The 72,089-nt window shown below is 35.3% G+C and overlaps 5 protein-coding genes across 5 annotated transcripts; 3 read left to right on the top strand and 2 right to left on the bottom strand.

Annotated features, from left to right (window-relative positions):
- Positions 1-11,162: 11,162 nt before the first annotated feature.
- Positions 11,163-12,686, bottom strand: LOC146899032 (BOI-related E3 ubiquitin-protein ligase 1-like). Its single transcript, XM_085733858.1, has 3 exons — positions 12,460-12,686; positions 12,003-12,351; positions 11,163-11,908 (listed from the first exon to the last, which is right to left on the bottom strand). The coding sequence occupies exons 1-3, from the start codon at positions 12,513-12,515 to the stop codon at positions 11,318-11,320; spliced, it is 996 nt and encodes a 331-aa protein (XP_085589984.1). The 5' UTR covers positions 12,516-12,686; the 3' UTR covers positions 11,163-11,317.
- Positions 12,687-24,712: 12,026 nt separating this feature from the next.
- On the bottom strand, positions 24,713-26,032 carry LOC146899031 (F-box/kelch-repeat protein At3g23880-like). Its single transcript, XM_085735116.1, has one exon. It carries the CDS (start codon positions 25,891-25,893, stop codon positions 24,736-24,738), a length of 1,158 nt encoding a protein of 385 aa, XP_085591242.1. The 5' UTR covers positions 25,894-26,032; the 3' UTR covers positions 24,713-24,735.
- A 5,787-nt stretch (positions 26,033-31,819) lies between these two features.
- Positions 31,820-53,101, top strand: LOC146899030 (uncharacterized). The gene is made up of 3 exons (XM_085736680.1): positions 31,820-31,968; positions 52,154-52,536; positions 52,638-53,101. Exons 1-3 carry the CDS (start codon positions 31,820-31,822, stop codon positions 53,099-53,101), a joined length of 996 nt encoding a protein of 331 aa, XP_085592806.1.
- Positions 53,102-55,797: 2,696 nt separating this feature from the next.
- LOC146899029 (PWWP domain-containing protein 5-like) lies at positions 55,798-56,187 on the top strand. Its single transcript, XM_085736679.1, has one exon. It carries the CDS (start codon positions 55,798-55,800, stop codon positions 56,185-56,187), a length of 390 nt encoding a protein of 129 aa, XP_085592805.1.
- Positions 56,188-65,480: 9,293 nt separating this feature from the next.
- Positions 65,481-66,311, top strand: LOC146899028 (uncharacterized). Its single transcript, XM_085736678.1, has 2 exons — positions 65,481-65,756; positions 65,844-66,311. Exons 1-2 carry the CDS (start codon positions 65,481-65,483, stop codon positions 66,309-66,311), a joined length of 744 nt encoding a protein of 247 aa, XP_085592804.1.
- The last annotated feature ends 5,778 nt before the right edge of the window (positions 66,312-72,089 follow it).

Genomic DNA, 72,089 nt, shown 5'->3' with positions numbered 1-72,089 from the left:
AAAGCTAATTTGGAATATGTATATATCACCGATGTAGAAAACATGTGTGATACACGTCTCTAATTTTTGTGCACCAAGTTTATTTAACACATTTACTTATCCTTTAGCTATAAAAACATGAATAAAGGACCACCAAACAAGAATGGGTCTAGATACTTAGAAACTTAAAGGATCTATCTGAAACAAACATAAAACTTAAAGGACCTGGAGAGGTATTTGGCCTATAATATATATAACACATGGTTTGAAGAACTAGTGTAAAGTAAGCATACATGGACGGTTAAATTAACACCGACTGAGCATTATTCTTTACCATACGCATATCCACATTGATGAATGGGACCATCATTATTTTATCAACTTGGTTTAAAAATCAAACAAGATTGACATTATTGTGCTAGTAAAAGAAAAAGGGTGTAAACTTGTTTTTTTTCCCTTCCTATTTTCAAAAAAGTGGGTCTTTGAAGATAATTGGAATTGTCACAAAGCATGATTTCAAGTACTTGAGTAGGTCAAATGACACTCCTCGTGATGAAGGTGTTTATTTGTTGAGTAGTGCATTGCAATGTTGGAATCGTCCAATTTTTTTAAGCTTTGAAAAGACCTCACACAAATAATCGAGTCACAACTCACACGCAACAAAACCCACATACTTATCAATCAATCTTGAATATGAATAATAGTTATGAATATGAATATATCATTGCCAAAAGGAAAGACAAATCAACACTAACCTACACTGCTTCATGTCTCCCTTTTAAGAAAGAGACGTGTGAATGAATAAGCTAACCCACTTCATTGCTTTGGTCTCTTTTGTGTATAGAATCACACATCCATTTCATGTGGGGTATGCCATATCCCTCTATGACTATCTTCACCTCCCAATGATATTTATTTGGATTTTGGATGGTTAAATTATTCTTTAAACATCACTATCTGTTCACACATAAGCATATTTAATTATGCTTTGTAAATATCAAGAAGAAGACTTCAAATCCAACGTCACGTATGCACTACGGACCTTGTCACCTTAGGACAACGACACTCAACCTAATGATAGTATTTATTTTTAATTTATGTTCTCAATTAGCTAAAGAAGAAGAAAATGATGAATTAATTGGCCTATATTATCCTATTATGGTAATTCATGTATATTATAGCTAGGTATAGGTTTTTTCACCTTTTTATTTATGTTTTGCCCATGATGATTTAAATAAGGGTAGTGTTAACTTGTGCCCTTAGGGCACAAGTTAAGGTTCTAAAAAGGGAATTAAATAATAAATTATATCTTGAAAAGAGGAGATTTTAAATTTCTAGAACATTAAATGCACAATTTCCAACAAAAAGTTTCTATCTTTGATTTCTTAACTTGTGCCTTGAGGGCACAAGTTAACCTTTCCCTTTAAATAATTGTACTATAGCCAAATTTTAGTCTTTGGATATGAAGTAGTTGGCAAAAACTACAGAAAAGGACAATATTGTGTAATTAATAAGTAACCAAAGCAACACAGTTCCATAATAAGTGAATATATCAAAAGTAAAAAGTTCCATAATAAGATCAATGTCCATGATGGCTAAAAGCCTTTTGGACAAAAATATGAAGGTCCAAGAGTTTGCTAGCTTAGACCAACAAAAAACATGAAGGTCCAAGTTAGCAAAAGGACACATTTTCATTTGGACAAAAATATCCTTCATTTTTATTATTTAAAACTAATGGCTTGAGAGTTATTTTAGTAATTTCACTAAAACATATTTGTTATAACTTGCACCAATTTGCTAACTTAGATCCACTTTTATTTTATTACAAATAATTACAAATAGCTTGAAGGTTACTTTAGTAATTTTTCATTAAAACATATTTGTTTACTTTGCCAACTTAGACCCACTTTTATTTTATAACAAATAGTTTGAGGGATATTTACTAAACTATCCCTTACTTTAAATTGGTTTACACTAGTGGATATTGGTTTTTTTGTCGTGAATCACCAAGCATTTGTAAAATGACTACCACGCGAAGAGATTAGATTCACATGAGTTCAATTCGATTAGAGAATAAGGGAGTTTAGTAGCACAACTGATTTGATTTAAATAATAAGTTAGAGATGATGAAAAAACTGATTTAATACTCTTTTCGATCCTTTTATTATAAACAAATGATTGAACAAGAGTTGATGTATTTGATCTATATTATGAATCAAACACATCGATTTTTGTTAATCATTTGAGCCCGTTTGTTATAGCTTTTTTAAGAAACAAATCACTTTTTTTAAACAAATAATCACTCTTTAGAGTTTTGCATCCGTTTATTACAGATTTTAAAAAAAAATCAGAATCTAAAAAAAATCTAAAAACAGCTTCAAATGAGAAGCTGTTAGCTTCTCAAAAAAAAGATTTTTTTTAGAGGAGAGAGAAAATAAGATTTAAAAGATTGAACTAATTTTGTAACAAAAAATCCCTTTTATATAGTTGTATCTAAACAAACTAGATTATTTGTTTAAAAAAAGTGATTTTTGTTACGGTAAACAAACACAAAATAGATTCTGATTTTTCACAAAATCTCTAAAATATAATCTCTAAATTATTTTATGTCAAAATCACTTTTATTTTAATCTGTAACAAACAGACCCTTTATTTCTTATAAAAAGGATTAAAAAGAGTAATCAACTACTAACATTTTTCATGTAAAAAAAAAAATACTAACTTTTCCATTAAAAGGGTCGATAAAAAATAGTGATCATGACACCACTATTGCTTTTAAATATACTTCATTACTTCAAGTAAAATTAATCTAAGTTATCATCAAACTAATGGAGCTAGTAAAGTTTTTAATTGTTGGTTGCTTAATTAATTGGTTGTTTAGACCATCTTTAATGGAAGAGTCTTAAATATTTAAGACCTGATGTCTATTAGGTACTCCCTCCGTTCCTTTTTAAGTGTCTCTTTTGAAGAAATTTTTTGTTCCTATTTAACTGTCACTTTCAAAGTTCAATGCAATATTAAATTTTGTTTTACCAATATTATCCTTAGTTATTTATTGCGGAGAGAGAAATATATGAAATGAGATATTAAATGAATAAGGTCATTATAGTAAAAGTACAACTTATTGCATCAAAAGTAGTAACAATCATTGACTATCTTGGTTTATGTAAAATGTCAAAATGTGACAATTAAAAAGGAACGGAGGTAGTACATTGGGGATAAACTTTTTCGGAGTCTTACTTAAAGACCCTCACTTTTAAGTGGAATTCACACTCTTTGAATATTAAAAAAATTGAAATGTAATGATATAAAGTTATTGGTAGTTGATTAGTGGGCCTAATTAAGAAATTTGTATGAGATCTAGATTGGAGAGATTGGGTGCTTATTAGGTACTACTATTAAAAAATAATAAATAAGTTATATATATATATATATATATATATATATATATAGGGTTTGCTAGAACACACCCACTAGTTTTTATGTGGGAGTGTTTTAGCAAAGCTACACCTTAGGGTGTAATTAACCACTTTTTAGTTATTTACTTGCTAAAACACTCCCACATAAAAACTAGTGGGTGTGTTCTAGCAAATGCCTATAGGATTTGCTAGAACACACCCACTTGTTTTTGTTAGAAGGTGTGTTATAGCAACATACACCTTAGGGTGTATTTAACCACTTTTTAGTTATTTACTTGCTAAAACACTCCCACATAAAAACTAGTGGGTGTGTTCTAGCAAACCCATATATATATATATATATATATATATATATATATATATATATATATATATATATATATATATATACACTTGGAGACCTATTTAAGTACCAAAAAATAAATGTCTCCATTGTGAATGCCCTTATAAAACGTCTTAGGAAAATGATAAAGAATGCCCTCGAGACACGATTTAAGAATCATAAGTGGTAAATATTTATGAAAAGATGTGTATTTAATGTATTGTAAATCAAAATATTTAACTTTTTGAAATTTTTTAGCTTGTGCTCATGGAACAGTAGTTAAAGAAATTAATATAAAAAATTTACATTAGAAAGTAGTAAAAACTGACTATGTTTGACTTTTAAAAGTCAAATAATTGTTGTTTTCAATGGGAAATTTTTATTTTGCATTTTCTTAACTAGTAGTAACTCTGAGACGCCAGTTAACATGACCCTAACTTTTTTAACAAATTGCTTATTTTAAATGCTTAAATATTGCTAGGGAAACTAGTTATCTTTGAGGTAAAATATAAAAACCATTAAATTGACCGCTTAATCTACGTCAAAAATAAAAATCATTAAATTGACCTCTTAGTCTGCTGATGATTTGGGCAGGAAAATGCTAATCAATATTCTAAATACATCGGTTAAGGAAGCCAGAAATATTTGATTTAAGTTGAAAAATAAATTTTTTTATCTTTGAGAACCACTTCCATAAATTTTGTTTAACATATGTAACACTGAATATTTTTTTTTGGTGGTGGCCGAGGTTCGAATCCCAGAACTTGCATATTTTATGCATTGTCCATAAAACACTGAATATATTAAAACAACTAACAGTGGTAACTTTTTTTAAAAAAACAACAATTATTTATCCAAGAATTTTATTTAGGCTTAATGATGTGTTTCATCCCTGCAATTAGGCGTCATTTAAAAATCCGCCCCTGTAATCGCTAATCCTGGCAAATTACCCTTGCAAAGTTTAATCATTTAAAATTTCGTCCTTTGACCAACTTAATTAATGCCACGTTACCAGATTATCCCTCCTCATCTCAAACCAATTTGAAAAGACCAATATACCCCTCCTTCATCTCTTTCAAAACCTGGAACCATTCTCTCTTCATCTCCTTCCTTTCACAGATTATGCATTCCATTCAATCCTTCTTCGTTTCTCTTCCTCTTCTTCTTCTTCTTCTTCTTCTTCTTCTTCTTCTTCTTCTTCTTCTTCTTCTTCTTCTTCTTCTTCAGTTTTTGTTTGTTTTAATTAAATATAAATAATCATTTTTTTAATTGAAATTTCAAACAACATTCATCTTCATCCAACAGCTTCGTCGCCGTCGTGATGCTATTAACCACCAAATCAAACGAACGAACCCGAAAACACGTTGTGGCCAGAAAATCCAACGAACCCGGAAATGAAAACCATTGAGAACGGCATCGTTGTTGCCGTCGCCGGTGATGGCCGTCCCCACCACACCATATCGCAAACTCAGAATCAACAACCTTCTTCATGTACGCCAGAAAACGAACCGGTGAGTTTATTGAAGCTCAAATCGATTCTGTGAAGGTTTGTGAGAGAATTCAAAGAGTTTGGGAGAGAAGGTATAAGAAGGTATTCAAATCAGAGTTTGAGTGTGGTTATGGATGGAGGGATTGAACCAAAGAAGGTATTGGATCAGAGAGTTAAGGTTGAAAAGCAACGTACCTACAAAACCAACCAATACCAAATCGTGAATTGAACTTTGATTAGCTTTGATTTGTGTTCAATGTTTTGCTGTCTCACCTGAACAACGATCATGAACCCAGAATCCAAAACGGCGGTGTTAGAACAGCGGTGGTCTTGGAACGCCGGTGGTCTTGCTGCTCCGGTGGTGAAGTCGCTGGAAATGGAAATGGAGATGCGGAGAAGAGAAAGGGGAGTGAAGGTTTTGAGAAGATGACATCAGGGGTATTTTTGTCCTTTCCCATGCTATTTTGCTAATTTGATGACATGACATTGATTAAGTTGGTCAAAGGACGAAATTTTAAATGATTAAACTTTACAAGGGCAATTTGCCAGAATTAGCGATTACAAGGACCAATTTTTAAACGACGCCTAATTGCAGGGGTGAAACACATCATTAAGCCTTTTATTTAATATCAAATATACAAGTTTCAATATAAAATTTATATTTTAAACTTCTTAATATTACAAATTTGAGAAAAACCCTAGTATTATATTTTATTTATTAATCGGTGTTTGAGTTAGTATGACCAGAATTCACGTGTAATGGAGGGCATGCCGGTCATAGAGGGACAGATGGTTCTAAGTCCATGGGACCCACATCAAGGCCTAATAAAGACCCCTTCCCCACACAATGAAAATCTGCTTTTATTTTTGTGTTGTCACTTTTGTAAAACTTGTCGTCACCGCGACTGAATCAAATGAACCAACACACCTGCTTTTATTTCGGGTTTTGCTTTCTCACCATCCCAACGATGAAAAATGAATCCATAAATTTCTTTCGACCCACTTGCATTAGAAGTAAGTAGAGGGTCTGGGACTCATTTTGCTGCATGATTATTGTCTCTCTTTCTTATTAATGTATGCTGCTTCCATGGTGGATTAATGTATAAAATTAGGGAAATGTTAACTTATGTCCTTGGGACATAAGTTAAAAAGCTAAATGTAGAAAAAAAAATTTAGAAATTGTGCATTCAATGCATTAAAAGTTTAAAAAGTTGTCTTTTAATTATAAAAGTTATTTTGAATTTCTATTTTAAGCCCCTTAACTTGTGCCCTAAGGGCACAACTTAACATGACCCATAAAATTATTAGAAATTTTAACCGCAGTCAACAATATTGTTCAAAGATCCTTTCAAAAAAAAAAAATTTGTTCAAAGATAAACATTCCACGACTCTTTTCATACTTATAATTAAAATAAGAGAAATGCTAAAGAGTGTCCTTAGAGCATTGGATAAAGGAACAAAAATAGAAATTTTGTGTTGAAAAGTGATAAAAAGTGGTCAAATCAATTTGTAAAAAGTTTACAAATTATTATTTTCAATGTAAAGTTACTAATTTTGGTTACCTTAATAATTACCATGAGGGCAATGGTTAGCAAGACCCGACTAATTCGGTTCAATACAAATTATATTTATTTTTTGTTGTATAAATTCTTGATAAGGATTCATTTTTGACCCACTTGTATGGTCATGTTAATAATTATCCTAAGGATACATGGTAAAGAACTCGACAACCAAAGTTCGGTCCAATCTCATTCAATTTTCCATACATCCATGTTAACTACAATATCGACACAAACTCGATATACCACGCTATAGTCAGCAAAAAAGTATTGATTACACTGAAACATTTGCACATGTTGCAAGATGAGAAGCAGTTAGATTACTTCTATCATATGTTGTTAATCATAGTCTCACTCTATATCAAATGGATGTTGATAGTGTATTTCTGAATGTGTAATTTATGAAGAAGTGTATGTCAAACAACCACCTGAGTTTGAAGATTTAAAACACTCAGAGTATGTTTTTAAATTTAAGAAGTCGCATTATGGTTTGAAACAAACTCCCAAAACTTGGTATGATAGATTGAGTAACTTTCTGTTAAAAAATAACTTTAAAAGAGGACAAGTTGACACTACTTTCTTCAGAAAGACTCCGAAGAATTATATTTTAATTGTTCATATATATGTTGATGATATCATTTTTGGTTATATTGATGCTACTCACTGCAAAGAATTCTATAAGATAATGCAAGCATAATTTGAAATGAGTATTATGAAAGAATTGAAGTTCTTCCTTAGAATTCAAATCAATTGATATAAAGATGAAGTCTATGTTCATCAATCCAAATATACAAAGAAGCTTATGAAAAAGTTTAAGCTGGAAGATTGTAAACTAATGACTACCCTTGTGCATCCTGCTTGCAACTTAAGTAAAGAAGACTCAAGTAGGAAAGTGGATCAAAAGTTGTATAGTGGTATGTGATGACATGTCATTTTACATTGTTCTTACTTCTTAACGTGTTTTTTAGTCATTTTCAGTAGGTTTTACATCTAGAATAAAGGAGTATTAGAACAATTTCTTATGATTTCAGAACATTAGTAATGATTTCTATATTTGAGTCTGTAATTTTATTATTCCCGTAACATAGCAAATTTTGGGTGTTTTGATGTAATTCACGAAGAAATCATGCAAATCAGCAAAACAAGACATCTGAAGATTTGTGAAAACCTTGAGAAGATGAAAGAACAAATATTCAAAAGGTCTCAAAAGACGTTACAAAGGGAGGAATTGTGGTCCCAAGTTCCAAGACATCTTATATGGTAGTAAACACCCAAAAAGACGAAGAAATAGGCGTCTCGGGGGCCAGACAACACTCACATGCGCCTATGAGCTTCAAATAAGGAGTTTATCTTCTCACTCCAAGTTTCTCTAAGATATGTTTTATTTCTTTTGTAATTTGTTTTTAATTAGTCATCATGTGTAACTAAATCTTTTTAGGCTAGAGTTCTAAGATGAACCTCTATTTTTGAGGTGTGTGATTAATGACAGTTAGATGACGCATGTAACTTGATCCTAGTGCCAGGTCGTGCTCGTATGCGATGCAGTGCATTAAAACTGATGTATTCTTTCAAACACGGAGCCTTGAGGTGAGTTAGGTCTCGTGTCAACAAAGGATCAGAACAATTATAAAATAGGCTTAAATGCTAAATTGGTCCCTTAATTTGATTTCAAGTATCGGTTTGGTCTCATAAGTAATAAAAGGTCCGTTTAGATCCCTTAACTTTATTTAAAGTATCAGTTTGGTCCCTTATGTTAATTTAATTGAAAAAAAAAACGTTAAATTTATGGACCAAACTAATACTCCCTCCGTTTCAAAATGAGTGTCACTTTAGTCAAAAAAATTTGTTTCAAAATGAATGTCGCTTTACATTTCTAATACAACCTTAATTTTTTTTCTTCCAACTTTACTCTCTCAAACTTTTCTCTCACACAATTTTCAATGCAACTTTAAGTTTGTCTTTTTCTAATAAAGTAGGGACAGTTTAGTAAAAGCGTTATATCCAATGATTATTTCATTCCATTTCTTAATTTGTGTGCCAAAGCCTAAAACGACACTCATTTTGAAACGGATGGAGTAATAATTAAAAAAAGTCAAGGGACCAAATTAATACTCCCTCCGTCCTTATATGTAAACACCATTTATATCTAATAAAATTGTGTTTACATATAGGGACGGGGGGAGTACTAATTAAATAAGTTAAGGGGCCAAAATTTAACGTTTTTTTGAATTTAATTAATAGAAAATGGACTAAACTGTTACTTATGAGACGAAACCAATACTTGAAATCAAGTTAAAAGACTAATTGAGCATTTAAGCCTATAAAATACTCCCTCCGGTCACATTTATAAGAAAAAAATGTCTTTTTAAATACATTGAATGATTAATGTATCCGATCACATTTATAAGTTAGATACATTAATTATTCAATATACCTAAAAAATTGTTTTTTGCTTATAAATGTGATCGGAGGGAGTATTAACATATTCCTTTAGGTATGGACCGATTGGATATATTCCACTGCTATAAAAGTGCACTGGAGTCCATTTCCCACAAAAATTAATCAAATACTCCCCCGTCCTTGAATAACTGACCAATTTTTTAAAAAAAGTGTCCCAAAATAACTGATCCATTTCAATTCTCAATACAACTTTTATCATTCCCAATACAATATATTCCACTTTCCCCTTTATTTATACTACATTTTTCTTAATATGTGTGAAAAACAAAATTGTGTCAATTAAATTGGGACGGAGGTAGTACAATCCTAAATATTCCTCCCTCCGTTTTGAAATATAAGCAAAATTGACTTTTTAGATTCATTCATTAATCAAATACAATCCTAAATCCGTTTTTAAATATAAGTAAAATTGACTTTTTAGGTTCATTTATTTAATGATGTATGTAGTCCATATTATGAACCACATACATCAGTAAATAAATGAACAATTTTGCTTATATTTAAAAACAGATGGAGTCATTCAATAGTAGATTCAGTACCGTACAACCCACGTCCCAGTAAATTACAGTATTTTACCGCAACTTGTGTTGTCCCTATAAACACGGATCAAGAAAACGCCGTCGTTTTCTGCACGCAATCGGCAATATTCTGCAACCATAATTATAGCTTTTACAAATTCCCAAGCAATACTACTGCATCTTTCTACAATAAAAATCAATGTCCTTTTTTGACAGGGATACAGTACACTTCACACAACAACTTGTTTTAGCGTCGTTTTGTGCAAAACGCAGAAACACAGAGAAAATGGGCGTTGCAGGCACTCTTCATAAAAACAGCAACATTTGCGCGCGTTCTACGTGTCAGATTTTGCCTCACGCTCTTTCGCTTTCTACTTTACGCGCTTCTTTATACGCGTGGTTCACACTCGAGATCCGCTGAATTTATTGGAGGTCGCTACTCCTAGCTGTCGGATTGGTAGACTAGTGTGGGCCCCACATACCTTTTTTTAACCTTTTACTCCCTTTATATAGTCACATATCCAAATCAGAATCAACTTATTTTCCATAGTACGTCACGGTGAATTAATTAAATTAAATTGTATATAGGACTTTTTTTTAAAGAAAATGTTAACGAGTGTCCCGGGACACCGGTTAAGGAAGCTAAAAGAAGAGAAAGTCAAAAAAAGACACTTTTTAATCTTTTAATGCATTGATTACACAACTTTCAAGGCAAATATTACTACATTTGTTTCCTTAACCAGTGCCACAAGACCTTTTTTTTAATTATGGAATGTAAATTATTTTACATATCTAAAAAGAGTTAAACTTGGATTATAAACAAAAAAATTAACGTGTTTAATGCAAAAATTAAATCATGGGCACGTTTTGTGTGATTTATTGCTCAAAAATCTAATTTTGAAGACTCAATATCACAATGTAAAACAATAATATCTTAATGGAAAAGGACAATTCCTTCAAAAAAAAAAAAATGGAAAAGGACAATAAAAAGGTCCAAAATTAGAAAAATTGAACACAGAAATAAGTTCGTAATATCTTAAAACAAATCATAATCGAAAGGGAAAAAAAATCAGAAAGAACTAAACCCAGAGAAAAACAAGTTCCACAAATGCACATACTAATTTCAATTATAAGTTTAATTAGAAAAAAATTGAACCCAGAAATTAATAAGTTCCACAAATGCACAAACTAAGTCGAATCGAATATTATAACTAACTAAAATTTGGAAATATGTTACTCATGTAAATTGTGTACTCATGACGACACAGAAAAACAAAGACCACTGAAGCAATTTAGGTTATCTTTAAATTAAAGATTACAAGATGCTGTGCAACATTGTACTATTACTATATACCAACACATAAAAGAAAGGTATATTTCGACAAAAAAAAATGGGTATATAATGCAACCATAATATTGGATAAACTTAAACCATTGTATATTAAAATAAAACCAACCATAATATTGTACCAAAAAGAAAAACCTAACATAATATAATCACCAAAATAAAACTACTCCCATTATATCCAAAAAAAAAAAAAAAACCTACCATCTCCTAATTCCTATTCCTATTAATCAAGATTAACATTAAGAGTAGCAGATTTAACAGAATCACAAATAGGACAAGTAAGAACCATAGCCCCACACATTGAACACAAACATAAGTGTCTACAAGGCATGATCAAAACACAAGATTCACCTTCCCCACAGTTTCTGCATAATCTATTGTTATTCATCACTCTACCACTACTAGTACCTTCATCCTTATCCTGCGCCGTCATTACTACCCTACGCCACCCACAATATTCATCATTACTGCAACATGACTCAGCATCCTCCGCCACGGCAAAATCTCCGCCACCGCTATATTCACCGCCGTCACCGTTGTTGTTGTTTTCCATTTGTTGCATAAGGATTTGTTGGAGATTGTTTCTAAGAGTATTTGCGGTTGCTTCATTGTTTTGTGCTAACTCTCTCCAGATTTGATTCTCCATGCATAGTGTTTTCACTTTCTCTTCAAGAATCATGTTCATTCTTTCAATCTTTTGGATTTCTTCTTCTTTTGCTTTCATTTTCTTCATCACTTCGTTTTCTATTGCTTCCATTATCATCATTGTTTCTCTCTTTCTTTTCTCTTCTAATTCCACTCTAAACTTCTCCGTCTAAAAAAAACACATGCAAACAAAAAAATCAGCTTTATTTTTTAATAAATAAATAAAAAGAATTTTTTTTAGTAGAATAAGGTAAGGAATTTACATGTTGAGAAATGAAGTTGTCGATGTCGGTGTTTTGATGGTGAATGTAATGAGAAAAATCTTCACTGATGAAAGGGTAGTTATTGTTATTGATGGAATCTCTAGAACGTTTTTGTGGGAACGAGACAACGTTGTTGTTATTGTTGTAAGCAAAGATTGTGTCTGGTTTCACGGTGGATATTTTTTGACGGAGGAAATCGGTTATGAAAGGGTTGTTCGACGGAGATTGCGACGGAATGAGATTTTCCGACACGGTGGTTGTGCCTGAAAGTGGTAACAGTGATGAGTAGTTGTTGTACATGTTTGTATAATTTGTGTCGGTCGTGTTCATCATCATCATCATCATGTCTCTGCAAAATCATAACAAATCAATTAAAAACATAAACAAAACTAAACAAAAAACATGGTTTAGGTTAAAAAAATATGACTTTGAATTTGTGAAGAAGATTGTACTATACCTATTGGGTTGAAGTTGAGAAGGAAAAAGGTTGAGATGGTGAGCATCGACGGTCATGTTTTGATTCTTAGGTTAATGTGTTTTTCTTCACTATGTTTTTTCTCTTATGATGATTCTATAAGGTGTAGTAGTATTTATTTTGAGGTGAAGGTTATGGTTAAGGAAAAAGGATATACGAAGAGAGAAAATTTGGGGAATGAATAAATGAGCGTTAGAAAACAATGAATCAAAAGCATGCAATTGAGTTGTCAAGGTTATATGGTAAGGTTTTTAATTTAATACTATATCAATATCAAAATCAAAATAAAAATATTCTAAATTTAAATATTCCGCGTGGGTGTGAAGAGAGAGAGAGAGAGTGAGAATTTTTTGCTACTCACTTATTGTAAGATTTTGTCTATTAATGGATTGATAAGTTTCAATCCTTCTAGATTTGTATCTGTCATAATTATAGACTATACTCCCTCCGTCTCACAATTATTGTCTCTTTAGCATTTTTTCTTTTTCTCAAAATAATTGTCACTTTATAATACCAATGCAGCATTTATTATTTTTTTCCACTATTATACCCTTATTTATTGAATTTCATCCAACTTAACTACTCCACCAACTACAATTAATGAGGACATTTTAGTAAATGCTTCTAATTTTACCATTGAAATCAACACAATTAATCATTTCCTTAATAATCGTGCACAAACCTTAAACGACTAATATTGTGAGACGGAGGGAGTAGCATGTTTTCAGCGGTATTTTCAGTAACTTGCACATTTTTCGGTAATTAATTAAGTATATTTAATTGATATGGTCATGTTTTTCAAAAGTTAAATCAGTCAGTATTGGAAAGATTAATGGCATTAAAACTCATCCTTAGCTGTCAAGTAACGCTAAATAGCCACTTCAAAAAAGAAAGAAATAGCGTTAAATACTCTCTCCATCCTTATTATAGAAAAACTTGACTAATTTTACTCATATTAAAAAAAAATTGAATGTGTAGTTTTGGTTGGACCATATAATTGAATGTGTAGTTAATATGTTTATTTTTTATAGTAATATTTTTTGAGTTAAAATTTCCCTAAAATTAAATATATTACCAACAAGTGTTTTACTTAGCACAAAATGTGTTCTTAAAACTCAAAAGTTAGTTACAAAACGAATGAAAGAAAACGGAAAAAAGAGCTAGTATGCAACACCTAAACATGTAAAAGGACTTAATCATTGTCAAGAATATGATCATTCTAATCTTCCATGTTACTCCCTTCGTCCCGGAATAACTGACCCATTTTCTAAAAAAAGTGTCCCAAAATAACTGACCCATTTCAATTTTCAATACAACTTTCATCATTCCCAATACAATATAACACTAAATAATACTCCATCCGTTTCAAAATGAGTGTCGCTTTAGCAAAAAAAAATTGTTTCAAAATGAATGTCACTTTCGGTTTACAATGCAATAATAACTTTTTCTTTTCAATTGTACCCTTCAATTAATACTATGTTACACTACTTCCAAAGTATTATTTTTTCTTTAATGAAAAACAAACCAATAGTTGATTAGGATAATTTGGTAAAATTGCTATGACATTTGACTACTTTATTCCATTCCTTAATCTGTGTGCAATTGGCTAAAGCGACACTCATTTTGAAACGGAGGGAGTACTACTTTTATCATTCCCAATACAATATATTCCACTTTCCCCTTTATTTATAAATTTTTCTTAATATGTGTGAAAAACAAAATTGTGTCAATTAAATTGGGACGGAGGTAGTATTAAAAAGTCTATTATTTTTCTCCTTCTAAATTACTCAAACAACAGAGAACTAAATTTGTTTATGAATATTATTAAATTGTCTTTTATTTATATAGTATGTATTTAATTTGATTTAATATTAATTAGAGGTATGTTTACGGAAAAAAAATAATAAGTTCACCTATTATTTTGCATGGAAGTTGTTAAAAAAAATTTGTATGGAAGTTTATATTTAGATACATGATTTTTTTAAAATGGTATTTATAATTAAGGAGGGAAGGAGTGTATTTTTCTTTAGATAAAGAAACTTTCAACAAATTTGATAAGATTTTGTTATTTTTAACAATTACAATATTTGATAGTAAAAATATTAATGATGAAAAACTTGTTTTAAAATTAGAATTAGAAAAAACGAAGAAAAAAAATTAATTCTCTAAAAGTGGAAACAAATATATGGATGTTGTTCCGATTTGGATTTCGGCCATAACAACGGCTTGCCTAAGAATATTTCTATACATACGTTCAATCAAATCACCCGTCATGTCTTTACTTTTTTATATATGTATTCAGTTTTGTAGATTTGTTCTAAAATATATTTTAAGATATTTATGTAACATTTCCTAAAAAAGGAAAAAATTACGTAACATAACATGATTGGATGCGCACACACACACACACACATATATATATATATATATATATATATATATAGTAGTTTTACAACCATCGTTGTATACAAATTAAATTAATTTTCTCGTAAAGAAAATACAAACTAAATTCATAATTAAATAAAATGGTAAAAATTAATGCTTGAGATTTTAAATAACTGACAAGTAGGGAAATTGCCACGTTATACCTGCCGACTAAGGGTGCCATGTTGTCACATTAAAATCCAAATCAAATCCACTTTCTTGTTTCTGCAATGTGACATAGCACAGTTTTTCTAGACCAAAATATTCACTTTTTTTACACTTTGGTTTAAGGATGAGAAAGAAGAATATTGAGGGCCCACAATGACGTAGGGACAGGCACGTGCGAGGTGAGAACCTTTTTTGGCTGTTTCCTTTTGCTTCCTTTTTTGATTCAGGAAATTAGTTCAGTCATAAATTCATATTGGTCTTTCTTTGTGTGGAAAAACATTGCATTGTGCCTTGAAATTTTGTTTAGCCACGTGGCAGATTGGTATTGGTTAGTCTACACAAAACTTTGTTGGTAGAAGCATTCAAGGTTTTGCTGACAAGTGTTGAGCATCAGAGTGGTCGTTTCCTAACCAGGACTCCTTAAATGGACCCCACGTGACACATCATTTATTTATAATTTTTTAATAAAAGTACCTATTAAGGACTCAATAACTTCAATGGTAATACACTAATAAGGACTCCAATGAAAAGTACTTAAATATGTCCCACTATTTTTATATCATTAAACAAAAACGATTTATCTATTACTCCTTTTTACAAGTGGGACCAAATAGTACACATTTTATTACTCCTTTATGCAAGTGGGACCAAGTAGTACACATTTTATTACTTTTTTAAACGTGGGACCCGTTAGTTACTCAGGAGAGATAGGGTCCTTAAATAGTTGTCTGTTCCTTAACGGGGACTCATTTTTTCTTCCTCCAATGGAGGGTCCTTAACGGGGAGTGGTCCTTGTTAAGTAAGGACCCCCCATTGGAGATGCTCTTACTGTTTAAAGAACATACAGAGAAAAAATTTGTCTTAAAAATACAAGTCAAACACACATAAAAGTCATAACTACACAATTTTCAATATAAAAGTTATTACTTTTAGGTGCTTAAACAATGCCCTAAAGGTATTTGATATTTTCCTTGATCCAAAAATGTTGATTTTTCCACTTATAAAAATTTCGAATTTTTATTTTCTGATGAACTAAAAGAGTGTTGTAATTTTGTCGAAAAAAAAGGTGTTAGGTGAAACTTAGACATTTCAACCGTGTTGGTACCTTCAAAAACCTTTATCCTTTGATACCAACTCCAAAAAATTTATTAAAAAAAGGAAAAACTACGAACAAGAGAGGAGAGAAACCAAAACCCTCAAAATAAAAAAAGAACAAAAGCTTGAAAAAAAATAAAAAATAAAAGAAAGAATGAGAAACAACCCAAAAGGAAATTGATATCATTAAACCACCCTTGGATCCTGTAACACTCTAACCCGCACATATAATATTTAAATGACAAATACAACAATCAAATACTTCAAGGTGTTACTCTTCGTTAATTCAATCCATACATAGTTTATCATGTAAATAACATGTCGCAGCGAAAAATAAATCTCAACATCATAGAGTCAAATATCATATCTCAAGATACATCATCAAAATGAACACCAAAGTTCCATCAATAATCTGATCAGAACATAAAAACCCCAAAACTGTCATAATCAAAGCACCACTAGACAAGACTCCAAAAGAAACGGTAAAAGACGAGTAGGCTCCAAAGGCATCCTCGGGGAAACTCACAACAACTAAGCGGCTTCAACTTGCAAGACTACACCACAAGGGCGTAGGTGTCCAACCCGCAACAAGTAGGGTGAGTAATATTCAACACAAGGATAAAACAAACGCATGAATAGATTTCAGGATAAACAACAACATCATATATGCATATTTCATCTTAGCATAGCATATTCACATGCATTCTCATTCAATGATTAATTGGATATAACAAACTTTAAACATCATCACGAGAATATAGACAAGTAGTCACATCATCAAATGATCATAAAGTTGAACACATAGTATTCACACGCCATCACTATTGTCAAATCACACATATTTCACATAGTTATACATAGTCAAGTACACATCTTTCACATAGACTCTCATGTATACAATGTTTTTAACTGGACTCTGTATGCATGTGGTACCATTTTTGGATATCAGAGGTATGTTTCTAAGTGATCTCACCGTCGCTACATCATCCCATGGATTGATCATGAATGCATGAACATCATATCATGACTTGACGATGTACATCGTTCATACGACTCAACAACCAACGTGAACAACATCATCATATCATATATTCACTGTCGCTATATCATCATCTGCACATCAACATCGTTATATCATCATCATCATCATCATATCTCATTAAGCATATCAACACCTCTTCACATTTTCACATAATCACATCACCATCATTGTATATTCAAAACACATTAATCTAATCATAGTTAGCTTGGTTACAATGAAAAATCTTATTTTAGTTAATTTGATTAGTGTAATAGCCAAAGTATGATGATTATAAACCTAATGAACAAATAATTTGACTAAAATAAAGTTTAAAATTGAGTATTCATCCAATTAGATGAATGATATAATTTTTTTGATCAAAACCATAGTTAACTTGGGTAGCAAACAAAGTCTTATTAAAGTCTTTTGATAGTTAACTTTATTTTCGTCTAATTGGATGCAAACTCAACTTGATCGATGTAAGATGTAAATATTTACATCAACTGTGTGCACAAATTAAATGATTAAGATATTATTACCATGCATATCATAACAAAACAATGTTATAAACCAAACAATTGAACTCAAATGATTAATGAGTTCCACCGAAAGACGAATTACCTAGAAGTATCTGAATTTCTGAATTTGATTTCTGAATGAAACAATTCTTTTTCAGACTTTACTTACCTCTCGATCAAACTCTGAGTTTTCACAACTTTCACCGTGTAGGAAGGTTACATAGAAAAAAAATAATGCTACAATTTTTTTTTATAAAGAAAAGAGTCTTTGCCACGACGACTAGATTTTATTCTCAGTGGAGGATGACTAGATGAAAGTAGCAAATATTGATGCCATGCCACCTCCTCAAAGCTATTTATCTTTTCCTTTGAATTCTATTACTCCATTAAAGCTCACGTATACTCCAACTATTTTCCTCCTACTTTAATTGAATATCCACAAACATGATGAAATTAAAGAAAGAAAATCATGAAAGTTGGGAAAAAGAAAAGACAGGCTAGTGGTCACAAAATAACTATAATCTGATTAACTACTTTAGTGGGTATTAGGGAAATCATGCGTGTTTGTGCTTGCCCCTCTTTTTAGGGCAACTTGTTTGCATCTTGACTTGCAATCTACTTTCTTTATACATCCTTTTCTCTTTTCTATATGTTCAACATTGTAGGTCGTGAGTGATCTCAACACTTCGATTTTCTATTAATTCTCACATTATACATGAGAATCTTTTGGATATCTCTCTTTCATCACCTAGAAGACAATCGTATATTTAAAACTTGCTTTTGAACACGTAAGTCAAGCATCAATCTCTATTTTCCTCTGTCCTCGTGAGCTTAGCTCAGTTGGTATGGACAATGCATAATATATACAAGGTCCGCGGTTCAAACCCCGACCACGACAAAATAAAAAATCTAAAAAATCTCTATTTTCCTCTACTAAATAGTTAAAAAATATTTTCCTCTACTAAATAGTTAAAAAATATTGATACTCTTCCTCTACTCTACTAAATAGTTAAACCTCTACTAAATAGTTAAAAAATATTTTCCTCTAATCTACTCTACTAAATAGTTAAACCTCTACTAAATAGTTAAAAAATATTTTCCTCTACTAAATAGTTAAAAAATATTGATACTCTTCCTCTACTCTACTAAATAGTTAAAAAATATTGATACTCTTCCTCTACTAAATAGTTAAAAAATAATTGAATAAATTATATTACATTAACTTGTTAAAAACCCTATATTGCATTTAATTTTATTTTTGTTAGCTTTTTTAAAGAGTTTTTTTTTATAATTTTGTTTATGACATACTTAAGGGGATGGTTTTTGTTGAAATGGGCCAGTGAGTTGAGCTATCACTATTTCTTGTATTGGAAACATACCTTTCTTGTATTTATGATACTTGTAAAGAGGGCAGCTTTGTTTCTATCCATAGCCAAGAAAAAAAATATGATCGTTAATTAAGTTCAGCATAATTCATGGGTTTGTGTGGACCGCTCTACTTTGTTTTCTTTCTTTCTTTCTTTACCATAGGCATAATTATATTCAGCATTTCACAGCTTGAAAGTCTACCATTCTTTTTTAGTAGTTGGCATTTTCTTGTTCAACTATCAACATGTAACTTCACTATCAAGTGTTCAATTCCCTTGAATGTAAAACTACCAAAATTGAATAAGTGTGTACCAATGACAAAGGAAAGTGAGAGATTTTGGGAAAAAGGAGTTCAGATATGGTCCATTGAAATAGTTAATTGAGATGTTCTTTTTCTCAATTGAAGAATACATTTCCCAATATATGCTCTATTTTTCTTATTCCATGTGCATTAATACACAAGATGCTTACTCTACTTATAATAAGACATGTCATTTCACATTCAATTTTGTTAGACATTGTATTCACCTCACACAAGATGCTTATTCTAGAGAAACCACATTGGGTGTTATAGATCATGAATTTGCACTAGCAAGTAATTGAAAGGAAGGGTTGTCTTGTCTCTACTATTTATGCTGACTCATCTACCACTTTGAAGTTTCATGCATTTATTCTAATGTCATTTTTGGTGGTTCAATTGAAAAGAACCAACTTTTATTGACACTGATTATTAACCTTATAACATAAAACAAAAACGATCGTGACAGGTACATGAACAAATAGTACGCATGCATGTGAGAAAAAATTTAAATAAACGTGTTTCAACCAACCTGTTTTTTTAGTTAGGTGGGTGTGAGTTGATAAATAACAAAGATTAGTCGGAACTTCATTGTAAAAGTGCTAATAAACGAAAATTCCCTTAATTGATAGAGCAAAAAAGCCAAAAAAATAGAGCAAAAAAGCTACAATATATATATTAAAATTAATATTAAAATTATGGGTAAAATGTGTTTTTGGTCCCTATAAATATACTAACTTTTCACTAAAATTTTTCTTCAACTTTTAATCCCTATAAAATTTTCAATCACTACTTTTGATCCCTATTTTAAAGTAAATTTTTGTATTTTTTTAATGAAATAGTGCAGAAATGTATATAATATTATAAAAATCACTCCAAAAAAAAATTAGAATTTCTTAACAAAACATAAATTAAATATAAATTTTTAACTGTCAAAAACATAAAAAATCATATTTAATTCATGTTATGATAAAAAATTCTAATTTTTTTTGGGAGAGATCCTTATAATATTATAAATTTTTCCGCAAAATTTTGTTCAAAAATATAAATTCTACATATCAGTTTACTTTAAAGAAGGGACCAAAAGGGAAGATGACAAATTTTTGGAGTACTAAAAGTTGAAGAAATTTTTTAGCGGGACTAAAACGAAAAGTTGACATATTTATAGGGACCAAAAATATATTTAACCCTAAAATTAATAATGATCAATAAAGTTTCGAACAAGGCCAACACTCATTTCCTTTGCAGACCAGGTCAGTCCTCCTTGCGTAATGAATGAATGGACCATGCCATGGACCTGCCCTATATCGATTCAAGGCTAACTTGCCATAATTTGCTCAAAGGTGTGCACTAAGGACATATGTTTAGATAAGAGTTCAAGGACTAGAAACCATAATTCCTTTCTTTATAATGGCTAATTCATATTTTTTTTTAGAGTACACAATTTCCAATCCAAAATATCTCGCATAATTGGCACATTTTACTTAATTTTCGGAGTGTCTACATGTACATCACCCTCTTTAAACCTCTTTGAAGAATCACAGATTAGAGACAAATGACACAAAGTCAATAGACCTAAACAATATATAGCATTCATATAGATATATTAGTAATAGACAAGAATATGCTAATCTTTGGAGGTGTAGCGAGGGACGAATTCAAGAATTTTGATTAGTGGAGAGACAATAATATATACTATAAATGTTCATACAAAAAATATATCAATGCATGATAAAATAAAGACATAATGATCACAAAAACTAATCCGTCCAATAAACCCACGGGTGACTCAGATATTTCGGGTTGTGGGCGGGTTCAAATTTAATACTTAGCCCTACACAAACTGATATGCAAATACCAATCTGCGGTTCACAGCATGTCAAAAGAATTACGTGACTATGCTTTAAACAAATAACTTGTCTAAAAAGATTGTAAAAGTTTACACACGTGACTCATACCTTCTGATAAAATGCTATAAAAGGATCTCATATAGAAAGAGCTCTTTAATTTTTCAATATTAAACTAAAGCTTGGTATAGGAAAAAAATTGTCTGTCTTACTTTAAAGACTCTTTACTTTTCTTTTGTGATTACTAAGTTGTCTAAAATCATTTTATTCTTTTTCAACATCATTAAAGAATTCGAGAGTTTGGTCTCTCCCTACCAATACTTTATCCAAATAACAAAATGACCCTCCCTTTCCGACTTCATAAAACACATATAATAAAAATTGCACACATAAACAAAATTGCCATGAAACAGACCAAAATCAGTTTTAGTCTTCTCTAACTCTTCTCCTACAATTCCTTAATTAGATGTCTAACAGAATACAACATTAGACATTGATGCAATTGCAATAACATGGACACCTATAATGTTTTTGTTTATCTTATAATCATCTTATAATCTGGTATCAACTGTATCAGTATATATATTCAAAGATGTTAATAACATATAAAATACAACTAGACTCCATGAACTTTTAAATATAGGGTCTTGTTAACCGGTGCCCTCAGGGTAACGGTTAAGGAATCTACAACTAGAAATTTTGTCTTGAAAATATAAGATGTTACTTTTCATAAAGTAATGATTACACAACTTTTTCATAAAAACTTACTTGTTTTAGATCCTTAACCATTGCCCTTAGGGCACTGGTTAACATTCTCCTTAAATATAACATGGGTACAACATGTTGTGGCTATGTTTCCAAGTTTAATAGAAGTTCAAGTGAAGTAGTTAGTAGTTACATTTCTACTAAAAGTTTGTAACATAGTTGTGTATTTGTTCTACCAGGCAATGAACATCTTGATAACTTTGTAAGATTCATGCATTAGATAATTCTAGGAATATTAAGATAATCAGAACAAGATGAAGTAAATTATTTTGACTAATGACCACAAGATGATAAAGACAAGGACAAGTGATTTCTAGTTCCTAAAATTGATAAAGACATGAATGACAAGTAATTTCTAAAGAACCCAATATAATAGCTTTTTCTTATTCTTTCAAAAGCTTATATAAAGAAGCTCCTAATAAATTTGAAGTTAGATTTTTCACTCTTGATGGAAGCTCTGGAAGTGGCAGAAGATATGCTAACAAAGACAACCCAGTTCCAGATTCAGAAAATGGAAATCTATTGCTTTTTAGACAGTAGTAGAAACTAGAAAACCCTATTGGACAGTGAAACTATTGGACAATAGAAACCCTATTGGACAAGAAAGAGTGAAGATTCTTTGGGAGGGCTTTTTACTAATACCACGGATATTTTTCGTCTGATCGATCATGTAAGTGGATGAAAGTTTAGAAATTACTTGATGGAGAAGTTATGAAGAACCTGCAGCAGGGAACTTTTCTTTTGAAACCACATTATATGGCAGAGATGCACTAGTAGTTTGAAAAGTAGTTTATCGAGAAATTTGTTGAAAACTGGTGAAATGTCTTCAAAAATATCTTACCAGTTTTCAAATTTGAATGTTGAACACTGAAGGGAGAAGGTAGCAGTGAAGAAAAGTAAGAGTAGAGTGAAAGGGGATTGGATTTGGTTAATATGGTTATGGTTGGTGGTGGTAGTTGGAAAACGGCGATGTTAATGTCATCGTCGTTGAGTCACGTGCGTCCACTAACATGCGCATCTTCATCACAAATAGCGCCTCATCCACACGATCTCATCAAATGGGTAACACGAGAAGGTGGATTTGTTCACCGTGCTGTGAAGATAGCACAACTCGAATGGTTTAGGGTTAGTAGCTAAAGAAGAAATCCCAATTGGTACTGAATTTTCAAACAACACTTCCATTTCCGACTTCATCAGACACTATATAGTAGCACAAGTTTGACGATGACTTCTATACTTGCTTCTTTACACTTGTTTCCTAACCCTCTTGTGCAGCGAAGTAATGAATTTTGAGTCATGTTTTGACATTAAAACATGGCTAAAATATTTGAAGTTTTGCCTAAACTACGAGGGGTAACCTTGGCGCAACTGGTAAAGTTGTTGTCATGTGACTGGAAGGTCACGGTTGTGTAAAAACAAGGTAAGGCTGCGTACAATACACCAAATGGTGGGACCCCTTCCCAGACCCTGCGTATGCTGGAGCTTTAGGGCACTGGGTTGCCCTTTTTTGCCTAAACTACAAAATTGAATAACACAACTACTTGAATTTTCCTAGATAGTTGGAGTTTCTTTACCACTTCTCTTGATGATCTTGATAGGACTTAATCTTCTTGATACCGACATGCTAAGGATAATAGCAGTATACATATCGAGGATAATCTTAAAAAAAAAGTTCTATTAACTAAATTTGATTGCATAAGTGCTGTGAAATATGGAAGATGTATCATCAAAACTCCATGCAGTGCTAGTGAAAATACCAATCAATGAACTAACTGTGATTGCTGTTGTAGCAAGAAGAGTTAGTGCCATCATATTGTTGCGAATAGTTTGGACTAGTCCACCAAAATAACGTTCTTGAAGGGATCCAGAAAATATAGCAACTGAATTAATGGAATAAGGAAAAGGAAGAAAGAAGAAACAAATACAGAACAGTGAAACATTAGTTGCCTAATGTTCCTATTGCGTTACTTAATAATTTCACCAAAGGTTTCTCTATACAAGTTAATAACTAATTGAACTATTTCCAGCACTTATTTATAATACAGTAGTTCTTATAGGCTTAAACTCTATGGGACTTGACAATAGAAAAATATACAACTCAATCTAATGAACATGTTTTGAATACTGTATCATATCGTCGCGGTGTTTAACTTGAAAACTCAGAACAATAAAAACTCGATATTTTGAATTTCTGGTTTGCTATGCACTCAACCAACTAGGACAATGTTGGCCAACATCGTAGGTTAATCTAGTTGGTTAGGATTCAACTCGGATATGGAAATCTTCAATCAACATTAACATTCCAAAACATTTCCAACATACCATTTTAAGGTCTAAAACACATTCATATCAGATAGGATAGCAAAACTTATGCAAGAAAATGTCTCAAAAGACACGCAAAAAGAACGTACCTGGCATACTTAACTCTGAGTGACTATTTTGCTTTCCTAACCTTCACAGAACCGGGGAATCATAACATTTAAAATTCGCGCAGCTCAAAGCGGATATTTCAATAAACATGCTAATGACTTGACATAATAACGTCTAAGTCCTATTTCTGGTTTTTGAAAATCTTACCTCAAACAATCTAAATAGTGCATAATTAAGAAATATACAAACTGAAATGCATAATAAGAAATCAAAAAACCTCTATCAAACAAATAAATGAAAATAACTGTAATTTCTTAAGCTGCAGTTCAAATGGCAATTAATTAACAACGATTCATGATATAGCACCACATCTAAATCTTAGCATTACAGACAAGGTGATATCAAACTCTCAACGCAGACTTCTGAAGTGTTTTCAAACTCAATAGGCTTTGAAGTTCCATTTCTAGAATTGTAAATAATCAACTTTTTCACATCCCCCGTAAACTTCAGCAGCACTTGGCCATCCTCAAAAGTATGTATTGCCTTGATAAAAACACAACATGCACTAGGATCGCGCATGTAAGAAATAGTGAACAATTTAGTCCATGACTCTTTATTTGCATATTCTGTCATAACCCAAACATCATCACCAGAAACCATGCACAAACAATTTCGCAACACACCCAAGTGCAAAGAATATGTATCTACCTCTCCAAAATCAGGCAGCAAAACTTCTTGGTAAGACTCGGTCCTCAAATTAAGAGAAACAATAAAACACGGACCTTTCCCACACAAATATTTAGAAACCACCCAATTAATTGTGCCACTCACAGATTTTCCGGATTGTTGAAAACGCAAAGAATCATAAGGCAACTCTTGAATACTTCTCCAGAAATTTGTGCCCAATGTATGAACCTTCACATCAGGTTCGCACACATTTTTGTGAAATAAATTACCACTACTATCACGTGCACGTAAAATAACCACCACCTTGTAATGATCAGTATTAGGATCATGGCCGAAGCCATGCATCATAGTTTGACTAAAAGTTTGTGGCTTTTCAAGAGGGGGCAAGTCCTTGAATTTTCTAATGGAAGGGTTCCACAATCGAATTAAACCTATTTTAAAGTCGGCAAGACAGAGGATACCATTGCAAGATCCAATGAAGTTTACAGAATTGTCGGTAGGAAATTCGAGTTGTGTCATAGGGCTAGAGGTTACGTCAGTGAAAATGGAGTCGAGTGGGTAAGACTTGAGAATGTTCTTGCATGGGAGATCAGAGGAGTAGGTCAAGGTGTGGACAAGGGTCGTGGTTGAGATGCGAAGGTGTTTGTTGGCGAATCTGTGATCAGAGATTAGAGAATTCCACGACTTGCAAACACATCGGAACTGCAAGAGGAATTTCACGGGTAGCCTACTTAGAATTTCTGGAATGATATCGAAAGGAAGAGTGGGAAGTAACGGCGACGTTAGGGTTTCGGTTAATTGTTGTTTTTTAGTGAGTGATGGAGAATAAAGGGCGCCCTCGCTACCTAGCACCATTTTGCAGACTGCAATTGGTCAGAGAATAACAAAAGAAGGGTAAGAGGCGTGTATATTGGGCACTTTGTATTTGAATCCGAACCTAAATAGATGGAAAATAGGGTAATAAAAAGGAGCGTTGTTCTTACTTCTTCTATTTTTTTTTGGGTCTTGTTATCTTGTGCCCTTAGTGCACAAGTTAAGGAATCAAAAACTAGAAATATTTCATAGAAAAGAACAAAACTTTGACTTTAAAAAGTTGAATAAAGTTGAATGCACAACTTTTAAGATAATTATTTCTATTTTAAATTCTTAACATATGCCCTTGGGGCACATGTTAACATTTGCCTTTTTTTTTTTTGTTGTTGTTGCTTAATTGCACTTTTAGCTCCTTTAATTTCTCAATTGTGCAATTTTGACACCCTAATTTATTTTGTGCGATTTTGACCCCCTTTGTGATTAAATTAGTCCCCTACTCATATTTTGCGCTTATTTTGAAAAATATGCAAGTCAAATACTAGTCTCAATTTTTTTTTTCTTTTGAAAGAACACTAGTCTCAAATTTGAAATCAAGAAAGGAAGGAAAAAAAAAGAGTATGATGCATTTATTGAAACAAAGCAAAAAAACCAGAGCAACAAGAAACAAACACCATCTAGTAACCGGTTCTTCAAAGAACAGGACACTAATTTTGTTTATGAGTTCAAAGATCTATCCATCAAAATCCAACAAACGTTAATCCCATACCTAGAATGATTCTCAATCTCAAAAGTTTACGTAACAAAAGCCAACAAAGAAATTACAAAAAATTTCAAACTTTGCGTTTTGATTTATTTACTTTTTCTTTTAATAAACCAAAACTCGTGTAACATACACCAAAATCATGGGAACCATTCACAGACCTGTATATGCGGGAGCTTTAATGCACTAGACTGCCCTTTTATAAACTAGACCTTACGTTCGTAAACCAATATGCACTGACCATTGCAACTTTACTCTCTTGTGGCCTACGGCGGATGACACATAAAAAAAGTTAACTAGGCACAAAAAAATTGTAAATTTGACTGTTGCAATCATTCAGGGACAATTCTTTTGATCTTCATAATGATCAACAACAATATATTCTTCAGGGATGCTCCGTATTAAATTATTTTAAATTTTATCAAGAATGACAAATATACTAATGTGTTCACTAAGCAAAATTCAATTAAATTGATCTTTGTGATACCGATTATAACTACTTTATCTTATCAGTTTATTTATCTATAGCAAAAACTACTAGATTGAAGAGAAATAGATTGAAATGGATTGTATGTTTAAAATAAAGGTTAATAGGTCTTTACCCCCTGTAATATAGGTTATTTCCGATTTTACACCTTGTAAATTTTTTGTTTGATTTCCCCCCTGTATTTTTTTTTTTGTTTTGATTTACCCCCCAATAGGCCAAACAAAAACGAAAATTTCTTGAAAAATAAAAATAAAAATGGTTTTTGTTTGGCCTATTAGGGGGGTAAATCAAAACAATTTTTTTTTTACAGGGGGTAAATCAAAAACAAAAATTTACAGGGTGTAAAACCGAAAATGACCTATATTACAAGGGGTAAAAACCTATTAACCCTTAAAATAATAACAAACACATATTGATCACTTACTCAAAGATGCATCTTAATTATCTTTTCTTTTGAGAGAGAAGAAACAAAATTCTCCAAATTGACTATGACATAACTTCTATCGATAAACATATATCTGATAAACTAGAGTCTTTAAGGATATGACAATTATTGATTAGACAAAATATTAATTAGATAATGAAATGGAAACCTGATTAAAGAAACCTATGAAATCTAAGAATGAACGTATTTGATCAAAGCCTAACCTTCAATATGGCAGAAAATGCATTCTCATGTGCAAGCCACCGAGACAATTAACATAAAAGGTCATAAAAGTTTAACTATAAAGATAAGATTTACTATTTAAAACTTTGCAACTAGAAATCGTGATAAAGCAAGAATAAGTAAATTGTAGTATTTGAACAGTTTAGGGGTATATGAAGTGAAATACTAAATGAAAATGGTTATCTCAGGTACAAACATACAAAACAAGAAGTAATGATCATGGCAAAAGTGACATTAAGCAAAATACCGATTATAATGTGAATATAAATAGACATACCGACCCTTTAGAAGTTTCAACAAGTGCATCTGCTCCACTAGATGCAAAATTCACTCCATTGTAATATTGGTTGTTACAACTCAAATTGATAGAGCTTCGTGCTAATAACATGTTATGAAATAAACTAAAAGAACAAGATCAAAGAAGAAGAGGAAGAAGATGATGAAATCTTTTGTATTATTCTCTTCACAAGTGTATCTTTACATCAACAAATGAGTCCTATTTATAGGATACAAATAAGCAAGTGAATGTTCACATGCAATCAAAGAACACTAACAATTCATTCAACTAATGAGAGTTATAGAACTTGGAAGATCAAGAATGGACATCCACCAACTTTATTATAATATTTTTGTCATGTCCATACAAATTACACAATATGGTAAGTGGTTATCTTCCTAATCGTATCATATCTCAATTATAATCTCACTCTTACCTTATATATAATGAATTACTAATTTGGAATGAAATATATATTGAAAATATCATTATAAAATACATTTGTGAATTACTAATTTGGAATGAAATATATATTGAAAATATCATTATAAAATACATTTGAGTTTTGAGTTTTTTTGTTGTTACACATGAAATACATTTGATTAAAACAAAACTAATAAATATTCCACCGAATCTTCATATTTACATCATCAACAATTTAATTTTGTAAAAAATAACACCAAAAATATATTATTATCCGTAAGTAAATAATAAAAAAAATACCGTACCAAGGATCAAAGAAAATAAAGATATCTTAACAAAATAGTGTATAGAGAAAACTTGTAGTAATATAAAGCACGTCTCTCACAATTGAAAGCAGACTGAAGTAGTGCTACTGGTTGCTTCTATGTCAACATTAACGATGGAGCTTTCACCAGCTTCTGAAAATAGTTCAAATTTAGGTTTAATGCATAATGCTCCGGAGTGTTCTCCTACTGCTCTGACTCTTAAATATACAAAGATTCTGTTCCTTCAACAACTATTCTCAACAAGCTTTTGTGTTGCTTTGGACCCTTAATTGAATCAAAGACTAAACTGTTAGCGAAGACTAACGGCGTCAGAGTTGTTTTCCAGAAGCATTGTGATGCAGAAAATGCTGTTACTCATGTCAGAAAGTATCGTTTTGGATCTTCATTAAAAAGCTTTCTTCTCAAGGTTTTGCCTCAAAAACCAAAAAAAGGTTCTGGAAAGCGTGGCAGGAAAAGCAAGAACATGATGTTGCTGCTGTTGTAATTTTTAGTTTTATTTTATTTCAAAAGTTAATTAGAAATAAGACTTATTTTACAAAACTATTATTTTGACCTCATGGTGATATAATTGGTCAAAGTTGCAATTGTCGCCTCAGGTTAATACTAACGCATTCAATTTTGCAAGTTTACTTTCTAGTTTGTTTTGCAGAAACTGGTTCGTTGTTATTTTGAAGTTGCGGTGGTTGCATTGTTATTTGAAGTTGCGGTGTTGTGGTTGCTGTTTAAGCTTCAGGTACAATAGCTGCAGTTTGATGCATTGGTTTCAGTCTTTTCTGCATCTTTGGTATTACAGTATGTTTGTCGAAATTATAGGGTTCTTCTTTAGTTAGTTTATTTGAATATCAAAATTCTTAATTAGTTTAGTTAGTCAGTACGTATTTGATGAGTTATTAATTTATTTAAACATCAACATTTTTACTTTGATTAGTTTTTAATTTTGCTAGCATGATAACATATAAGTTGGCTATCATCCTTTCAATTCCACCGAATTGTTAGATTAACTCTCATTTTGTTTATTTTCTTTGTACCTACGAGTCTCCATGCTAGCAAAATTATTACCAACATACATAAGAAAAAGAAGGGGAAAAAAGGGAAAATGATAACAATAAGTTTTAACTACCTCTAGGTATTTTGAGATCATTTCTTCTGCGTAGTGCATGTTTTAATATCCTAGAATCAGAAGCAGTACCCTCCCATCCAGGCAAAACATAAGTGAACTTAAGATCAAAAGAACATGCGACCAACACATTTTGTGTAGGAAAACTTTTCCTACCACGATACCTTGAAGCTTCAGCCAATGGTACTTTTACACGAACATGTGTACAATCAATTGCTCCAACGCAGTCCTTAAAGTAGGGGTAAAATCGATTATTTCCAAGAATTTCTACCAGAATGCGTGATCCATCTGGTTGTTTGAGATAGGTACGCCCTGTCTCAATTATCAATCGGAGCACCCGATGAAAATAACGACTAGTAGCTTCGCCGGAGTGTCGGAACCAGAATTGAATCTCTCTATTTCTAACATTGTGTGTTAGAAGGTAAAGAGTTTTAGCAACTTGTTCCTCTACGGTTACCCTTTGTGTTGGTAGAAGACCACCCTCTTGTTGTAATATAGAGCATAAGTCCAAAAACGTCTTAGGACTCATTCTTATTATCTTCCACCTTCACTAGTAGCAACTATATTCATTATCTTATTGTGTACTCTATCCTTTTCTAGAGTCAAACTACGATCAACTATCCTACTTTGAGAACGGATTTTAATCCTATAGTAACAAACTACAAGACATATGACATGAACAAGTGTCATTCGAAGTCTTGCTCTCCATCTAATCAATTCCATAATTGTTTGACGAGCCATTTGATGACCCATTTAAACTGAATCCAACACAAAATAATACATGTTTGTGAAACAAACAACATCTATTTATAATAATAGTGAAATCATAATAATAGTGATTATACAGTATCCATGATTATACACAAAAATCATAATAACAATGAAAAACATAAATCAACATTTATGTATAAGCATAAATCACCCTATGAAATCAAGATAAATCAAAGCAAATCCTAAAACAAAACACATCTATTGAGTAGATATGATTCACTCCAAAATATCAAATAGAAAAACATAAATCAAATTGTGAATCAAACACAAAAACATAAATCAAATCGTGAATCAAACAGCAAAACATAAATCAATTCATGAGTGAAATAGCAAAAGGAAAAGAAATTGGAAAAGAATGGAAGAGAGTTTGAGATTGATACCAAAAGAAAGAGGATCGAGAGAGATGAAGGAAACTCCGTTGTTCAGCTTCCTTCTCCGCCGTTCAGGTTGAGATCACCATTCACGTCGCCGTCGGGAGAAGAAGAGAGAGCGCGCACAGTTACAGTGAAATGAATCGTTAGAATTAGATGAAATTAGGTTAGGGCTAAAATTGGAATTTTGAATTATTGTAAGGGTAAAATGGTAAATTTGTATCTTTAACCCTCCAAAACCCCCTAATTTGGGGGAACTCTAAAATTGGACAAATGAAGCCCTTCAAAACCCCCCAAAACCTTTACCTTGTTTTTTTAAAACTCACAAACAAGGGTTTACCACTCCACAAGCCTATCCTTTCCCTCCCCTCCCCTCCAAAACCCAACTCCCAAACAAAGCCTAAGTATCTCTTCTAATAGATTTTAACCATTTTTTTTTATCACGTTTGAACGTTGTGAAAGATTGAAAAGTGCCTTTTCGTTAGAGTCAATTACTATTGCCGGTTCTCTCCTTTACTATGGCTGATTAAAAAAACCAATTTTTTTTTTTTTTTTTTTACAAAAAATTTTCGTTTTTTTATGACCTATAAAGGGGGTAAATAAAAAAAAATCGGAAATGGCCTATATTAAGGGGGTAAAGCCATATTAACCCTACTTTTTAATACAATACACAAAATATATTTTTAACTGATAGATTATAGATGATATTGAGAAAATGATCAATGCGTTTTGGTGGGGAGGAAGGAGTAACAATCGAGGGATTAAATGGATGGCTTGGGAACGTGTGGCATGCCCCAAAGAGTTTGGTGTAATGGGGTTTCAAAATTTCAAAGCTTTTAATCTCGCTATGGTAGCTAAGCAAGGATGGAGCTTTCTGTCTAAACCTGAATCTCAGGTTGTTAGAGTTTTTAAATCAAGGTACTTTCCCAGTTCTTCATTTTTGGGTGCTAAACTTGGTTATAACCCGAGCTTTGCTTGGCGGTGTTATACCCTAATTTTGGACCTAAAAATACTAGTCAATTTTTCTTTTCTTGCATTATAAGCCACTTGAACTGGCTCTGATCAATTGCACCTTTCTCTGCAGTTAATTTCAATGATATTTGCAAAATGTACATGCAAGGGTATTTTAGTCATTTCCTATGTCAAATTTCTCTCAGTCTTTCAAAATTTTGTTTGAGTCCTTTCAAATAGGTTGAATAAGTCTTTGTTTCATTCTATGTCAAAATCCATTCCAAAATTTGCATTTGAAGTCATTTTGAGTCAGTTTTGCCCCTAGGGGCATTTTGGTCATTTCAAGTGTCAAGTCACTGTTTAAATCCCAAAAATTGTCTCTGAGTCTTTTAATTTTGCTTGTATGAGTCTCTGATTCAATTTCTGTTAAAAATCCATTTTGTTCCAATTGCATCTGAGTCATTTTTAGTCGTTTTAGCCCCCAGGGGCATTTTGGTCATTTCACACGAAATTTCGGCAGAGAGGTACTTTAAAGTACCTCATTTAGGCCATTGGTTCATTTTAGTCCGTTTTGTCAAATTTTAATCGTTTCACTTTACGTTATTTTCCGGTTACCAATTTTAATTCATTTTATTTTAATTTTCATTTTTAGTCTTAAATTTTCTAAAAATTGTGTTTTAGTCCAGTATTGTTAATTGCAGTCCAGTCCTTGTATTTTGTCTTCTTTGCAGAAAGGGCCCACAGGTCAAAGCAGTTAGAGCTGGTCAAAGTTTGTTACACTCACAAGTCCACATGTCACTATCCTACTGGTCCAGGTCCATACATGTGTCAGCCTATAAAAAGGCCCAGTCATCACAAGATCCATTGAACACAGTCCAACTCATCACAAACAGAATTTTCATTCTCTCTCCACAGAAAAATAGATCAAAACGCAGGAATTTCCAGAAAAACTCAAGAAACTTCATCCCCAATCCAAAACCCTAACTGTCAAATCCTTCACAGATTCAACAAATCCACATTGATTCTCAGAAATTCACCATCAAAATTCACATTCATCATCATCACCGTTTTCAATCCACAAAAAAACCACATCAAATCGTGATCAATTTCATCACAACACAAAAAGATTCGAAGCAAAAACTCAACAAGATTTGCGAACAACACAAATCAATCACAGCCATGCCATAATTGAAACCGAAGAAGATTTGAGCAAATTCCTTCGCAATTCTCAGAGATTCAATCGAATCTTCATCATCGAATTGCCTCATTCTGCAATTCCAACACAGAATTTCTGTGTGATCACAGAAAGAGGAGGTTGAGAAGAGAAGAAGAGGTGTCAAAGGAAAATTGATCAGAGAACACGAAGGAGAAAAGGATCAAGCTCAACAAGAAGCAGATTCAACAAGATCGAATCAGTTACACCACAAATCCATCACCGCAAGATCACAGAGCAAGGGAGGAAGAAAGAAGACGTGAAGCATAGCAAACGGAGCAAGAAACGAGGGCCGAACACACAACGGCGAGTTCAACAGGTAATCGTCCATACTCCTTGTGTTCTCTTGCGTCATCGTTTTGTTCAAAAAATCTTCGAATCTCTTGTTTTAGATCTAGGTTGTTAGAGCCTTGCGTTCAAAAAACTGAAGACGGATTCGTCTTCTCCATGGAAAAAGGGAGTCATAGATGTAAAAAGTTTTTGAAACGGAAGAGTTTTGACTCTCCGGCGACGGAAACGGCCGCCGGAGCTCCCTTTCCACCGGAGAAGACGACCGGAAGCTGGTCGGAGAAGAAGAGTGATGCGCAGAGCATCTCTCTCTAGTCCCAGGCTTAGAGAGAGAAAGACGGTTTGGGAATGAGGCAAAACCGGTTCACAGGCTTTTATAGGGCCTTGAACCGGTTCGATCCATGTCCAACCCGTACCCAGCCTTAACCCAGCCTCTTAGGCCCAACTGTCGTATTTGTGCATCTGTTGCTCTTTGCGCCCCCCTTCCCTGCGTATTTCTTGCTGTTCCTGCTATTCGTACCCCCTGTTGTGTTAGATTTTCATGATAAGAGTCCTAAAATTTTTTACATGTTCTTGATCATTTTTCTTGACCTTTTTATGATATTGTTATGTGGTGAATCTTGATAAAAGATATGTGTAGCATTTTTTTTCCTACTTGTTTACTATTTTTTTTATTAGAATTGACTATTTTCTTGCACTTTTTAGCTTAAAAATCTTTTAAAAAATCCTAAAAATTTTTTTATGTGTTCTTAATATTTCTTTTAACATGTTTGTGGCTGTTTCTTGTGCTAAAAAAATTGAGAAAAGTATTTGAAGCATTTTTTCCATTTTTTGTTAGAATTAGTAATTTTCTTGTGATTTTTAGTCCAAAAAAGCCTTAAAAAAAAAATTCCTAAAAATTCACATAGGCTTCTTGGTATTTTTGTAGCATTTTGTGATAATTTTCACATGTTAAAATTGGTTAAAAGTGAGGTGTCATTTTTTCTTGCTATTTTTTGTCATATTTTGTGCTAGAAATGAACGAAACTTTGCTTGATTTCAATCCTATTGCTTGATGAACATTTGTGACCTATGCCACTTGATTTGAGGGAGTTTTAACTACTGTTTGTGCTTGATTTTAATGCATGAGTGTGAATCTTGACTAGTTACTTAGTTTACAAGTTACTTGTGTAAATAAATAATGCAAATATGCTTGAAGTTTGTTCTAAAATGTCAAGTAAATCATGTTGCCTTAATTCTCATTCCAAGACTTGTTTCTAAACCTTTAAAAATGCATTGGAATGTGAGAATTATAGGTCATATGGTTCTTGCATTCTATGAATAAATTTTAGACATATTTGCACTCATTTTCCCTTTGTTTTCCATTCTTTACATTCTAGTGTTCCTCTTGCTTTATTTTCTTCGATATTGTCATGTGATACTAACTCCTTTCCATTTCATGTTTCATATTCATCATAAGCATTCCCACTTCATCTTCTTCTTCATTTAGTTTCTTGCATTTTAGGTTTCAATTCCATGCCAAGTTCAAAATGTAAATACTTAGAGGTTTTGTAATATTTTACTTTCATGTCATTTTAATTTCTTGGCAAAGAGGCCATAGAATGTATCTAGGGTATGGTGTAAAGGACAATGGACTCTAATGATGTACACCGACACAAGCACCGACACACGCACACACATCACTATGAAAAAACCAATTTGTCATATTTTAGATGTATGTTTAGGATTGTATGTTTAGATGAATGCCTAGGACTTCTACTTAGAAAAAACCAATTTTCCAAACAAATGTGAACAACTTCACTCAAATCTTTTCCAAATAAACCTTGGGATCCAATATCCCATTGTATTTTCTTTTCCATTTTCTTAATCAAATTTCAATGAAAATAATCAAACTTTGACTTCTTTTGCAATTCACTAATTCAACCTCACTATTTCCTAATCTCATGCCCTTGAGGCCTCTTTCTATTCTTCAAAATCCAATTTTCAAACTTAAAATCAACCAACAAAAACAAAAACATTTTTGAGAGAGAACTACGGTGGATTTGATCCCTTAATCGGGTACGTAGGCAAGGAACAAAATTCCTTCAATTCAAATAAAATAAAAATTCAAACACTTTCTTCTCCCTCCAATTCTTCACTTAGCAAAATTTAGGTGTAAATAACATTTTCAAATAGCATTTAAAAATAAAGCGCGCGCGTAGAAATTAAAGACAGTTCCTATAGGTTACTATAGTCGTTATGGGTGCCTAACACCTTCCCGTAGCGAAAACAACTCCCGGACCTCGATTCTCAAGGGTTTTGCTTACTTTTTCCCTTCCCAAGAAAAAATAAGATATCACCGGTTTAAAAGGTTCAAACGTAATCAATGTTTGACACCCGAAAACCAAGATAAAACAGTTGGCGACTTCACTGGGGAGATTCGAGAGTTACGCCTAGTCTTTATTTCCACGCTTGCGCTCTTTTTACTTGTTTCTTTACTTACTTTCCTATGTGAATAAATGTTTAATTTCTTGCAAACGTGTGGGGTGAGAATATCAAAAGTCCTGCACCCGGGCTGAGTGAACTTAGGATTTAGGGGGGATATAATCGACAATTCATTCCGGGGGTTGCCTCGTGTTTTGGATTATGCGATCAATCCCACATAGCTGAGGCATTTTGGGGGTGATGTTGTCGGCGCGAGTTGTCGCGTTTAGGCACTTTGCTTCTAATTGTTCTATGACGCTATGAACCGTAGATAACCAAACCCATCCATGGCCATTTTCTAGGATGTAGTGCGGAGGCTAAACCGGGTGTCGTCTCGAGTTTTAGTCGTCACGCGATACTACACTCAAGTTAGACCTTCCACGTATAATCATGGAGCGAGTGTTGACTCGTGACACCATGAGATACGTCGGAGAGGTTGCAACTTGGGAACCTTTTTAGAACCCGGTTACTATTGTCCTAAAACCCTAGTTTCACCGGACACCGTGTCCACCCATGACTCCTCGACTTTGAACTTCAAACCCACCATGTTTTCTCCGAACTTGAACATAATCATGCATTCATGCATACATGTATACATGCATAAACTTTTTGTCATGCATTGTTATCGAAGGGCTTAGACAAGTTGAAATTGTAAACATTGTAGGGATGAAGATGACTAAATCCTACAAGTTCAAGGAAGTGGATTTGGCTAGTTTGAGGGATTTGGCACTCAAGATTGAGGATCCGACTGGTTTCCGACGCCGTTACGGGGCTTTACTTCCTATTCTCCATACTAATGTGGATGAGAAGCTTGTGCACACTCTAGTGCAATTCTATGATCCGGGGTATCGGTGCTTCACTTTTCCAGACTTTCAGTTGGTGCCTACTCTAGAGGCTTATTCTTCCTTGACAGGTCTATCTATTGCTAAGGGGATACCTTTCTCGGGACCTGAAGATCCTCCTCCTCCATTGGTTATTGCTAAAGATCTCTATCTCAAGACCACTGATGTCTCCAAGAATCTTGTCACTAAGGCACACATCCGAGGGTTCACTTCAGAGTATCTTCTTGGGAAAGCCAACCTCAATACCACTTGTCAGGACACTCTCGAGGCTATTCTTGCACTTCTCATCTATGGGCTTATTCTCTTCCCGAATCTTGATGGCTTCGTGGACATGAATGCTATTATGATCTTCCACTCCAAGAATCCGGTTCCTACTTTGCTAGCTGACACATACCATGCTATTCACGATCGTTCCAGCAAAGGTCGTGGATACATTCTTTGTTGTGTGCCTCTCCTCTATAGGTGGTTTATTTCGCACCTTCCGAAGTCTTTCCACGACAATCCGAGGAATTGGTCTATTTCACAGAGGATTATGGCTCTCACTCCTAATGAAGTGGTTTGGCTCACTCCCGCTTCTAGGGTCAAGGAAATCATCTTTGGTGGTGGAAAGTTTCTTAATGTACCTCTTCTTGGTACCCGGGGTGGAATCAACTACAACCCGGAGCTTGCTTTGCGACAATTTGGTTTTCCGATGAAAGATAAGCCCATCAATCTTGCTACAGCTCCTTACTTCTTTCACTACTCCAATGCTCCCACAGGCATTAGAGAAGATTTCATGCAAGCTTGGACCAAACTTCGGAAGAAAGAGGTAAAGCATATGGGTGTGAGGTCCGGTATCGCTCATGAGGCCTATACACAGTGGGTGATAAACCGAGCTGAGGAGGCTGGAACGCCTTACCCCTCTATGAGATATGTGTCTGCATCTGTTCCTACCATGCCTTTGCCTCTACTCCCACCTACCCAGGGGATGTATCAGGAGCATCTAGCTATGGAGAGTCGGGAGAAGCATCAGTGGAGAGCTAGATACTATGAGGCTGAGAACTTGATCATGACTTTGGATGGAAAAGGTGAGCAGCAGACTCATGAGGTCTTGACACTGAAGAAAGAGTTAGCTAAGGCTAAGAGAGAGATTGAGGAGAAAGATAGGCTGCTTATGAGGGACTCCAAGAGAGCTAGGGGTGCCCGTGACTTCTACGCACGATACTGCAGCTATGAGTCCGACTCTGAGGACGATGCTTCCACTTCCTATGCTTGAGGATTTCCATTTCCTGTTGTTATTTCCATTTGTTCATGATTGGGTTTGTCTTGTAAAACTACATGTTGTTGTTTGTTTCCCGTTTACGTTAATTGTTGTTTGGTAATGTTTACAAGTTCGTAATTTGTCTAAAACCCTTCGATAACCTAAAAAGAGTCTTTTTTGCATATACATCAACACATTTCATGCATCATATGCATTCATTGGTCACAAAAAACTTCTCTCGTGCTCATTGCCTCCTGGTTTTGTCCGCCGCAGTTTGAAAGGTGGCTCGTGTTCGCAAAGTCTACCAACCAGATAGAATTCATCAGACAAGATTTCATAAGAGAAGGATCATGGCTAACTTTGAAGAAGAAAATGCTCGGCTCCGTGCCGAATTGGCTGCTATGAAAGAAGACTTGGCTAAGGCTCATGACACTATGTCTACTTTGCTGGCTGCACAAGAACAACCAGCCACATCTGTCCCAGTTTCTACTGAAGCAATTCCGTCTATCCCACTATCTACTGTGGCTACTGATGCTCGTTTTGTTATGCCCAATGGGCGTCCTTATGGTCTCTCAGCTTACTATTCTCCTAATACTGCTGCTAGTGTCTCTGGTTTTGCTGGTCAAGGACAGATTCCTGTGTCTACTGCTATGCCTCAAGTAACTACTGTTGTTACCGACCCTATTGTACACACTGTGCAACAAGTGATTGATATTGACACTCCGCGTGGACAAGATCCCGCAATGGAAGCTATGAAGAGACAGTTAAGGGAGTTGGCTGGAGAACTCCGTGAGGTCAAGGCTAGCCGAGGAAACAATGGTGCTCCTGCTAAAGCTCGTGATCTGTGCTTGGTATCCCGATTTGAGGTTCCTAAGAAATTCAAAGAGCCAGAATTTGATAAATATAATGGGACTTCGTGCCCACATAACCATGTTATCCGGTATGTCCGAAAGATGGCTAACTATGCCGACAATGATGCACTGATGATCCACTGCTTCCAGAGTAGCTTGACAGATGATGCAGCAGATTGGTACACTAGTCTGAGCAAAGACAACATTCATACTTTTGAGGAACTCGCTGCTGCTTTCGAAGGTCAATATGAATTCAATACCCGTCTAAGGCCAAACAGGGACTCTCTTAAAGCCCTATCTCAGAAATCAGATGAAACCTTCCGAGAATATGCTCTAAGGTGGAGAGGGGCAGCTGCCCGTGTTTCTCCTCGACTTGATGAGGAAGAGTTAACACAAACATTCCTGAAGACTCTGAAGAAGGAATATAAGGAGAGAATGATAGTCTCTGCCCCTAACAACTTCTCTGATATGGTTACAATGGGAACTCGCCTAGAAGAGGCTGTCCGAGATGGTATTATTGTCCTCGAGAAAGGTGAATCATCAACTAGTGCACCAAAGAAGTACGGTAATGGCCATCACAAGAGGAAAGAATCTGACGTAGGAATGGTGTCTGGTAACCCGTCTGCAGCAGCCATGCAACTACCTTTACCCTATCAATACATGCAGTACTCTCAACATACTTTCTTCCCACCGTTCTACCAGCAATATCCTCTGCCACCGGGTCAACCACCAATGCCCGTCAATGCTATCCCTCAGCAAGCATAACAACAGCCTCCTGCTCAACAGCAACGATAGCAACAACAGGGTCCCCGACCCAAGCCTTCTTTTCCACCAATACCAATGCGGTATGGTGAGCTGCTCCCAACTCTATTGGCTAAGGGACACTGCGTCACCAGACCAGGCAAGCCTCCGCCTAATCCATTGCCTCCCAGGTTCCGTCAAGACCTAACATGCGAATTTCATCAGGGTGCTCAAGGCCATGATGTTGAAGGTTGTTTTGCTCTGAAATATATTGTGAAAGATTTGATAGAAAAAGGACGTTTGACTTTTGAGAACAGTGTTCCTCATGTCCTTGACAATCCGCTTCCAAACCATGCTGCTGTCAACCTGATTGAGGCCTTTGAAAGGGTTCCTGTCCCTCAAGAGGATCCCATGTTGGATGTCCGCAATGTCGTTACTCCCTTGGTGCCATTACATGTCAAGCTTTGCCAGGCTTCTCTGTTCAAACATGATCATGATTCTTGTTCAGAATGTCTGCAGAATCCCATGGGCTGCTGTGTTGTGCAAGATGATATCCAGGGTCTGATGGATGACAAACACCTGATCGTCAGTGATGTATGTGTGATTGTGCCAGTGTTCCATGATTCTCCTGTTGAAAGTGCAAAGAATGTTGAGCCTTTGGTGATCAGGCTACCTGGTCCGGTATCTTATACCTCTACCAAAGCAATTCCCTACAAATACAATGCAACCATGATTGAGAATGGGGTGGAGGTGCCTCTGGTATCCCCAGCTACAGTTGATAATGTTGCCAGTGAAGTTACAGCTCTGAGAAGTGGGAAAGTCCGTCCACCCTTGTTTCAGAAGAAAGTGGTGACACCTATTGCCACGATAACTCCACCAGTTGCCGCTCCTGTTGACAAGAACACTGGCCCAGCAGGACAATCCATTGAAGAGTCCAATCTGGACGAAATCCTGAGGCTTATCAAGAAAAGTGACTATAAGATTGTTGACCAGCTGCTACAAACCCCATCAAAGATATCCATCTTGTCTCTGCTCATGAGCTCAGAAGCTCACAGGAAGGTGTTAATGAAGATACTGGAGCAAGCTTATGTTGACCACGAAGTCTCTGTAGATCAATTTGATGGGATAGTGAGCAATATTACTGCCTGCAACAACTTGGGGTTTGGTGACGATGAGCTCCCCGAAGCAGGGAAACGCCACAACTTGGCTCTACATATCTCAGTACATTGTGGATCTGACCTGATATCCAACGTATTGGTAGACACTGGATCGTCTCTGAATGTAATGCCTGAATCCACCCTAAGGCAATTGAGCCATCACGGAATTTCTCTGAGGGGTAGCAGCTATCTGGTTAAAGCTTTTGATGGATCCCGCAAGGATGTTCTCGGGGAAGTGGACTTGCCAATCACCGTCGGTCCCGAGACATTTCAAATAACTTTCCAAGTCATGGATATCAATGCCTCTTACAGCTGTCTCCTTGGAAGACCATGGATCCACGACGCCGGAGCAGTCACATCCACTTTGCATCAGAAGCTCAAGTTCATGAGAAACGGTAAGGTTGTCACCGTATATGGTGAGGAGGCATTTCTGGTTAGCCAAATATCATCGTTCTCTTGTGTTGAAGCAGGGTCCGCAGAAGGGACGTCATTCCAAGGCTTGACTGTTGAGGGTGCAGAGCCCCGGAGGGCTGGTGCTAGTATGGCCTCACTGAAGGATGCCCAGAAGGCTGTTCAAGCAGGGCAAGCTGCTGGCTGGGGCAAGGTGATTCAGATCTTGGAAAACAAGCGTAAAGAGGGCCTTGGATTCTCCCCGACATCTGCTGTTTCAAAGGGAACCTTCTACAGTGCTGGGTTCATCAATGCCATTGCTGAAGACGCTGCTGAAGAAAGCCACGTGCCTGCATTTGTTATACCAGGAGGCACTGTGAGAAATTGGGAAGCCATTGATGTTCCTTTAGTCATGCATGCTTCCATGTAATGTGTTTTGTTGCTCATGTTTCTTGTTTTCAAAATAACAATCCTTTCGCTCTGCCCAAGGCGAAAGTGATATCTTTGTAAGGGCGTGTTTGTTTCGGCATTGCCGTTGTCAATAAAAGTTGTCGTTTTTCTCATGACTCTTTGTTTTTACTTTTTTAGTGCCTTTTTTCTTGGAAATAATGGTAATGCCAGAAAAAACCAAAACATTTGTTATTTTCTTATTAATTTCAAAAATCTGCATGAAAAACTTTTTCTAAAATCATCCCAATCATATTATGCAGATTGAACCATAGTAAACCCGTTGAACACAATGACCCTATGGTTCCTCCAAATTTTGAATTCCCTGTATATGAAGCTGAGGATGACGATGATGAAGAGATACCATATGAGATCACTCGACTGCTTGAGCAAGAAAGAAGAGCCATTCAGTCTCACCGGGAAGAGATTGAACTCATCAACTTGGGTACTGAAGAAAACAAGCGAGAGATCAAGATTGGTGCTGCACTTGAGCCAGAAGTGAAAAGGAAGATTATTCAGCTTCTCCATGATTATCCAGATGTCTTTGCATGGTCCTATGAAGATATGCCGGGTCTAGATCCCCAGATTGTGGAACATCGGATACCGACAAGACCTGAATGTCCTCCTGTCAAGCAGAAATTGAGAAGGTCTCGTCCAGACATGGCTCTTAAGATCAAGGCTGAGGTACAGAAGCAAATTGATGCGGGTTTCCTCATGACAGCTGAATATCCTGAGTGGATTGCCAACATCGTACCAGTGCCAAAGAAAGATGGGAAAGTTCGAATGTGTGTTGATTACAGAGATCTGAATAAGGCCAGTCCAAAAGATAACTTCCCATTGCCTCATATTGATGTGCTTGTTGACAGTACTGCTCAATCTAAAGTGTTCTCTTTTATGGATGGTTTCTCTGGCTATAATCAGATATGAATGTCTCCTGAAGATAGAGAAAAGACGTCCTTCATCACTCCGTGGGGAACCTTCTGTTATAAAGTGATGCCGTTTGGCTTGATAAATGCGGGTGCTACCTACCAAAGAGGTATGACCACTCTGTTTCATGATATGATTCACAAAGAGATTGAAGTATATGTTGATGACATGATCGTGAAGTCAAGTGATGAAGAGCAGCATGTTGTGTATTTGAAAAAGATGTTTGAAAGACTGAGAAAGTACAAGCTGCGGTTGAATCCTAACAAGTGCACATTCGGTGTACGATCCGGAAAGTTGCTAGGCTTCATTGTCAGCCAGAGAGGCATTGAAGTTGATCCTGACAAAGTCCGAGCCATCAGAGAGATGCCGGCCCCTCAAACTGAAAAACAAGTCAGAGGTTTCCTCGGACGTCTGAATTATATTTCAAGATTCATATCTCATATGACTACTACTTGTGGTCCCATTTTCAAATTGCTCAGAAAGAATCAGCCTGTTGTATGGAATGATGAATGTCAGGAAGCTTTTGATAGCATTAAAGAATACCTGTTAGAGCCACCTATCCTTGTCCCACCAGTGGAAGGAAGGCCTTTGATTATGTACTTGTCAGTGTTAGATGATTCAGTGGGTTGTGTTCTCGGTCAACAAGATGAGACTGGTAAGAAAGAGCATGCTATCTACTATCTGAGCAAGAAGTTCACCGACTGTGAGACTCGGTATACAATGCTTGAAAAGACCTGTTGTGCCTTAGCCTGGGCTGCCAAACGCCTGCGTCATTATATGGTGAATCATACGACTTGGTTGATATCCCGAATGGATCCAATCAAGTACATCTTTGAAAAGCCTGCTGTTACTGGAAAGATCGCACGTTGGCAGATGTTGTTGTCTGAATATGACATTGTATACAAAGCTCAGAAAGCAATCAAAGGAAGTGTCCTTGCTGAGCATCTTGCTTGTCAGCCTCTTGATGATTACCAGCCAATTAAGTTTGATTTCCCTGATGAAGAGATTATGTATCTGAAAGCAAAAGACTGTGAAGAGCCACTGATCAATGAAGGGCCAGATCCCAATAGCAAGTGGGGATTGGTGTTTGATGGTGCTGTTAATGCTTACGGTAAAGGAATTGGAGCCATCATTGTGACTCCGCAGGGGCACCACATTCCTTTCACCGCTCGAATAACCTTTGAATGCACGAATAACATAGCTGAATATGAAGCATGCATCTTGGGCATTGAAGAAGCCCTTGATCTGAGAATTAAGCACCTTGACATCTATGGAGATTCTGCACTTGTTATTAATCAGATAAAGGGTGAATGGGAGACTCATCATGAGAAGCTGATCCCTTACCGTGACTATGCAAGACGTCTGTTGACATATTTTACAAAAGTTGAGCTGCACCACATCCCTCGGGATGAAAACCAGATGGCTGATGCTCTCGCTACTTTGTCTTCTATGTTTCGTGTCAATCACTGGAATGATGTGCCTGTAATCAAAGTGCAGCGTCTTGATAGACCCGCTCATGTGTTTACTATTGAAAACATGCCAGATCAAGCTGATAGAGATGTGAATGATAAAAAGCCTTGGTATTACAACATCAAACAATTCTTGCAGAATCGCGAATATCCATCTGGTGCTTCCAACAGGGATAAAAAGACTTTGAGAAGATGGGCTAGCAAATTCCTTCTGGACGGAGAAATCCTATACAAGAGAAACTACGATATGGTCTTGTTGAGGTGTGTTGATAAACAAGAAGCTGAGAAGTTAATGCATGATGTACATGACGGTACTTTTGGGACCCATGCTTCGGGTCACGCCATGTCAAGAAAGCTGTTAAGAGCCGGCTATTACTGGATAACCATGGAACGTGACTGCAACAGACATGCCAAAAGATGCCACAAATGTCAAGTTTATGCTGACAAGATTCATGTGCCTCCACATGCTCTCAATGTTATCTCTTCCCCGTGGCCTTTCTCTATGTGGGGCATTGACATGATCGGAAGAATCGAACCAAAGGCTTCCAATGGACATCGTTTCATTCTAGTGGCGATTGACTATTTCACCAAGTGGGTTGAGGCTGCTTCCTATGCAAATGTGACCAAGCAAGTGGTTGTCAAGTTTATCAAGAATAACATCATCTGTCGATATGGTGTTCCCAACAAGATCATCACTGACAATGGTTCCAATCTGAACAATAGCATGATGCAAGATTTATGTGAAGAATCCAAGATTGAACATCACAACTCTTCTCCTTATAGACCTCAGATGAATGGTGCAGTTGAGGCCGCTAACAAGAACATCAAGAAGATTGTTCAGAAGATGGTCACTACTTACAAAGACTGGCATGAAATGTTACCTTTTGCCTTGCATGGTTACCGTACTACAGTGCGCAGTTCAACCGGGGCAACCCCTTTCTCTCTGGTATATGGTATGGAAGCAGTTCTCCCTCTGGAAGTGGAGATTCCATCCCTTCGAGTGATCATGGAAGCAAAGTTAACTGAGGCTGAATGGTGTCAAAGTCGGTATGATCAATTGAATCTAATTGAAGAGAAACGTATGAATGCTATGACTCATGGACAGTTGTATCAAGTACGAATGAAGAATGCTTTTGACAAGAAAGTCCGACCTCGAGAGTTCAAGGAAGGCGAACTTGTATTGAAAAGAAGGATAAGTCAGCAACCCGACCCAAGGGGCAAGTGGACACCTAACTATGAAGGTCCTTATGTTGTCAAGAAGGCTTTCTCTGGTGGTGCTTTGATTCTTACACATATGGATGGTGTTGAACTCCCAAATCCTGTCAATGCCGATATAGTCAAGAAATACTTTGTCTAAAAAGAAAAGAACAGCGTGGTAGGTCGAAAACCCGAAAGGGCGGCCTAGGCAAAAATGCGCTTCCCGGCGGATCGAAAACCCGAAAGGGCGATCCAGGCAAAAGTTAGGGACAAAAAAAAAATGAATATGAAAAAGCTCGCTGAGATTGTACGCAACTCAGGCAAGAATGAGCGCCTCGATGAGCCGAAAACCCAAAAGGGCGGTTCATGCAAAAATGAGGTTGACAATAAAAGACAAGTAACTATATCTGGCAAACCACCATCACCCCTTGGGGCATCTGCAACTGTCAATGATCGTCTTCATCAGAGGCTTCTGTACTTGTGAATTCAAAATTTCTATGAAATGTAGCGGTCATCGTGTTCAGTGTACCACCAACCAATAAAATTACCATCTTCCAAGCTTTGTAAATCCGTGAAGTCACGCCTTTGGCTGATTTTTACTCTTTTACATCAATTTGAGCCTTTCTATTGTTTGAAACTCTATTTTTCTTTCCACTTTCAATGTTATATACAAAACAGTTTCTTTCTATTTGATAATGTCAATGTCTGAAACAAACATTTTTGAAAATTGAAAAATCTTTTTCTGTCTATTTTGAAAGCAAACCTGAGCAACAGGGTACATTTCAATGAAACATGCATGAATGAATGAATATCAATGTCTATTTCAATACACGTTACAAGCAGGTTACTCCCCAGGATGGTCTGTGGTCAAATGGCAAGAATGAAAAAAAAACAGAATGAAAATGAAAAATTGAAAAATGAAAATGAAAAGCTCGCTAAGTTGAAAACCCGAAAGGGCGGCTTAGGCAAAAATGAGCACCCCGCTGATTGACAACCTATGAAGGCAATTCAGGCAAAAATGGGGCGATGAAAAGAATCTCTACTCCCCGGTGAATCGAAAACCCGAAAGGGCGGTTCAGGCAAAAGTGGGGTTTGAAAATGAAAAATGAAAGAAAAGAATATTGAAAAGCATTGACCACAGATGCGAACATCCAATGTTTACCCAGCACTGACACGCCTAGCAACGGCGACCTGTATCCAAGGACTTTCCAAGGGTCCCTCCTCTACAAGTTTTATTGCCCTCAGCCATGGTATTGATACGTCTCCCCAAACGACGGTCTCTCCAAAGGGGTTTTTCCCCTGTGAATATGTCGCAGCACGAGCCACTACGTGCCCAATCTTCCAATGTTTTGTCTGCCTTTGTGAAACTTCTCTGTCAAACTGCCAACCAATCATGCATTTCAAGCATTCATACATGCATAATCATGCATTTTATGTGCTCATACATCCAATAATCTTGCTATACCATACATACATGTTGCATATCCAACTTTCAACTGCCAAATTCAATGCAATTTTCCACTCTCCAACTTCAATTCCAATCATGTCGACTGTCAAATTCGAGGCAATTTCCAATCTCCAATGTCAATCCTAACCTCAATTTCAATGTCAAACTGTCAAATTCAACTCAGTGTCAATTGTCAAATTCGAAGCAATCTCAACTCCAATAACAATGTCAATGTTGACATCCAATGACAATGTCAATGTCAATCTCCAATTCCAATGTTGACATCCAGTGACAATGTCAATGTCAATCTCCAATTCCAATTCCAATGCTAATCTCTAATTCCAATTCCAATGCCAATTTCCAATTCCAATGTCAATTTCAATGTCAATTTCCAATCCAATCCCAATGTCAAAATTCCAATTTCAATCCAATTCCAATGTCAATTTCCAATTTCAAATCCAATGTCAATGTCAATGTCAAATGTCAATGTCAAATATCCAATGTCAAATGTCAATGTCAATGTCAATGTCAATGTCAATGTCAATTTCAATTGCCAAGCCAATGTCAATGTCAATATCAATGTCAATGTCGTTGTCAATTCTCAATTCAAATCAATGTCAATTTACTCTTGGGCCAACAAAAATGGTCATGTCTACTTTCAAATCAGGTCAATGACAATTTACCCTCAATTGGTATCTTGTTAAACCAGACTTTCAATTTGTATCTTGTTACTGGTCAAGTGCCAGGTTCGATCCAAAAAAGAACCACTTGTACCTGCTTATATACCTATACCTCCGGACAAACGGCAAGTTCGATCTAAAAGAACAGTTTGTACCCAGCTTATGCTTTGTTACCGGTCAAACGGCAAGTTCGATTTGAAGAACAGTTTGTACCCAGCTCATGCTTCGTTATCAGTCAGACGACAAGTTCAATCTGAAGAACAGTTTGTACCCAGCTTATGCTTTGTTATCGGTCAAACGACAAGTTCGTTCTAAGGGAACAGTCTGCACTTTCCCACATGATGTGGTGATAATCCAACAAGCAAGTTCGATCCAAAGAAACAGCTTGTATCAATCCTTTTGTCTATGTATCCGGCCAAACAGCCAGTTCAATCCAAAAGAACAGTTTGTGTCTGCCTATCTGTTTGTATCTTCAACCAAGTGTCAAGTTCGATCCAAAGAACAGCTCGTATCTGCCTATGTGTCTATGTTTCCGGTCAAGCGCCAAGTTCAATCCCAAGAACAGCTTGCACCTATCTCTTGTTTTGTCTTTCTTGGTCAAGTGACTAGTTCGACCCAAAGAACAACTTGCACCTTATTTTCTACTCCCTGGTTTGTCTACCCTGTCAATGTTCACCTGAATCCCCAGTGACATGATAGGTTCCATAGACTCCAGTTGTTTGTCTTGCATTCATAATCAAACATTACATAACATTCATGTTTTTGAAACTCTGAAAGCGTATTTTTATGTCCAAAAACAGTGCAAATGTTAATATTTAAGTATCTTCGTCCCGTCAACTCTAAGACTTCGTCTCTTGACTCTCCGGACAAAGAAACTTAAATAGGGGCAGCTGTTATACCCTAATTTTGGACCTAAAAATACTAGTCAATTTTTCTTTTCTTGCATTATAAGCCACTTGAACTGGCTCTGATCAATTGCACCTTTCTCTGCATTTTATTTCAATGATATTTGCAAAATGTACATGCAAGGGTATTTTAGTCATTTCCTATGTCAAATTTCTCTCAGTCTTTCAAAATTTTGTTTGAGTCCTTTCAAATAGGTTGAATAAGTCTTTGTTTCATTCTATGTCAAAATCCATTCCAAAATTTGCATTTGAAGTCATTTTGAGTCAGTTTTGCCCCTAGGGGCATTTTGGTCATTTCAAGTGTCAAGTCACTGTTTAAATCCCAAAAATTGTCTCTGAGTCTTTTAATTTTGCTTGTATGAGTCTCTGATTCAATTTCTGTTAAAAATCCATTTTGTTCCAATTGCATCTGAGTCATTTTTAGTCGTTTTAGCCCCCAGGGGCATTTTGGTCATTTCACACAAAATTTCGGCAGAGAGGTACTTTAAAGTACCTCATTTAGGCCATTGGTTCATTTTAGTCCATTTTGTCAAATTTTAATCGTTTCACTTTACGTTATTTTCCGGTTACCAATTTTAATTCATTTTATTTTAATTTTCATTTTTAGTCTTAAATTTTCTAAAAATTGTGTTTTAGTCCAGTATTGTTAATTGCAGTCCAGTCCTTGTATTTTGTCTTCTTTGCAGAAAGGGCCCACAGGTCAAAGCAGTTAGAGCTGGTCAAAGTTTGTTACACTCACAAGTCCACGTGTCACTATCCTACTGGTCCAGGTCCATACATGTGTCAGCCTATAAAAAGGCCCAGTCATCACAAGATCCATTGAACACAGTCCAACTCATCACAAACAGAATTTTCATTCTCTCTCCACAGAAAAATAGATCAAAACGCAGGAATTTCCAGAAAAACTCAAGAAACTTCATCCCCAATCCAAAACCCTAACTGTCAAATCCTTCACAGATTCAACAAATCCACATTGATTCTCAGAAATTCACCATCAAAATTCACATTCATCATCATCACCGTTTTCAATCCACAAAAAAACCACATCAAATCGTGATCAATTTCATCACAACACAAAAAGATTCGAAGCAAAAACTCAACAAGATTTGCGAACAACACAAATCAATCACAGCCATGCCATAATTGAAACCGAAGAAGATTTGAGCAAATTCCTTCGCAATTCTCAGAGATTCAATCGAATCTTCATCATCGAATTGCCTCATTCTGCAATTCCAACACAGAATTTCTGTGTGATCACAGAAAGAGGAGGTTGAGAAGAGAAGAAGAGGTGTCAAAGGAAAATTGATCAGAGAACACGAAGGAGAAAAGGATCAAGCTCAACAAGAAGCAGATTCAACAAGATCGAATCAGTTACACCACAAATCCATCACCGCAAGATCACAGAGCAAGGGAGGAAGAAAGAAGACGTGAAGCATAGCAAACGGAGCAAGAAACGAGGGCCGAACACACAACGGCGAGTTCAACAGGTAATCGTCCATACTCCTTGTGTTCTCTTGCGTCATCGTTTTGTTCAAAAAATCTTCGAATCTCTTGTTTTAGATCTAGGTTATTAGAGCCTTGCGTTCAAAAAACTGAAGACGGATTCGTCTTCTCCATGGAAAAAGGGAGTCATAGATGTAAAAAGTTTTTGAAACGGAAGAGTTTTGACTCTCCGGCGACGGAAACGGCCGCCGGAGCTCCCTTTCCACCGGAGAAGACGACCGGAAGCTGGTCGGAGAAGAAGAGTGATGCGCAGAGCATCTCTCTCTAGTCCCAGGCTTAGAGAGAGAAAGACGGTTTGGGAATGAGGCAAAACCGGTTCACAGGCTTTTATAGGGCCTTGAACCGGTTCGATCCATGTCCAACCCGTACCCAGCCTTAACCCAGCCTCTTAGGCCCAACTGTCGTATTTGTGCATCTGTTGCTCTTTGCGCCCCCCTTCCCTGCGTATTTCTTGCTGTTCCTGCTATTCGTACCCCCTGTTGTGTTAGATTTTCATGATAAGAGTCCTAAAATTTTTTACATGTTCTTGATCATTTTTCTTGACCTTTTTATGATATTGTTATGTGGTGAATCTTGATAAAAGATATGTGTAGCATTTTTTTTCCTACTTGTTTACTATTTTTTTTTATTAGAATTGACTATTTTCTTGCACTTTTTAGCTTAAAAATCTTTTAAAAAATCCTAAAATTTTTTTTATGTGTTCTTAATATTTCTTTTAACATGTTTGTGGCTGTTTCTTGTGCTAAAAAAATTGAGAAAAGTATTTGAAGCATTTTTTCCATTTTTTGTTAGAATTAGTAATTTTCTTGTGATTTTTAGTCCAAAAAAGCCTTAAAAAAAAATTCCTAAAAATTCACATAGGCTTCTTGGTATTTTTGTAGCATTTTGTGATAATTTTCACATGTTAAAATTGGTTAAAAGTGAGGTGTCATTTTTTCTTGCTATTTTTTGTCATATTTTGTGCTAGAAATGAACGAAACTTTGCTTGATTTCAATCCTATTGCTTGATGAACATTTGTGACCTATGCCACTTGATTTGAGGGAGTTTTAACTACTGTTTGTGCTTGATTTTAATGCATGAGTGTGAATCTTGACTAGTTACTTAGTTTACAAGTTACTTGTGTAAATAAATAATGCAAATATGCTTGAAGTTTGTTCTAAAATGTCAAGTAAATCATGTTGCCTTAATTCTCATTCCAAGACTTGTTTCTAAACCTTTAAAAATGCATTGGAATGTGAGAATTATAGGTCATATGGTTCTTGCATTCTATGAATAAATTTTAGACATATTTGCACTCATTTTCCCTTTGTTTTCCATTCTTTACATTCTAGTGTTCCTCTTGCTTTATTTTCTTCGATATTGTCATGTGATACTAACTCCTTTCCATTTCATGTTTCATATTCATCATAAGCATTCCCACTTCATCTTCTTCTTCATTTAGTTTCTTGCATTTTAGGTTTCAATTCCATGCCAAGTTCAAAATGTAAATACTTAGAGGTTTTGTAATATTTTACTTTCATGTCATTTTAATTTCTTGGCAAAGAGGCCATAGAATGTATCTAGGGTATGGTGTAAAGGACAATGGACTCTAATGATGTACACCGACACAAGCACCGACACACGCACACACATCACTATATAGCTAGAATATGCATGTTTAGATGTATGTTTAGGATTGTATGTTTAGATGAATGCCTAGGACTTCTACTTAGAAAAAACCAATTTTCCAAACAAATGTGAACAACTTCACTCAAATCTTTTCCAAATAAACCTTGGGATCCAATATCCCATTGTATTTTCTTTTCCATTTTCTTAATCAAATTTCAATGAAAATAATCAAACTTTGACTTCTTTTGCAATTCACTAATTCAACCTCACTATTTCCTAATCTCATGCCCTTGAGGCCTCTTTCTATTCTTCAAAATCCAATTTTCAAACTTAAAATCAACCAACAAAAACAAAAACATTTTTGAGAGAGAACTACGGTGGATTTGATCCCTTAATCGGGTACGTAGGCAAGGAACAAAATTCCTTCAATTCAAATAAAATAAAAATTCAAACACTTTCTTCTCCCTCCAATTCTTCACTTAGCAAAATTTAGGTGTAAATAACATTTTCAAATAGCATTTAAAAATAAAGCGCGCGCGTAGAAATTAAAGACGGTTCCTATAGGTTACTATAGTCGTTATGGGTGCCTAACACCTTCCCGTAGCGAAAACAACTCCCGGACCTCGATTCTCAAGGGTTTTGCTTACTTTTTCCCTTCCCAAGAAAAAATAAGATATCACCGGTTTAAAAGGTTCAAACGTAATCAATGTTTGACACCCGAAAACCAAGATAAAACAGGCGGAGTATTTGGAATTCGCGTTAGTTACTTTTATACGGTTGTAGGTGGACAATTGGAAATGGGCAACAGGTCAGCGTGATGAATGATCCATGGGTTCGAGATGTTCATGGTAGCTGGGTTCAATCCCCACAAAGCCAAGGTGTGCATAGTTTGCGTGTGTCTGATTTGATAGCCGACGAGGAACGAGTTTGGGACATTGATAAGGCTGAATCTTTGTTTTCAAATGACGTGGTGCAAGCTATTCTCGACACATCATTGTTTGCAGAAGTTCAAAATGATAGAATAACGTGGATGATGGAACGTAACGGGAGGTATACTGTAAAGACTGGCTATAAATTGACTATGATGGAGTTGTTACACACTGATCGTTTCCATGTTGAAGGAGAGTGGTATCGAATCTGGAAGGTGAACTCCCCTCATAAAGCACGTAATTTGTTATGGCGGATTTGTAGGGGTGTGTTCCAACGCGTCTTCGATTACAATCACGACATGTACAATGTGAGGTGATCTGTCCTTGGTGTGATACAGCCGTTGAGGATGATTGGAATGCTTTTGTTGGTTGTACGGTGGCGCGGGAGAGTTGGTATTCGGTCGGGATTTCGACTGTGCTGCAAACGCGAGTTGGAGCTGAGAGCAGTTTGGCGGATTTTATTTTTGACATATGTTGTTCAGAAAGCCGAGACATTGCTGGTCGTGTAACTTTACTTCTTTGGCAAATTTGGGCTGCTCGTAATGATGTTATTTGGAATGACGCTTATCATACTTCAACAAGCATTGGAAGGACAGCTCTAGATGCATGGCAGCAATGGCAAGAGGTTCATAAACAGCCCTCACCACCGGTTGTGCAACACGAGCAGGATAGAGTGCAAGGTAGCAGCTCAGTTTGGGAGAAACCGCGAGAGACGTGGTTGAAGTGCAATGTGGATGCCGCGTTCCATGACCTTAACCATATTACATCTTTTGCGTGTTGTGTTAGGGACTCTCGCGGGTAATTTGTTCGGGCTCAGACAAAATGGCAGCGGGCAAATATGACAGTTTTGGAGGGGGAGGCAGTATCCTTACTCGATGCCATTCACTTTGCTGACGTGAACAGATGGGACCGGGTTGTCTTCGAGTCCGACTCAGCTACTCTTGTGCAAGCTCTAACGTCGTCGGGCCATGGTGATTCGGAATTCTATGCTATTGTTTATAGTATTATTTATCAGTTATCTTTACATTCCAACTTCGAGGTGAAGTTTGTTAGGAGACAAACGAACATGGTTGCTCATACTTTAGGTAGGGCGGCCTGTTCTTGAGCTAATCACTGTATTTTTGATTCTTATCCTTCTTGTATTGAACATTGGTTGATTAATGATAATAGTTTTTTTTTTTTGATAAATTTTAATGATAATAGTTAATTTGCTTTGGTAAAAAAAAAACTGATAGATTATTGATTTATTTTACTAATATGTTTTTTTTTTCAAAATTAAATAATTTTTATTTTGAATATTTATATGATATATAAATAAGAGATACCATCCGAATTTAGCACAAATAGTTGGTGTATAAATAAGAGATACCATCCGAATTTCGCACAAATAGTTGGTATATGGTGTAAATATTGTAAAAAAAAATTGACAAAAAAATTGTAAGATATTATATACCGAGTTATTTTATATTCATAATAAAATTTTCTTTTGCAAAAAATTCAAATTTATTTTACAAAGAAAAATAATATAGATATGAAGTTTCAATTCGGAAAAAAAATTAAAAAGAGAAAGATCGTAGTAAAAATAGAATTGCAAATAAAGTTCTAATTGATTTTTTTTTGAGTACTAATTGATTTATTTTTATGACTAAAAGTTCTAATTAATTTTTATTAAGTTTGTAGTAATTTTGTTTTAAATGCGATCATAATCAAATCGGGGAGCAACGCTTTATGAAATGCATCCTCATCAAATATAGTGCTACCTCAGTTCCTAAATACATGACTCTTTTAACAATTTTTGTCTTTTTTTATTAGACCCCTTTGATATTTTCAGGTACATTAATTAATTTTTTACCATTATACCCCTATTTATTTTATATATATTTTTTTCAATCAACATTAAATACTATGTTGAAAACATACACTAACCCTTTATCTTAAATGATAAAATTGTAAAAATAATAATAATGACAAACAAATATATTACCACTTTCAATTTTTTTAATTCTCGTTATTTTTCCAAATAGGCTCTATAATTAGGGACGATGGTAGTATATGGTTTTTTGAGAGTTTGGTTGTAAGCTTGTTTTCAAGAACAATATGCTAGTACTAGAAATATTAGTTTTTTTTTTTTTTTTGACAAAAGTACTAGAAATATTAGTTATAATTTTTTATGTATTTTCGGGATGTATGTAATACTTATGAACATAATTTTAAAATGGTTTTTTAGTGTGTAATTGTACGGGTGTGTTTGTTTTAAATTTACCAAATTTATTTCTAGGAATAACATTCCTTGGAATATAAAGATAGAAATTTTATTCCAAGGTATTTAGAAAAAATATGTTTGGTTAACTTTATAATATTCCTAGTAACCATAAAGATAGGGATTATAATAGGTAATTACATATAAATTTATTCCCATCTCCATGGGAACTTTATTCTCAACCTTTTCTTTGAAAAACTTTTTCTATTTTCAGGAACATTTTATACCCAGAATAAAATTTAATAAACTTGTAACAAACATATGCATATATATTTTTATCATTTTATTCCAAGGAATCAACAAATATTTTTATCATTTTATTCCAAGGAATCAACAAATATAATTTGAAACAAACACATCCTTGATTTTTATTTTGTTTAATATGGTGAATGCATTTGCAATATTAATATCAGCAATGGAATTGGGCAGGAAATCATACTTTAAAATGTCATGAATGATATAAGCTTTGGATTTTTTCACTAATTAATGACAGAAAATAGAAAACCTCACAAATACAATGATTTTTGGTTAGTGACGGAAATGTATTCGCTCTCAAATTTGTGACGGAATACTCCCTCGTAAATGGAGAGGGAACTTTATCCCGTCACTAATGAATGATAGAAATATAAACCAAAATATTGTTTTCTACTGCATATATTTAGAGGATGTATAGAATTAGTAATGGATTTTTCGGTTTCCATTAGCCTCAATTTTGACCGTGGAAAATGAAAATTTAACCCATGGCAAAATGAAATGTTAGCCACGTTCACCGTACCGTGGCTAACAGCCAGTTTTTTGGTAGTGAACTCTATCTTGCTCACTAATATTTAACGAGGAGAAAAAACATTACGAATTATCGGTCATCACAAAATCAGTCTGTGATAGAATTTAAGTGGTTTAAAGACGAATTTGTACCCTCTCAATTAGTGTTCTAACCCTTGACTTGTTTCTGACCTTGAACTTATATAAAATGAATTACTACTTCCGAAAGATATATATCATATGAGAATGACATTTGTATCTGAGATATAATAGGGGCATTAATATTAAAAACTGAAGGATCATTATTAAAATTGTATAAAAGGAATACATGTGGTAATACATCCGTAATTAATAAAAAAAGCATTGAAGGCTCATTATTAAAAATTAAAAATTGTATAAAAGGAATACATGTGGTGATATAAAGCACGTCTCTCAGGATAGAAGCTGCTGGAATTGCTTATATGTTAACATTAGAGATGGAGTTTTCACCATCTTCTGAAATTAGTTTAAATTTGGGTTTAGGGCATAATGTTTTGGAGTGTTCTCCTACTACTCTAACTCTTAAATATACAAACAAAGATTCTGTTCCTTCAACGACTATTCTCAACAAGCTTTTATGCTGCTTTGGTCCCTTAATTGAATCAAAGACTGAATTGCTAGCGAAGACTAATGGCGCCAGAGTTGTTTTCGAGAGACGTTGTGATGCAGAAACTGCTTTTACTCATATCGGAAAGTATCGTTTTGGATCTGCACTACAGAGCTTTCATCTCAAGGTTTTGCCTCATAAACCAAAAAAAGGAACTCGAAAGCGAGGCAAGAAAAACAAGAAACAATCAACTTCTGTGCATGGTGTTTCTGCAGTTTGATGCATTGGCTTTAATGTTTTGTACATATTTAGAATTACAATAATTTGTCGAAATTACAATGTTTTTTCGGAAATCTTTTGTGGTTTACTATAATCTTCTGTGGTTAGTTTATTTGGTATATTTATTTAGATATCAACATTATTACTTTGATTTATTAAAAAACATTATTACTTTTATTAAAAAAAACATTATTACTTTGATTAGTTATTAATTTGGCTAGCATGCTATTATATAGTTGATCGGTAACTTACTAATATTCCCGAGAAAACTTGTCCGAATTTTAAAATCAAACATGTCTTAAACACTAATATCTTAACACTTGGGCTCTGTTTGATAAAAATAGCGGATAGCGGATAACTTATAGCGTATATCTGATTGCTGATTACTTATAGCTGATAAGTTAATTGAAGTGTTTGGGAAAATCAGCGGTTCAATAGTTGATAAATGTAAAATGACATAAAATGACATTTTTTTATATTAAGGCATAAAATTCACGTTACTATTAAGCCAATTTTTTTTTTTTTTTTACTCTACTAAATTTACGTTACTATTAAGCCATAAAATTTTGTTAAAAAATTTACGATTTTATTTGATTTTTTTTTTAATCTACTGTTTTCAATTATCATTTTGGAGCATTATACATTTGTTTTTATCAAACCAATCATATGAAAAAGAAAAATATTGTTCAAGTGTTATATCCAAACACAATCAAATCAGAAATGGGAAAGATACTTGGGGTTTTTCTATGATTCAAACTGTAACACCCTACTCCTAATAAGCGGTAAAACACGCGAACATATGAATATATCCTAGGAATAGATGCTACGTCTTCCAAATTAAAACATACATGCATAAAGATCATGTCACATCACATAGCAGCGGAACATATACATATAATCCATAAACAACTCCCAATCTCAATATAATAAAAATATATCCTCCATATCTCAAATACAACAATATCTCAACTCCAAACTACATAGTCAAAACAAAAATTAACATGCAAGCACTATCCTAGATCAGAGCCCTAATCTAGACACTTGCACATAAAAAGAGGAACTCCACTCCTCGGCAACATCAAGCATATAGTCTAAGCATCCTGCACTCCATCTACCCGTCCATACGGAAAGGTAGGTGGTAAACCACTGAGGGTTAGCATTACATCATCATAATCCATATGAAAACATAGCATTCAAGGAATCATACATATCACATATACAAAACCATCCCTCCTAGAGCATCACCTGATTATTATCCCCCATCACTTACATTTCAAGCTATCACATTATTAACATGGCATAGCAAGCATATCCAATCTCTAAACAAATCATCGACATAAGTTCATCAAATATCAATCAAAGAAAGGATTACTCACCTTATTCTCCACTTAGCATACTTAATTCAAAGGTACAATTCAACATTTCAAAGTTATAAGCAAGTAATCATCATCATCAAGGAAATCACCACATCATATGCATATACATATACAACTCTCACTTCATCATTATTATCAAATTAATTATCATCAAATAGATTCACCAAGTGTATAAGCACAAACGAATAAGACATGCAATTAGAGCATAATTCAAATATTCACAACCATCAACAAAATCCAACAATGTACATATACACCAATCCACACAATTACAACATTCACCAAATTTCACCAATCCACAAATTCACCAAGTCATATATTCAATTATGACACGACTCATCAACTAATCAAATGCATATGATGCTCTAGACTCTTCTAGATGCATGTGGTACCAAATCACCTCAAGGTCGTCACCTTCGATGCAACAAAAACATCGTAATCACCTCAATTGGATATAAAATCCACCACCATCAGTCATGAATGCATGAACATATGACTCGACTCAATGCATATGTTCACACAAACAATAATCACCTCACCATCACCATCAGTTTGCATACATGCTTTGACCAACAAGATCATCATCAATATTAGCATGTATGAATTCACCACCAACAATCAACATTTAACATGTTCAACAATTAACAAAACATAAACATGTTCATCACCATTCAATTAGTATATATGCATCGACAACAATTCACCACCACATGACATATATATACAATCACCAAAACATCCACAATTCAATCAACGTACAGTTGTCACATATATACATCATTAATCATCTCCACATAAATCAACATATAGTTGCCACATTTTCACATGATTCCTTACAATCCAAATAAAGGAACAAATACAACATATGATCACAAACATCATATTCATCACTCAACAACCATTCATACATCATCTCATCATCATATTAATCTATTCATAAAAGGGTTCATAAGCAATTGGCTCTCAAAACTCATTCTCAATCAAGTTCGTCTCCCAAAGTCACAACATAAAAAAATAATTGGGCATTGAAGTCAAAATCGAGTAAACAAGTTTCAATGCCTCAACTAAGCATACCTTTAGGCCACATATGAGTGCAGTAGAGGATGCCTTGGCGTTTTACCGGCCAAATGTGACGAAATCATGAAAAACCCAAAGTTCGTCTCACTTTTCACATTTCACAAAAATTCTCATTTTCAAAAGCAAAACAAGTTAAAACTTGATGAAACCAATCACAACCATTTTTAGAAGTCAACATCATACATACTTAACCCTTCTTCACTCTTTTGAGAAAACAAGTTTTCAGAAAATCAGCGTTCTTGAACATTCATTGAACAATCAATAATAAGCTTGATTAAATCCAAGGAGTCAAGTTCAACTCAATTCTTTTGATGTTTCCATAGGTTTAGAAAGTCTAGAAAATAGTGAAAACATCGAAAGAATCGGTTTTGGAAGTCCGGAATTGGCCCCAAAGCACCCCAGCACAACACAACAAGGCAGGCACCCATGAGGGGCTGCCAATCTGCGCTCAGGCATGGCTTCTTGCGCCTAGGCGCAAATGAACAGCAGCCAGTGTCCTGAGCTGCGGTTCTGTGCAGTCCCGGTTTTCCGGTTTCGCCATTTTGTTCGTAAAATCTCGACCGTTAACCCAAATTCAATTCCGTTTTCGCCTATATTCTCCTAACACCTAGCTCTATCATAATGTATAAAAAATTCAAGTTTCAACCATCCCAAAAATCATTTTCCATAACCTCACATCCCACTCATTTTTCAAAACGGTTAACGCTCAATTTCATATGAAAATCCCGATTTCTCCCAAACCATTCCTCATTACCAAACAACAACCAAAAACAGAAAATCATTATACCATAACTCATCATAATCAACTTGTTTCATTCATTAAAAATCATTGACACTACAGTTCAACTTAATCTCATCAAAATTCATCAATTCATCAATTTCCACAACTTTCAACAACAACAACATATTCATCACCAATTCACCATTTCAATGATACCCATTGCATCAATCCAACAACAACATATGTCAAGATAACAACAACAACATTTGAACATAAATTCATGCACAATTCAACACTACAACTTCAATTCTCATCAAACTTGCTCAAGAACACAAAGCACCAACAACTATGCATTTAAACATGTTAATTCACATACTAACATACAATTATCATTTAAATCATGTTTCCAAACATAACAACAACAATCATGCACGAATTTTACAACAATTAGATTCAATTCATCAATTTCACAAAAAAGGGTAAGAAAGAAAAAGTTATGAATTATGGTTGAATTCTAACCCTCTTACCTCTAGCACCAAGATTCTCTAACCCAAGCTTCAATTTAGCTCCTAGATGATGAATTCCTCTCCTAGCTCTAGCCTCCAACCCTTCCCTTGTTCTTCCTCTTGAACCCTTATCTCCTCTCTATCTCTATCTCAATGTGAAAATGAAATGAAATGTTGGTAAAGCCCCAATTTCACTACTATCTAGTGTTTAAATAAACTCTACTCAATTGGGCTCAACTTACAATGTCTTAATGGGCCTAACCCATTTCTATTCTAACCCCAAAATGTTACTACTCACTTAATGGTAAAAATATAACATTAACGGTCACTTAACGGTAAACTAAATAATTACCCCACTCTCCAACACTTAGTAAAATAATAACCCTCACTAAGCACTAAAAATAACCTTCAGCAAAAATTACAAAATTACCCCTGCTCTCAAAATGACCAAAATGCCTCTAAGTCCAAAATGACTAAAATACCCTTCTAACACTGAATTCTACAATTCCTAACCAAAAATATACACAGAGGCGAATAATCACATAAGAGCACATATAGCACACATAAATAATAAATAAAATAAATCAAGCGAAAAATCGGGCTGTTACACAAACAACCCTTTTGCACAACTATATCCATAAAAAAAAAATCATAAACTACTAAAATCCAACAAACGATTGAAGTATAATTAAAAAGAAAAATATAACAGTTCGGATACTGCTTTTAATAAATACATCATTATTTAATTTTATAATAAATTATAAAGGGTAAAAAAGAATTTTAGAAAAAATAGTAAGGGTAAAAGTGGAAGAAAAAATAATAAGCTATAAGCTCAAACGTTACATGGAGTTGGAATAGCGTCTGAAAAATAGCTTATAAGCTCGTGAAATAAGTTATAAGTTTGTGGTGAAAAAACATTACCAAACAGATCTTTTTTGGTCAGACGAGCTTAGAAGCTATCCGCTATAAGCTATAAGCTATAAGTGACTCATGTGCCAATCATGTGCCATTCTCACTCACTTCATTCCTTCAATCCTTACGTTTCCCATTTTCTTGTTCTTGTTATGCTTCATGCTTTCAAACCTAACTTGCTTTCAAACCTAACTTACTTCATTCCTTCAATCCTTATGTTTCCCCTTTAACTCGATCATTACTTTGAGTCGCAAGAAGGAACTTTCCGAATCTTACATGTATTTTTCTTGTCATAGCACATACTCTTTCTAACCGACTAATAGTTCTTGCGCGTATTCGACATCACCAATTTGGCAACCCGATTACTACATTTGTGGTGACTCCAGACTTCCCTATCTTACTTAGATGAAGACACATCTATTATACTTTTACCATATCTATCACTGACTGTATGAGTCTCATTACATACTTAACATTTCGAGAACTCGCTCGTCTCATAATGCTTCTCACTAAAACCGTATTACTACACCGGACATTTCTCACGAAGATTCTTATATCAAACTCAAGACTCCATGGATACCGTCAAAACCTTACCGATTAATTTCCGTTGCACCACCCTGATTCCCACCGGTTGGCTTTAACCAATACTCTAATCCGTTGAGACGAGTGAAACTTCACACTCCTTTTACCATATGTGTCATACCCCAAATTTTGACCACTTTTCTTTGTTTTTAAGTTTCTATTCGTATTTTAAACGCCGAGTAATTTCGTCGTTTCAGACGGAATTTCGGCAGAGAGGTATTTTAAAATACCTCATTTGGTTATCGAAAGGGATAATTTTTAAATTTTTTGTCGTTATTTTTATTATTATTTCTCCATTTTTATTTTATTGTTGTTTTCATTTATTTCTTTTTTTATATTATTTAATCCTTCTTATATTTTTCTTAAAAAAAGGGTCACGTGAGTGACCATTGTTTTCTTTCAAATTTTATTTTCTTTTTTATTCTATTTTATTCCAATTTATATTTTAAGTCATAGTTTGTGTCCTTGTGTCCATGTGGCCTCATATCATTTGTCCAAAAGGCATTCAAAGTCATTTCTTTTTCTCCAAGACTCTTTAGGGATAGTTTTGTCTTTAGTCCATTTATCCATCACAACCCTAATTGGTCACTATAAATAACTCCCAATCATTGGAGAAAAGGGGGGCTGGCACAAAATTCTATAGAAACACTATTCACGCGTCAGTCTAAGCCTCCAATCAACAAACACTTTCCCATTTTCTCTCACTATACTTTACGGATCAAACCCTTTTCTTCACAAAAAATACTCAAAACCCACAAGAACACTAAGAACAAATTTCCAGTAGCTGTTTCATTACAAACCATATTCATCGAAGTTCATTCGCAAACACACATCAAGACATCACAAATCCAGCAATAATACAAATCGGTCCAAGCCACCATCAACGGTCACAAACTCGAATCCATCTCCACAGAACCGAATTCACACCACTCAAATTTCATCGCAAATCCGATTTCCTTCACTGTCAACACTGTTTCGACGCGCATGAACAAGGACCAAACTGAGATCCAAGCTACAACAAGAAGCAATCGGCCTTCAACAACACAAACAGATCTGTTTCTGGCGCAAGGTTCACGTGATTAAATCAAGAAGCTAGGGACGGAAATAGATTCAAAGAGCAAGACAATTTGAAGTTTTCCGTCGACTCACCTTTTCCTCCGATTCGAACAGCGGTAACGTGTTTCAAGCTTTTAATCTTGTTCATATGTTTGTGGTAATTGTTGATGATGTTAGTTGAAAAGTTTTATGAAAATTTTGTTGTAACTTGTAGATCTAGGGTTTGTGTGTTGTGATTGAACTGATTTGAGTTTGGATCCGGGAAGAAGAAGAGAATTCGATTTGATTTAAAAAAAATTTAAAAAAAGGAAGTTAAAACATCCGGCGCGGCGGTGCCGCCGTCCTCGGTTGGCCACCACGGCGCCGGAGCTCTTGTCTTCATCTTTTCTGGTCGGCCTTTATTAGAGAGAAGGCAGAGTCTGTTTTGTGTCTTAGAGAGAGAATGAGTTGTGTCTTATGAGCCTTTTTTGCTGGAAACCTCTATTTATACCCCCCTGTTTTTTTTTTAAATCTTGCGTATACTAGTTTCTGGTGTTGCCATACACCATCAGAGCTAGGCCATCAGATCGTAGATCTGACGGCCGATGATGCTCCTTTTGTTTTATCTAGCGCGCCTCTATCTTTGGTTACCTATTGTGTTCCATTTGTTTTTACTTCTTGATCTTGATCTGTGGCTATGATACAATATCCCTAGGATCAGATCTGAGCCATCTGATCCATCTGATGGTTCATATCTGATCTGGATTTGAGCCAAATCATTCTGTTTTGTTTAATTTCTCTGTAGTTTTACTGGCTGCACTCCCATTACTGCTACTGCACCCCCCTCCCTGCATATTTGTTTATTTTGGTAACTCTTACAAAAACTCATGCATATTTTAAACTCATTTTGTGTCTTTAATTCTAAGCATTTTGAAATGCTTTAATCTTCATGATTTTTATTTTTATTTTGCTATTTAATGTTTTAAAAACCTCATTTCATGCATGTTAAATGTTTTTTTTACTCCATAACATCTTTTGTTATTTTTGCTTTAGTATTTCAATTTCTACTTTGTGCCTTGCTTTAATATCTTGACATCATGCATTCTAGTTGATAATTCATCCTAGTATGTGTTGCTTTTAAGTTTCTATTGTCTTGTTATATTATGATTGCTTTAATTCTAGTATGTTCTCATGCATTTTCTCCATGCTTGCAATTTATTTAAATTCCATGATATTTAGTGTGTATAATTAGGGAATTGATGTAATTTATTTTTGTGCTTTTTATTTCCTATAGAATGCATCTAGGAGGGTATGTAATAGCGTAGTAATGCACACACCGACACTTGCACCGACACTATACCACTTTATTTATCGCTTTACGCTCGCTTTATTTTTCACGTCGTTACGCTAGTTTGCCGTTAGTTTAGAAAAGTCTTTTTATCTCAAAAATCAAATAAGCAAAAAGTCAAATTATTTTCTTAATAAACCTTGGATCCAAATCCAAGAGGTTTTTTTCCTTTATTTTCTTAATCAAATTTCTAATGAATCTTAAATGAATCTTAGACTAAATTTCTTAACTAAAATTAACCCACCTCACTTCATTTTATTTCTCTTATGCCTTCTCGGCCTCTTTTCTCTTCTTAAAACCATTTTCAAAATATTAAAATCAATCTAACCCATCAAATAAATTTTTAAGAGCGAACTACATTGGGTTTTGATCCCTTTTCATTAAGGGTATGTATGCAAAGGATTTATCCTTCCAAATCAAATAAAAAAACAACAAAAGCATACTTCTTCTCCCTCCATTCTTTCACCTAGAATTATTAGACAATAATTTTCAAATAAACAATTAATCTAGCACAAGATAAATTTAGGTAAGAGGTTCCCACGGAGTACCGTGGTCGTTAGGGGTGCTTAACACCTCCCCGATCGAAACCAACCCCCGGATCCAAAGTTTGAAAATAAGGGTTTTTACTCATTTTTCCCTTCCCACGAATAAAATTGAGAGGTCCAAAGATTGAAGGTTCAAATTGGCGACTTCATTGGGGACTTAAATCCTACGCGGGTTAAACCCACCTTTCTTCCTTTGTTTTTGTGCTTTATTATTTGTTTATGCTTTGTAAATATTTTACCTTGTTACGTGAGGGGTGAGAAAATAAGTCCTATACCCGGACTTGAGTGAAAAATAGGATTAGGACGGGGTAAAATCATAGTGACATACCAAGAGCATTCTTGGACCATGTTTAGAAGTGATAACCCTACTCGGTGGAGGCCTCACGAAAGGTAGTAGTCTTGTTAACATGAGCATTCGTGTTGACCTTATTACTTTCAGTGTGAGTGTCCATCGAAGCCGTGGACCTTAGTAACCCTTAACCCATCTTGGCCTTTTTAGGACATAGTGCGGTGGCTAAACCAAGAGCATTCTTGACTTTAGTTGTCACGCGATACTACACTCAAACTAGACTTCCTTGTGGATGATATTGGACTAGGAGCATTCCTATACACCGATATGTTCATAAGGATAGTTGTAATTTGGGAACTTGGTAGAACCTTTGTTACAAGTGCAATTGAAACCATAGTCCTTACCAAATGGCGTTGTTATCCCTCAGCTCCAACTTTGTGGAACTTAAACCTCATCATGTATTCTAGCATAATCATGCATACATGCATTCATCCATAAACCTTTTTTTTCATCCATTAAAAAATGTTGTAGGACTTAGCCAAGTTTTTTATAAACATCAAAGGAATGGACCTTGTAAGAATGAACACCAAGAAATCCTATTTCAAAAAATTTTAACTAAGCTTTTGGGCTTTCGTCAAAGAATTTCTTCCTTGGTTTCGTTCTTACATTTTGAAAAGGGAATCGATTGCAATATCTTTACAATTTTCGAATGAAATCATGTTCATCTACAATGTTTCCAATTAACTTTAATAAGTCCTTCAAAAAAAAATCAACATTTTTGCATAAACATATCATGCATCATTTGACATTCATAGTTTATAGTCCGTGTCTCATATCTTGTTTCTGTCTATAAAAGGTCAATCCATCAGTCTATTCTCATCTACAACACTCGGGCAAGTCAGAATGGAGGGTCTTGAGCAAGAGAACCACAAGCTTCGTGAAGAGGCGACAACCCTCCGGGCCGAAAATGCGATTCTGAGGAACTTAGTATCTTTGATGACGGTTGCACAGAGTCAGCCATTGTTTCTTCCTATCGGCAGCACTCAAGCTCAGACGGTTGCTTCCACTACCCCGATTTCAACAGTGTTTGCTAGTACTCCTCAACATGTTATGCTGGAAGGTTATCTCTGGAGTACACCTTTAAGTTCTGGTGAAGTATTCCGTCCAGATGTCTCTAAGGTTCAGGCTCCTTTTGTGCAACAATCAGGCCCTTTGCTCCCTCAAGCTGCTATGACCTACTCAGCTCCTTTGATTCATACTACTTAGAGGGACCATGAACCCATCTATCACTCAGGAAGTGTGGTTGCATACAACCAGGTAAAAGAACTGAGAGCAAAGTTTGATAGAATGCAGTTCGAATTGAAAGCTCTCTGTGGGGAAGAACTGTTTGGGGAAAGTGCTTATGATCTCTGCTTGGTACCAAATGTCGTGATGCCACCCAAATTCAAGGTCCTTAATTTTCAGAAGTACAAAGGGAATACATGCCCTAAGGACCATTTGACAATGTACGCCAGAAAGATGTCTTCTCAAATCGACAATGATAAGCTTCTTATGTACTGCTTTCAAGATAGTCGGATTGGTGCCGCTTTGAAGCGGTACACGGGCCTAAGCCGTGCTGATGTCAAAACTTTCAAAGACTTGGGCAATGCTTTCATCCAAAGATACAACTACAACTTGCACTTGGCCCCAGACAGAGATGAACTGCGGGCTATGACTGTAACACCCTATTTCTAATAAGCGGTAAAACGCGCGAATACATCAGACATATTCTAGAAATAGATGCTACGTCTCCGAATAAACCACAAATCATACATGCATAAAGATCATGTTACATAACATAGCAGCGGAACAACATATAATTCATAAACATCTCTGGATCTCCAAACTAAATACAAATGTATCCTCCAAATCTCAAATAACAGAATATCTCAACAACTCCAAAATACAAAGTCAAATAAACAACATGCAAAGACTATCCTAGATCAGAGCCCTAATCTAGACACTTGCATGAAAAAGAGGAACTCCACTCCTCGGCATCAACAAGCAACAACTAAGCATCCTGCACTCCATCTACCCGTCCATACAGAAAGGTAGGTGGTAAACCACTGAGGGTTAGCATTACATCATCATAATCCACGAAAAACATTTATCATGAACATTGGAAATGAAAGAATATATTCAAGAATAACAATTCATACATATTATTCATAAGTAATCTCAACATATACATACTATCATTTCAAGTTCATCTCCACAAGTGTATCATACACATATATCCAACCCACCTTGTCAATCAACAATTAACAATCAATAATCCAATCCACAATTACAGTTAGCAAAACAATCATCACACACATTGCAAATGCAATTCAATCCACCAACAGTTTATGCAATGATTCTAGACTCATCTAGATGCATGTGGTACCAAATCACCTCAAGGTCGTCACCTTCGATGCAACAAAAACATCGTACTCACCTCAATTGGATATAAAATCCGCCACCATCAGTCTTGGATATAAAATCCACCACCATCAGTCATGAATGCATGAACATATGACTCAACTACAAATGCATATGTTCACACAAACAATAATCACCTCACCATCACCAATACATGTATATATGCAAACATCAACAATTCATCACCAATTAACATATATACAATCACCAACAACATCAAAAATCACACAACATAAAGTTGTCACATAATTGCACCACCAATCATCTTCACATAACATATAACAATTCCCCATAAAGGATTCACAATCAATTGATTCTCAAAAGTCATCTTTAGTCAAGTTCGTCTCTCCAAGTCATAACTTAAAATTAATTGAACAATTAATTCAAAACCAAGTAAACAAGCTCAATTGCCTATGCCATGTATTCTCATAAGTCACATATATGTGCAGTAGAGGTTACATAAGCATTTCATCGGCCAAATACGATTAATTCATGAAAATCACAAGGTTCGTCTCACTGAAACACTTTTCAAGAAATTTCCCATTTTCTAAGCAAAACAAGTTAGACCCAACACATCATAGTTTGAAAACCATAATTGAACTTATAGAATCCAAGTTTGAAAGTAGGAAGCAATCCATAAGGTTTGGGTCGACTTAAAAGTGGTTATGCGGAGTTTTCGTAAAATTTCTCTAAGACATCCTTAGAGTGTTTTCCTCATAACTTAAAATCCATGAATCATTTTCAAGTCAAACCAAAGCCATTGGAAAGCTAACAAAATTATCTACAACTTTCATGTTTACACCAAAAGCCAATTCAAAACGAAAAAGGGTGAAAAAGTACAAAAAACGCAGAAACCGAAGTTCTGTCAGCACGGCACGGCCCGAGCCATGCACGGGCACGGCCGTGCCAAAAGGTACAGAAAGTTAGCACGGCCCGTGCCATGCACGTCACGGCCGTGCTCGATTGACAACACAGCTTTTCTTCGTTTTTCTGTTTTCACCATTTCGCGCATAAAATTCAAACCGTTAATCGGATTTCGATGCCGTTTTCGCCTACATGCTCCTGACACTTAGCTCTATCATAATCTACAGAAAAATTCAAGTTTCAACCATCCCAAAATCATTTCTCCCAAACCTCACATAATCACTTATTTGCAAAAAACGCTTAAACACCGACATTTCACACGAAAAACCCGTTTTCTCCCAAACGACTCTACTAACGCAACCACAACATGAAAACAGAAATTATGCCAAGTCAAATTCATCCAACAACATCAAAAACTCAGTCAACAACTTCATATTTCAAAAGTTCATTTTGGTCCTTCACATGAACATCTTAGCACAACTTCACCAATTCAAACAACAACTTCACAAAATGGAATACCCATGGTATAAATCAACAACAACAACATATCTAATTCATCAACAACCTCATTCAAACATGAATCCATCACTATTCAACCGCAACAATACTAATTTATACCATTTTGAGCAAAATCAACAAAGTATACATATAAACATATATTGAGCATGTAATTTCATCAGCAACAACTTGATTATCAACAAATCATGTCCTCAAACATAACAACAACAATTATGCACGAATTTTACAACAATTAGATTCAATTCATCAATTTAACAAAATGGGTAAAGAGAAAAAGATATGAATTATGGTTGAAATCTAACCCTCTTACCTCTAACACCAAGAATCTCTAACCCAAGCTTCAATTTAGCTCCTAGATGATGAATCCCCCTTCTAGCTCTAGCCTTCCTCTTCAATCTCTTCAAACCCTTTCTTCTCTTTATCTCTATCTCTTCTCTCAAATGAAATGAAATGATAAAATGTTTGTAAAACCTAGTTTCACCAACAACTAGAGTTTATATACTAGCTCTACTCAATTGGGCTTATCTCTTAAACCTTAATGGGCCTAACCCATTTCTTTTCTAACACCCAAAATGTCACTACTCACTTAATGGTAAATCACAACACTAACGGTCACTTAGCGGTAAATAAAATGATTACTACACTCTCTCTAGTAACTTGGTAAAATAATACTCTTACTAAGCACTAAAATAATTCCCATCCAAAATTACAAAATTACCCCTACTCTCGAAATGACCAAAATGCCCCTAAGTCCAAAATGACTAAAATACCCTTCTACACCGAATTCTACAATTCCCAACCAAAAATACACACAGAGGCAGATAATCACATAAGAGCACATATATCACACATAAATAAATAATTAAAATAAATCTAGCGAAAAATTGGGCTGTTACAACTCTCCCCCACTAAAAAGAATTTTCGCCCTCGAAAATTACCTGAAGGAAACAACTCCGGATACGAAACCTTCATCCTACTCTCCGATTCCCAAGTGGCACTCTCACCCGTCGGTCCAACCCAAATCACTTTAACCAAAACGATCTCCTTGCCACGCAAACGCTTCACTTCACGATCCTCAATCCTAACTGGCCAAGTCTCAACAGTCAAATTATCCCTTACTTCCAAATCATCCACTTGAATCACATGGGACGCATCATACACATACTTCCTCAACTAAGACACATGAAACACATCATGAAGATTCGATAAAGATGGCGGTAACGCAATCCGATACGCTACAACCCCAACCTTCTCAACAATCTCAAACGGTCCAACAAAACGAGGAGTTAACTTCCGACACTTCAAAGCACGTCCAACACCGGTTACAGGATTCACTCTCAAAAACACATGATCACCAACCTGAAACTCAAGGTCCTTCCTCCTCTTATCATGATAACTCTTCTGCCTACTCTGAGACGCTTTCATCTTCTCTTGAATCATCTTAACCTTCTCGGTCGTCTCTTTCACAACTTCCGGTCCTAACAAAGCACTCTCTCCTGACTCATACCAACATAAAGGAGTTCTACACCTCCGACCATACAAAGCTTCAAACGGTGCCATCCCGATACTAGAATGAAAACTGTTGTTGTATGTGAACTCAATCAATGGTAAACATTCGACCCAACTGACACCTTGCTCTAAAACACAAGCTCTCAACAAATCTTCCAAACTCTGAATAGTCCTATCCGTCTGACCATCAGTCTGGGGATGATACGCAGAACTCAACCTCAACTTAGTTCCCAAAGCATCTTGCAAACTCTCCCAAAACTTAGAAGTAAACCTCGGATCCCGATCTGACACAATACTAGAAGGAACACCGTGCAATCTAACAATCTGCTCAATGTAGATCTCAGCCAACTTAGCCACAGACATACTGGCCTTAATAGGAACAAAATGTGCCGACTTCGTCAACCGATCAACAATCACCCAAATAGAATCAAAACCCTTAGCAGTCTTCGGCAAAGCTCCAACAAAGTCCATTGATATACTATCCCACTTCCACTCTGGCACGAACAACGGTTGCATCAAACCTGACGGTTTCTGATGTTCAATCTTAGACTTCTGACAAACCAAACAAGCATACACAAACTCTGCGATCTCTTTCTTCATTCCAGGCCACCAAAACAACCTCTTCAAATCTTGATACATCTTAGTCGCTCCTGGATGGATACTCAAACTACTTCTATGACCTTCTTCCAAAATCTGTCTCTTAAGCTCAAGAACACTTGGCACACAAACACGATCACGAAACATCAAAACACCGTTCTCATCCAATCTAAAGTCTCCACCTTTGCCTTGATTAACCAACACCACTCGATCTACAAGTTCCAAATCTTCCTTCTGACCATTCTTGATCTCCTCCAGAATATTACTTGTCAGCTTCAACATTCCTAACCTCACACCATCCGGCGTTAACTCACTAACCAAACTCAAGTCTCGAAATTGCTCAATCAACTCCAACTCTTTCACCATCAAAGCAGACATATGCAACGACTTCCTACTCAAAGCATCAACAACAACATTGGCCTTTCCAGGATGATAGCTCAACTGGAAGTCAAAATCCTTAAGATACTCCAACCATCTCCTCCGCCTCATGTTCAATTCCTTCTGGTCAAACAAATACTTCAAACTCTTATGGTCACTGAACACTTCAAACTTAGAACCATACAGATAATGCCTCCAAATCTTCAACACATACACGACAGCCGCTAATTCTAAGTCATGAGTCAGATAATTCTTCTCATGCACTTTCAACTGCCTTGAAGCATAAGCCACAACCTGACGATTCTGCATAAGCACACCACCAAGACCCATCTTAGAAGCATCACAATACACAACAAAAGATTCCTTCGGATTCGGCAAAATCAACACTGGAGCTGAAGTCAACCTCTTCTTCAACCCTTGGAAACTCTTCTCACACTTAGCATCCCAAACATAAGCTTGTCCTTTCCGAGTAAACTGCGTCAATGGCAACGCCAACTTAGAGAATCCCTCAATGAACCTCCAATAGTAACCTGCCAATCCAAGAAAGCTTCTAACCTCAAATACGGACTTAGGTGATTCCCACTGCAACACTGCATCAACCTTCGACGGATCCACGGCAATACCACCTTTAGAAATCACATGACCAAGGAAACTCACTTCCCGCAACCAAAACTCACACTTTGACAACTTAGCAAACAACTTCTTCTCTTTCAAAACTCCCCACACAATCCTCAAATGCTCGGCATGCTCTTCTTCAGACTTCGAATACACCAAAATATCATCTATGAACACCACCACAAAACAATCCAGAAAAGGATGAAATATTCTATTCATGTATTCCATGAAGACACCTGGCGCATTAGACACTCCAAATGGCATCATAGAATACTCATAGTGTCCATACCTCGTTCTGAACGCAGTTTTGGATATATCTTTCGCCTTCACTCTAATCTGATGATATCCTGATCTCAAATCAATCTTGCTAAACACTTCTGCACCAACCAACTGATCCATCAAATCATCAATCCTCGGAAGCGGATACCGATTCTTGATTGTCACCTTGTTCAACTGCCGATAATCCACTCACAATCTCATGCTACCATCCTTCTTCTTAACCAATAACACAGGAGCACCCCACGGCGAAACACTTGGCCTGATAAACTGTTTCTCAAGCAACTCTTCCAA

Source organism: Medicago sativa, chromosome 8, assembly GCF_051527215.1.
Source record: "Medicago sativa cultivar Bolivia chromosome 8, Bolivia_mono, whole genome shotgun sequence".
Lineage (NCBI taxonomy): Eukaryota > Viridiplantae > Streptophyta > Magnoliopsida > Fabales > Fabaceae > Medicago > Medicago sativa.
Note: the sequence above shows the minus strand (reverse complement) of the source record. Positions and strands in the feature narration are given on the sequence as shown.

Bases quoted from the DNA above. Each gene is read 5' to 3' on its own strand.
- LOC146899030 (XM_085736680.1), top strand. From the start codon at position 31,820: ATGGCTTGGGAACGTGTGGCATGCCCCAAAGAGTTTGGTGTAATGGGG. The intron at 31,969-52,153 runs GTACTTTCCCAG...ATACGGTTGTAG, and splicing joins GTTAGAGTTTTTAAATCAAG to GTGGACAATTGGAAATGGGC. The intron at 52,537-52,637 runs GTAATTTGTTAT...GGTGTGATACAG, and splicing joins GAACTCCCCTCATAAAGCAC to CCGTTGAGGATGATTGGAAT.
- LOC146899032 (XM_085733858.1), bottom strand. From the start codon at position 12,515: ATGACCGTCGATGCTCACCATCTCAACCTTTTTCCTTCTCAACTTCAA. The intron at 12,352-12,459 runs GTATAGTACAAT...ATGATTTTGCAG, and splicing joins TCTCAACTTCAACCCAATAG to AGACATGATGATGATGATGA. The intron at 11,909-12,002 runs GTAAATTCCTTA...TGTTTTTTTTAG, and splicing joins ACAACTTCATTTCTCAACAT to ACGGAGAAGTTTAGAGTGGA.
- LOC146899029 (XM_085736679.1), top strand. From the start codon at position 55,798: ATGGAGTTTTCACCATCTTCTGAAATTAGTTTAAATTTGGGTTTAGGG.
- LOC146899028 (XM_085736678.1), top strand. From the start codon at position 65,481: ATGGAGGGTCTTGAGCAAGAGAACCACAAGCTTCGTGAAGAGGCGACA. The intron at 65,757-65,843 runs GTTCAGGCTCCT...CATACTACTTAG, and splicing joins TCCGTCCAGATGTCTCTAAG to AGGGACCATGAACCCATCTA.
- LOC146899031 (XM_085735116.1), bottom strand. From the start codon at position 25,893: ATGGTGCTAGGTAGCGAGGGCGCCCTTTATTCTCCATCACTCACTAAA.